This window comes from Saimiri boliviensis, chromosome 1 (genome assembly GCF_048565385.1).
Source record: "Saimiri boliviensis isolate mSaiBol1 chromosome 1, mSaiBol1.pri, whole genome shotgun sequence".
Lineage (NCBI taxonomy): Eukaryota > Metazoa > Chordata > Mammalia > Primates > Cebidae > Saimiri > Saimiri boliviensis.
Genome location: NC_133449.1, coordinates 138,832,627 through 138,904,715, shown reverse-complemented (window position 1 = coordinate 138,904,715; position 72,089 = coordinate 138,832,627). Strand labels below are relative to the sequence as shown.

Below are 72,089 nucleotides of genomic sequence, written 5' to 3'. Positions count from 1 at the left end.
CATAGCTACTACAAATAGTATCTGAGAAAGCTACCACACAAAAATTCTCTATAACCGAGAAACTTATACAGAGTCCCTTACCACTGAAAGCCCTCAGAGCTCAAGCTAGGTGACAATAAGCTGTAAACATTAAAGTCACATCTTTAGAAGGGAAAATAAATTTTAAAAAATTCCTATCAATCAACAATAAATTAAAAATAATTAGAAATAGTCTATTCAAATGAGAAGAAACGAAAATATGTCTGGCAAAATGGAAAAGCAAGGTCCTGTAGCAGTTCCAAATGGTTACACTAATATTCCAGCAGTAGATCCAAACTAATATTTAAAATGGCACATAAAGAAATCAAAAGATTACTAAGTTACGGAGATACAAGAGAAAGGTGAAAACCGACATGAATTTTAAAAGTAATTCAGGGTATGAATGAAAGGTTTTGAAATACATAGATATCTTAAAAACCAATCATAACTTCTGGAAATGAAGCATACATTTAAGGAACTCCAAAATGCAATAGAAAATTTTAACAGTAGACAAGACAAAGTAGAAGAAAGCATTTTATAGCAGAAAGGCAAGTCTTTTGAATTAACCCAATCAGGCAAAAGTAAAGAAAAAAGAATGAAAATGAATGAAATGAAAAGCATTGAACTAAGTCTGCATAAAATATTCAATTATGTAAAATGGCCTAAGAATTGCAGGTGTTTAGGAGGGAGAAGAAAAAGCAAAAAAATTGGAAAACATATTTGAGGGAATTGTTGAGAAAAGCTTCCCTGGTTTTCCTAGATATTTGGATATCCAAATAAAAAAGGATCAGATAACTCCTGGGAGATTAATTTTAAAAGGGTATCATCTAGTTACATATTCATCAGGCTATCTCAAGTCAACATGAAGGAAAGAATTCTAAGAGCAGTGAGACAAAAGCATCAGCTAACCTGTAAAGGAAAACCTATCAGACTAATAAGATTCCTCAGCAGAAACCTTGCAATCCAGAAGGAATTGGGATCCTATCTCTAGTCTCCTTAAACAGAATAACACTCAGTCAAAAATTTTGTAAAAGCAGAACTAAGATTTATGAATGAAGGAGAAATACCATTTTCAGACAAGCAAATGCCAAGGGAATTTTTCACCATAGGACCATCCCTACAAGAAATGATAAAAGGAATTCTAAATCTTGAAACAAAAGGTCAGTAGGCACCAGAATAAAGCCTCATGAAATCATAAAATTCACCCTATAAAATAATAACACAATGAAGAAAACAACGTAGATGATAATCAACATGGTGATGGAACATTACCTCAAATTTCAATATTACTGCCGAAGGTAAATGGTCTGCTTAAAAGATAGATTGGCAGAATGGTTTTAAAAAATCACAAACCAAAGCTGTCTTCAAGAGACTCAATTAACACATAAGGATTATTATTGACTCAAGGGAAAGAAGTAGAAACAAAATCTTCCATGAAAATGGAAACCAAAAATGTGCAGGAGCAGCTGTTCTTACATCAGATTAAACAGACTTTAAAGCAGGCGTCCCCAGACTTTTTACACAGGGGGCCAGTTCACTGTCCCTCAGACCGTTGGAGGGCGGCCACATACTGTGCTTCTCTCACTGACCACCGATGAAAGAGGTGCCCCTTCCTGAAGTGCGGCGGGGGCCGGATAAATGGCCTCAGGGGGCCGCATGCGGGGGCCGTAGTTTGGGGACGCCTGCTTTAAAGCAACAATCATAAAACGAAGAGAAAGAAGGCGATTATGTAAAGATAAAAGGATCAATTCCAAAGATACTACAATTCTAAATATGCACTACTTCTGGAGCTCCCAGATTTATTAATTAGTACAGCTAAGAAAAGAGCAACACTAGAATAGTTGGGGGACTTCAACACTCTGTTGACAGCATTAGACAGATCACTGAGGCAGAAAGTCGAAGAAACACTGAACTTAAACTATACTCTAAAACAAATGGACCTAACAACTTTCCAGAATATTTACCCAAGAACTGCAGAATATACACTCTTCTTACCGGCATGTGGAACATTCTCCAAGATAGACCGTATTTTCAGTTACAAAATAAGCCTCAATAAATTTTTAAAAATCAAAATTATATAAAGTGTCTTCTCAGACAATGCTGGAATAAAACTAGAAATCAACTCAAAAAGGAACCCTCAACTATAGAAATACATGGAAATTAAACGATATGCTTCGAGTGATTTGGGGCTTAATGAAATCAAGGTGAAAATTTGAAAGTTCTTTTAAATGAATGATATCATGACAAAAGTTATCAAAGCACCTCAAATACAGCAAAAGAAGTGCTAAGAGAAATGTTTATTGCCTTGAATGCCTATATGAAAACATCTTGAATGATCACAAGTTGACAAACTAACCTCAAACCTCAAGGAAGTAGAGAAACAACCAAACCCAAAGCTAGAAGAAAAGAAATAACAAAGATAAGAGCAGAACTAAGTGGAATTGAAACAAAAAAAAAAATACATATGATCACTGAAACAGAATACTCTTTATTTGAAAAGATAAACAAAATTGATCTTTAGCTAGATTGAGAGAGAAGATTCAAATAAGCTCAACTGGAAATGAAAATTGAGATACTACAATTGATACAACAGAAATACATAAGACCATTTGATACTCTTAACATGCACACAAACTAGAACATCTTGAGGACATTGATAAGTTCCTGGAAGCATACAATCCTCCCAGCTTAAATTAAGATGAAATAGAAAATCTGAATAGACAAATAACAAGCCATGAGATTGTATCAGTAATAAGTAAATTGCTAACAACAATAAAAAGCCTAGGGCTACATAGATTCACAGACAAATTTTACTAGACATTCAAATAATTGGTACCAATCCTACTGACTTTTCCAAAAAATTAAGAAGTCCACCCTAACTCATTCTATGAAGCCAGTACCACTCTGATACCAAAACCAGGAAAGAACATAATCATTAAAAAAAAAAAAAAGGAAAACCAAAACTACAGACCAGTATCCCTGATGAACATAGCTTCAAAAATCCTAAATGACATACTAGCAAACTGAATCCAATAGCACATTGTAAGATAATCCACCATGATCAAGAGAGTTTCATCCTAGTGATGCAGGATTGTTTCAACATATGCAACTCAATAAATTCGATTAATCAAATAAAAAATTTAAAACAGAAACCATACAATCAATAGACACAGAAAAAGCATTTGATAAAATCCGGTAGCCCTTTATAAAAAAAACCTCAACAAACTAGGCATGGAAGGAGCATACCTCAAAATAATAGAAAGCCATTTATGGCAAACCCACAGCCAGTATTATACTGAACAGAGAAAAGTAGAAAGCATTTCCCCTAAAAACTGGAGCAAGAACAGGATGCCCTTTTACAATTTTTATTCAACATAGTACTACAAGTCCTTGTAACAGCAATCAAGCAAGAGACAGAAAGTGCATCGAAACTGGAAAATAGAAAGTCAAACTATATTTGATCTTGCACCTAGAAAACCCTAAAGACTCTTCTAGAAGACTGCCAAATCTAATAAATGAATATGGTAAAGTCTCAGGTCACCAAATTAATGTATACCAATTAGTAGCCCTGCTATAAGACAACGTAGACCAAGCTGAGATTCAAATTAAGAACTCAATTCCTTTTACAATAGCTATAAAAATATATATCTAGGAATAGTCTTAACCAAGGAGGTGAAAGATCTCTACAGAAAGAACTATAAAATACAACTGAAAGAAATCATATGTGACACGAACAAATGGAAATACATCCTATGGTCATGGATCAGAAGAATCAAGGGAGACAAGGGATGGAAACTACCTGAGGAGTACAATGTGAACTTTGGTGATAATGGATGTATTGTATTACCAGGCTTCATTGTCATGTAATACATCCATGTAACCAAAAAACACACTCGTACCCTTAAATCTGTCGCCGTAAAAACAATTTTATAAGAAGATACAGAAGGCTTATTTGAAGGGAAAAAGTGAGAATCAACATAGGTAATGAAAGTACGTAACAAATGTATCCATGGAATAGAAAAATGAAACTACACATCTGCACTCCCATTTGAATGAATAAATAGGTTGATTTTTCATAGGTAGTTCTAAAAGAACCGGACTGTGTGCACAGATTCAAAGTAACTCCACATCACATACTTATTATAAAGGGAAAATTAAGTATACTTCAAGCTAGACACTATCTTTCCATGGGATCCAGTGAACATCAACCAGCGATGGTACAGATAGAAACCAAACACCATGTGAAAAGATGCGGTGGGAAGAGCAGCACTGCTTTCGACAGTCTCTTGCCACAGATATCTACCCTGAGTCTAATTCAAATAATAGGAAATTATCAAAGAAACCCAAATTGGAGGGACATTCTCTAATGCAACTGTCTTGGATTTTCAAAAGTAGTAGAGTCATGATACGGGAAGGTAAGAGTAAGGAAAATTTTAGGTTACAGGAGAATAAAGAGATAGGAGAACTAAATTCTAAACTGATTACCTTTGCTGTGGAGGGTAACTTCAAAGCTGTTAGCAGAACTGATTTTCTGATTCAGCTGATGGTGCTGTCATTACATAGGGTAATATACTTACTGTAGGAAATGTACACTGAAGTGTTGGAGGATGAGGAAACATCATGGCAGCAAATTACACATCATTTTAGGAAAAATTTTAAAATTGGCAAAATGTACTTAAAACTTGTAAGTTTGAGATTTAAAAAAAAAAAACTCAATGAAAGAATCAGATACAAAACAAGAGTATTGTTGACAATAGGATACTTTAAGCAAATTGTATTCTAAAGGACTACACTATTATTTATTTAGAAAATATTAAAAATTACTGAATGAATTACCTGAAAAAGAAAGACCAAAAAAAGACAGCAGTGCACTGAGAACATCAAATTGAATGAAGGTCTTTTATAAGCTGTTACTACTTGGTTAAAATGATAAAATTTGCTTCCTTATGGACCAATCTGTTGTCATAAATTTTAGTTGTAGGTATTTATTAATCAATCTTGGTAGCGTGCACTCAAGACAAAATTTAGCAGTTAGTGGGCTACGACTTTGAATATGACCTTGAGTAAAAATAAATAAATCAGTGCAGAAACAAGAAATAGTTGTCTAATTAACAGCTTCAGAGGCCTTTATTTTCCTTAACAATACTCCTCAGACACCCCAGCATTAAGTTGGCAAATTAATGGAGAAGGCTGGCAAATGCTTCTTTCCAGTTTTGCTCTGAATATTTTTCAACTGCTAAAATGTTCTAAAAGTATCTATCCAAGCATGGCTTATAGGGGGAAGAAGTAAAAAGCTAAATAAAAAACACATTATGCAGCAGAACTCATTTGAATGATTTATTTTAAAACATTACTGAAGAAAGGAAAGAAAAATTCTTTAGTACACAGAATCTATCTCTGAAATCCTTTGGGAAGATACAGATATATTTTGCTCGCATAATCTGGCAATAAAATTATGGCATAATCATAGAAACATTTTGTAAAATAATGCCTGGGATCTGAGTAATGCAAATCACTAGGCAATTTCCAGATATCCATATTATTTGCATATTTAGAACAGGCTATGTCTAGAAATATATTTTACAGAAGGACCAAGATATGTGCACAAGGAAAATAATAATGCTAAGAGTTTTTAAATTATATGCCTCTTTTTATCTTACTTGATATTGGCAAATATCCTTTTGTGCATAGTGCTCTTGTTCCCATCACCAGTGACACCACATAGCCATTCTCACAGGAAGCCGATGTCAGGAGAGAGAGGGCCATGTGCTTCGCTGCTTGTCCTAACCGAGGTAAGAAGATGAGTGTGTTAGTTTGTTTTCACACTGCTATAAAAATTACCTGAGACTGGGAAGCCTTCAGGAAACCTAAAATTATGACGGAAGGGAATGAGGCATATCTTATAAGGCAGGCGACAGAGAAAACCAAGCCAAGAAGGAAGAGCTCCTTAAAAAACCATCAGATGTTGTGAAGACTCACTCACCATCATGAGAACGACATGGGGGAAACCTCCCCCGTAACCCCATCACCCCCCTTCCTCCACACATGGAGATTAGGGGTATTCATGTAATAATCTTACTATAGGTCCCTTCCTTGACAAGTAGGGATTACTGTTCAAGATGAGGTTTATGTGGGGCACAGTCAAAACATAGCACTGATGAAGATTAAAGGGGGTTCTAAGTTTTAAAATATGTTTAAAAATTTGAAATGCTGTTTGAAATGATGGCAAATTATCCAATAGTAGAGTCCTAGGTTATTAAAATCTCTTTCAAAAGAACATGTTACAAAGACAGAGGGTAATAAAAGGTAAAGATAAAATCTAGGAACGTTCAGTGTCATAATTGTCAGGGCAGAATGGGTTTTCTTAAGCTTGGGACAATATGTTTTGTATTACTGCTGAAAAAAGATTTGCCCAAACTTAGTGTGATGATTAATAGCACATGTCAACTTGAATGAAGGAATGCCAAGATAGTTGGTAAAATATTATTTCTGGGTGTGTCTGTGAGGGCGTTGCCAGAAGAGATTGATATTTGAGTCAGTAGACTGGGAGAGGAAGACCCACCCCCAGTGTGGGTGGGCATCCTTCAATCAGCTGCCAGAGTTGCTAGAACAAAGCAGGCAGAAGAAGGTAGGATCAGCTGGCTTGCTGAGTCTTCTGGCCTTCATCTTTCTCCAATTCTGGATGTTTCCTTTGGTTCCTCCTGCTCTTAGACATCAGACTGCAGGGCTTTCAGCCTTTGGACACTTGGACTTACACCAGTGGTTTTCCAGGAGCTCTTGGGCCTTTGGACACAGAGTGAAGACTGCCCTGTCAGCTTCTCTGCTTTTGAGGCTTTTGGACTTTGAACCATTACTGGCTTTCTTCTCTAGCTTGCAGATGGCTTATCACGGGACTTCACCCTGTGATCATGTGAGCCAATTCTCTCTAATATACTCTCTTTCATATATACATATATCCTATTAGTTCTGTCCCTCTGAAGAACCTTGATACACAGTCACTTAATACAAATTAATCATCTTCGGATTCTAGACAGCAGAGGTGTGAAATGGTTTTGCTGGGTTAAAATCTATGTGTTGGCAGAGTTTTGTGTTCCCAGCCTTCGGAAAGAAGAGCTCTCTAGGGGAGATTGCTTTTCCTGTTTCTAGAGACTACCTGCATTGCTTGGCTCATGGCCCCTTCTCCAATTTTAAAACCAGTAGATGCATCACTCTGACTTCTGATTTCATTGTCACACCCTTCACTTTGACTCTTCTGCCCTCTTTCCCTTGTACGGACTCCGGTGATTACATTGGGTCCACTGGATAGTTCAAAATAATGTCCCCACTTTAAGTTTCTTAATTATGTTTTCGAAGTCCCTTTTGCCATGTGAGGTGGCATTCACAGGTTCTGGGGATTCAAAAGAGAATATCACAAAGAGGCAGACGATCATATCAAACATCTTTAGAGTTCATTATGCTGCCAACCACATCACAGGAAATTATGCATGTGGATAGTAGAGAGGTTTCAAGAGCACAATGTGTGGGGAGGAAATGGAATTAAAGATGGAGATTTTCATTCAAATAATTGGTCAACATAAGGAAGAAGGTGTTAGATGACTAACAGAGCATCTCAACTCCCCCTTTGTCACCATGAAAATTTCTGTAGTCTTAAGTCTCACTACACGTTATTCAATGTTTTATCAATATTCTAGTGTAAAATTTTCATTCACAAAATGCATAGGTTGTTACAAAATAGATAGTCTGATGAGTTTTGAAATGAATGCATGTGGTTCACCACCACACCAATTAAGACAAATTTTCCAGCACTGTAAAAGCAAATGCCCACAGATTTCATACTTGCAGCAATATGTTTTCATCCTAAAATTTTTTAATGACATTTAATCTATAGATTGGAGTATATTCATTATATATATATATATATAAAATGTATATACATATACATTTTATATACATATATGTATGTATGTGTGTGTACATACGTGTGTGTATGTGTGTGTGTGTGCATCTTATATATATATGTATAATTCCTGGGTTTTTTCCCTACTTTTAAAGGCTGCCTGGAAGGAGAAGGGTCCCCTTCTTCCATTTTCAAGCTTGTAATCATAGCTTGACCTCTAATTCTATGGTCAAGTCTTTCTCTTCTCTCACTTTGACTCTAAAAATACACATTTAGTTCATCATAAGATTTATATATGTATATACCTTTGTACCTATGTATCTAGAAGTTTTCAAAGGATAGGGACATTAACCTCCTAGTAGCAGGCTTAAACAACTGGCCTACAACATTGTATTTGTACATTTTCACAATGCTGATAATGACATACCAGAGATTGGGTAATTTATAAAGAAAAAGATTTAATGGATTCACAGTTCCACATTGCGGGAAGGCCTCACAATTACTATGGAAGGCAAAAGGCATGTCTCACATGGTAGTAGACAGGAGAGAATGAGAGCCAAGAAAAAGGAGTTTCCCCTCATGAAACCATCAGATCTCATGAGATTTACTACCATGAGAACAGTATGGGGGGAAACTGCTCCCATGATTCATATATCTCCCATGACATGGGGGCATTATGGGAGCTACAATTCAGGATGAGATTTGTGTGGGGACAGAGAGCCAGAGCATACCAAACATTCTGATTTGTTGTTGTTGTTGTTGTTGTTGTTGTTGTTGTTGTTGTTGTTTGCTATAGTGTCAGTATTTACTTAGGAAAATACTGTGGTCTATATTGTAGATCTCTGAAATGAAATCATTGCTATTTTAGTATCCTCTTCATATTATTCCTGCATATCTATTTTTATTTACCAGGACTATTAGTGATATTAATTCCAAGTTATTACTTTTAGTAAAATGTTTCTAGGCAGATCTTGGTGTCTAAATGAGACTTTTTTTTTGTTACTGTGTTTTTTCTGTAACTATAACAGATTAGTTAAAAAATCATCTCAGACTTATAATGCTTCATGTAACCTAGAAAATAAAGATTAGACCAAATTAAAATTATATTTGAAGCTTGAGCAGGGTCTACAAATCTAAGTTGGAAAAAACAGAAAGTATTTCATATTTCACCTGGAATTTTAGGAAAGAACAGTGGGAGATAATGCATATATATATATTTTTCATTGCTTGCAGGGAATAACTGGAGAAAGAAAAGGCTGAGATCCAGTGGACATCACGGCACCCTTGCCAAGTGACTGGGCTACACGTTCCTTACAATGAGTCTTAGAGACAAAAGTGTTCCCACCTAAAATGGATAGCACCAAAGCATAGTGTTGATGTCATTTCTGGAAGTCCAGGGCCAAAGTTACATGTAAACTGGCAAACAAGGCAAAATCAGTGCAAGTGACTTGCAGGTTGGAGTCCGAATCCCTGGCTGAGAGAGAAAGCTGAATATCCTACATGGATGAGGGTAGCCTCAGATGGAAATGAGTGGTTTAATTTAAGTGGCTTGTTGTTGATAGAATGGACTATCTGCCATGCTTATCCCTTATTAGCAGTGCTGATGGCTTCACACTTGGAGAAAGCAGAGAGTTAAATTTATTCGAGTCGTCTTTAGACAACAAATACGGAGACAAAGTAGCAAGGGCTGATTTTCCCAAATTTTAGTGTGCATAAAAAAGACTAAAACAAGCAGGAACTTTAAACGATCCACATACAAGCCACTATCTGTTTTGAGTAACATCCTCAAGTCAAAATACATAATATTATTTCAAAATTAAATCACTTGAAGTGTCTGCAAAATAATGAAACTCAAAGGACGTGGACTCTGGTGCCAGATGACCTCAAGTTTGAGTTGGCATTGGCCCTGAGGTAGCTGTATAAACAGGATATGCTACTTAATTTTCATAGCTTTAGTTTTCATCATGTGGAAAATAGAGATGATACCCATCTCACTGTGTTTTTATGAAGGTTAAGTGTGGTTATAGATTTAAAATATGTTGTATGCCTTGCACGATACTGGCTCTTCATCAAGGATTTTGACTTTATTACAGTTTTTTTTCCCCCTCTTCTTCCCTGCTATCATTCTCGGTTGTCTTTTGGTGAAAGATAACAGACGTTGGATTAAAAGATTGAGATCTAGAAAAGAAACAAAGTAATGAGGCCCTTGTACGTTGGAGGAACCAGGGATATTCTATGGACCTAATTATGGACAGTGGACTTCAGTTTATTCTATGCAGAGCACAATCATGCCCTCCTCAGAAAAGGGTTTGTTGTTAAGCAATCCTGGCTGATGTGAGAGACAGTGATCCATTATGTTGTCATGGAGGGATGGGCAAGAGTGCACCATGCAGTAGGCATGCTCTTCTCTAGTACGTCTGGCTGCCTCCACGTCACACAATCTGGCAGCAGGAGTTTTGGAGTTGTGAAATCTCTATTTTCTAGGGATGACTGAAGTTGTTATCCCAAAGAGATTTGAAGGGAATATACTCCTCTCTAGACACAAATAACACATATCCTGTGTGACAGTCTGTCTTCTGGTTACTTGAATTTAGCCTGATGTTCAGTTGACATTGCTGCTTTATACAGACATGGTCAAGTGATTTATTTTTTTGTTCGTTGCTTTTTTATTTTTCGTCAACTGAGCAGACATACATACAAACACACTTACATGTTTATATTATATATTTACAATCTTAGGTTAAAAATGATAAAGCTGTAATACCTAGAAACAATGTAGTAAGCCTGCAGTTGTTACACAATTTAAGCAGTTAACTTTTTTTAAAACTTGTAAATGAATTCTTTTAAAAAATTTGTAAGAATAAACATTCCTGCATACCAATTTTAGTTGATTTCCCACCTTAGTTTTGATGGAATATAAAGAATAATTATCTGATAGATGTGATTACAGCAGACATTTTATGTTGGCATTATGATTTAGTAGAATTTTAGTGTTTAATTCTTAAATGTGCACAGAAACACTGCTCAGTCTTCTGGGCAATAATATCTGGTACAGATGCATGAGGGAAAAAGAACAAAGCTATTAGCGTTAGGAGTTTCTGGTTGTTTAAATCTTTCACACATCAGTGGAAGAATAGATTTCTTGGGGCTGAAAAGCACAGTGATGACTTGAATATTATAGATTTGTGATTAAATTAAAACTTCAGATTTTACAAATCTATAATATGTAAGTCATAGTGAAAACTTACATAATTAAAAGCTTTTGCAAATGTATAATCTTTTTGCATTTAGTGAAACTTAATTTTTTTCTGTTGAACTTTGTAGCGACCTTATTCTAGAACATGACGTGGTATTAACTTTTGAAATGGAACAAGTTCCTCAAATATCAGTATGATTAATTTCCATTCATGCAGATGCATTAAGTTTTACACTGGTTGATGTTCTTCTTTCCAAGTGGTTTACAATCAGATTGAAGACCAAGTTTCCAGATTCTGCCAAACCCCACTTCTCACTCACATTTCCAAGATTATCTCAGAAACACAAGACAAAATTAAGTCTTTCAAATAGTGTGTTTTCTTTTTATTAATGTAGGCATTGCTCTATGAAAATGAATTACATTAATAAAATACAAACAGAAATAATTACAGTAAAACCTCTCTGATAGGAGAAGATAAAATGTGACACATTTATTGAATATAAACGTTACTTAGGTTTAAACATTTAAAACTGAAGGTATGTGGCAATTTCAAATATATCCAGAATATCAAGGGGAAATCCAGTTTAATGCATAGATTTATATTAATAATTCTGTAAATGTAACGAGCTATTTTATGCACAGTTACAGCCAAGTCAAGAGACCTGAGTCTCAGTCTATATTAGTTTGAGAGCTTGATGAGTAAGTTAATATATTTTGACTTTATTTATAAATATATTTGATGATTTCCAAAATTCCTATCCCAGACATTTATTCTAAGCAGGAAGCTGTTTATTGAATTAAATTTTCCATTATCTTTGCTGAGGAATTCCAGTGTCACCTCTACATCAACATCTCCATTCAACTTGTCAATTTCCCTTCACTACTCTAGGCCAATTCCAATTCATATTGTTTAAAGATCTTGCCTCTTTCGCCAGTCTCAGCCTCATCTCCTCCTTGCATTGCATACCCGTTCTTTTTCTCCTCCTTCTACATTTGATTGATGGTCAAGACCTATACATTCTAATTCTATAATAACTCCCCAATCTATTTCTTCTTCTCTACTTCTACTGCAACTACTTGATTTTGAGCTTCCCTCACTTGGATTACTCTAATGAATATATAACAGATCTCCCTACCTCCAGTCCTGTTTTCCTCCAGTTTTTCTTCATACGGTTATTACTATATTCTTGGAAAATAAAAAGAGTCAAGTTACCCATCTTACACTGATGCTCATCTTTTAAAGTCCTTGACTGGCTCTCTTAGATTTTTTTTTTTTTTAAGATAAAACAAGTATTGAACTAAGCATGAAGAACACATGGACACAGTCAGGGGAACAACACACGCTGGAGCCTGTTGTGGGCACAAGAGGAGGAAGAACATCAGGATAAATAGCTAACGTATGCAGGGTGTAATATCTAGGTAATCTTGGGTAGGATAGGTGATAATCTATTCTGGGCTGGGTTGCTCTGTCTTAACACTGAGTCCAATATAATGATTCAGTCTTAGGATAATTTTATGAAGCTAATAATGTCCAGCAACACCATACAATGTTCTGTCTCAAGGATGAGTCCAGAGCATCTGTGAAGGTTTTATGTATGACCTCTGACCACATTAGAACATTCCCAGGGTTCTTTCTATCGAGCCGTATCACAACGTCATAACAGCTCAAATGTAGCAATACATGATTGGCGTTATAAAAGAGAGAATAAGAAGGTTTTTGATGCTTGTCTTTTCAAAGTATTTATCTTCTTGACATTTCAGACTGTACATACAACACCATCAAGTCGAGCGAGGTTCACTTTGGAATGGATAGAGATCAGAGATCCTTTTCAACTTGTGTGTCCATGTATTCAAATCAATTCAGATCTCTGCTGGCACAGCACACAGCAGACAAGAATCTACAATTTAAGGGATGACCTTGCACTTAAGGAAAGGAGAAAACCTGTTCAGCTAGACAGAGAGCAATGTTGACATCAGACTGGAGCCATTAGCATTTTGATAATCAAAATTATCCTGAATATAATTATGTTCAATATGTTTTAAGCATATCTTTTTATTTTTAAAAGATAGTCATCAAAACTGAATAAATGTCTTCAGAATTCATAGGGAGTAAACAAGTTATGCAGATACTCTATGTAGGTCAATTTCTCAGTGTTGGCGCTCTGGAGGTTTGGGGCAGGATAGCTCTCTATTGTGAGGGGACTGTCCCATGCATTGTAGAGTTTTCAACAAAATCCCTGGCCTCTACCACTAGATGCCAGTAGCACCATCCCTGCCTAGTCTGACAGCCTAGAAAACTCCAGCTATTGCCAAATGTCCCCTTGGAGTGGGGTGGCAAAATTACCCCCGATTGAGAACTAATGCAAATGAAAGACATATTGTTTTTAGATTCATGACATATTGTTGGGTTATTTTTCAATGGTGAAGAAGAAATGCATGTTAATTCTCTTCCTATAGCATTAGAGTATTTTTATATGTCTAAGGAAAAGACAATTATGAAGAAATAATTTATAAAGAGTGGTATTCTGAACTTAATGAATAAATTCCTTTTATTATATTCTTTGGGAGGAATATTTCAGTAGCAAAGTTTTCCCCCCGTGTTCTGCCTTTTTATGGTAATCAAAAGAAAATATAATATGAAGATACCAACTGAATATCAAGGGCTAATGATATAAAAGTATAAATAGAAATAGAAAATGAATTCTCCCTGAGGCAAAGAGAGATGAGAAACAGAGGACAAGGCAGGACTGAAAAATCAGATTTCTTCTACTCTATTTTATTAATTCATTTAATTAAGCAATTAAACTTCTCACTATGGACCAGGAAATTTTTACATTATTTTTGGATGTTATATCGTGTATCCTCCTCATAACTCAATTAGCTGGGTGCTATTAATATTTCTATTTTGCAGTCATGGAAACTGAGGCATGCTGAGGTTAGATTACTTGGAACAAAATCACACAGCTAGTAATTGACAGAGCCAGGCCATGCCTGTAGGGTCTGTGTTCTTAATAAATATGCTTTAAAATACACACAAAATCAGACAGCCTGGATGCTACAACCAGCTCCTACGTTTAAATCCCTTACTCCAATCCATTTGCACTTCTGTCTGCTTAAGTCAGATTCTCTGGGATGCAGGCTCTGAAACAGAGCTTTGCTTGGACAAATTTGAGATGGATTCTTGGTATCTGTTCTTAGAGCACTGGGAAAGAAGTAAGACCGGGAAGGGGAGACATTGAGCTATGATGTATTTGCAATAAAAACCTCAGCTGATCCTATTGGGAGATCTTCAGTGGGGGATGGGAGGATTCTGAGTTTTCCCATCTTCAGTCCGGGAATGAATTTTTTTTTTTTTTTTTCCCCGCGAACCAGTCTTACTCTGTCACCAGGCTGGAGTCCAGTGGCGCCATCTTGGCTCACTGCAAACTCTGCCTCCCAGGTGCAAATAGTGCTCCTGTCTCAGCCTCCCAAGTAGCTAGGACTACAGGTGCATGCCACTGCTTATAGTTAACTTTTGTATTTTTAGTAGAGATGGGATTTCACCGTGTTGACCAGGATGGTCTCGATCTCTTGACCTCATGATCAACTGCCTTGACTTCTCAAAGTGCTGGGATTATAGGCGTAAACCGCTGTGCCTGGCCTCGAATCTGGGAATGAATCTTTCTGTCAAATCATAGACAGTTGCTGAATGCTTGCTGTTCACACAAGGGGATGATGCTTTGGACATGGCAGTACTTTTCAGCCAAAGGCTGTGCTCGGTGAGAGCCATCAGCTGGGAGGGTCAGGTTCAGTGACACTGTGCTCTCCCACTTTGCTCTGGTCACTGAATGGAAAGAAAGGCATAACATTTGTGCAGTGTACTAGGAAAATGGAAACAGCTGGTGGTAGCCAGGAAAAAAACGACCATGACCTCTAACCACTCTAGGTCCTACCGGATCTTAAAAGAACTGTAGTGAATCAAGACAGTGCCATACTATCACCCACTGTCCACATACAACCATGTAAGGGCAGATTCGTGGGTATGCACTGCAGTAAAAACCTCTCTATGCCTAGTTCCCTGGATGAGGCACCTTCTTCTTCTGACTTAAGGTTTCCTTCCACAACTTGGAAGCAGGAACAAGACTACAAAGTTCCCCAAAAATATCCTTCCTTATAGTTTCTGTTGCTCATTTGTGTTTGTCAGTCCAGGTGGCCAGGGCAGTAGCCTTGGCAAAAATATCCATCACTGACCTAGATTTAAACTGCAAGAATGTGGGGGAAATCAGTCTGCACTGGCAATATCTCAGAATTTCACAGATATTCCCCAGAGTTCGTTTGAACCTGTTCAAGCCAAGTGCTTCTGGATGGTGCTGCCCCTCTTCAGTATTGACTTGGTGACCCAAGATGTGTCTATTAGGTAGCCCTGCGATCTTCAACACGTGGCTCCTAGGTTTTCCCAGGATGGATTTCAATCCAATCATCTTCAGAAGTGTGGTTGCTTCTGTAGTGGAAATAGGTCCTTCTTGTGGCCGAATTTGGTACCTTTTATTTCTTGAAACAAAATTGCACTCTACAGTTTCTCTCTGGGAGTTCCAGGTACAGATCCTCTTTGACTGTCCCCATGGACTCGGGGCTGGGGGACTTCGCCTGCAGTCTCTTTACCCATGAGAAGAATGAGAGAGCCCTGCACAGAGGCCAGTGTAGGAGTCCTTGTAGGCACCAGGGTTAACACCACAAATGGTCCCTACAAATGTGGAGTATCAAGGCTTGGGCCAGGCCTGCTCCTGAGGCATGGAGACAGCCAAGTTAGTGAATCATTTACTTCTTTGAAAAACATATGTTGACAAGACTATACTTTCCCCATTAAGTTGTTGTTGTTTTTTTGTTTTTTGTTTGTTTGTTTGTTTTTGTTTTTGGCAGCCTTGTAAAAAATCAATAGCTGTAGATTTATGAGTACATTTCTGGACTATAAATTCTTTTCCATTCGTCTACAGAGCCATCTTTATGCCAGTATCACATTGTTTTAATTACTGTGTAAGTTTTGAAATGAGAACATGAGTTTTCTGACTTTGTTCTTTATTTTTTTAATTTTCGTTGACTTTTGGGGAACAGGTGGTATTTGGTTACATGAGTAAGTTCTTCAGTCATGATTTGCAAGGTTTTGGTGCACCCAACACCTGAACGGTGTACACTGAACCCAATTTGTAGCATTTCATCTCTCACCTCCTTCCCACACTTTGCTCAAGTCTCTAAAATGCATTGTGTCGTCCTTAAGCCTTTGCATCCTCATAGCTTAGCTCCTGCTTTTGAATGACAACATGTGATGTTTGGTTTTCACTGCCAATTAGAAGTTTACAACTTATTTTTCAATGTATTCGATTGGCATTGGAGGGGTTATGCCAGCAATGAGAAAAGGATCTTATCTAGAGAGTGAACAGTCACATGTTAGGTCTTAAACAGCTTCAGTTGCAACAGGGATGATGCTACTTACAAGGGCTCTTGAGAATTCAGTGACCTGCAGGAGAGGACTCCCTAGCCTGGAAGTTACCTACCACTTTACCAAAACCTGCAGATGTAAGACACACAGTGCTCATCACAGCATGAAGAAAGAGCAGTAGGGAAGGCAGTCGAGATGAGAGATGTCAACAAAGGCAACTCTTCCAGAGGCAGCTGTACTCCCATGTTGCTTAGATAATAGAGATCATAAGTCACTGTCTTTATTTGGGCACTAGAAAGTCTTAACAACCTTGTGCTGGTGCTTGGGGAACCAAGCACCTTGATAAGAATTCCTACATGGTTCATGGTAAAGTAAACTATAAAGGAAATAAGAGTTCAGTTTAAATGTAGTTTAACATATTTGCCGAAAATCCTTTCCTCAAAAGTAACGTTTATGGCAATGTCTGCCCACTATGTATATTCATCTAGACAACTACATTTTAATCTCAATTATTAATAATTCTTCTGTCCATCTGATTTTCTCTACATGGGAGGGTTCACTTAACTGCATCTGTTTCCACCATATTGTTGTTGAAACAAAGTCCTGCTTTTTAAAAGTTTGGTTTTAGGTTTGTATGGTTAGGCTCAAGAAAAAAAATAGAATGAACATGAAAAACATGTTATATTGATTTTATCTAAAATTATAGTATAGCAATTACTTGGAAAACATAGTATCTATATTGCTTTCCTGAATAAAAGGATAGGAAATTACTTACTGGCACTTGAACTTGATTTCCTATACTGACAAATATCTAGTTATCAAGTGATACAGTACAGTAGAAGAGAATGGGCCATATTGGTTAGCTTAGACAAAAGGTTGTGAAGGTGGCTGGGGCTTATTGTATTTTCTTCATTCACTTATTCATTCACTCAACAAATGGTTGTCCTGTTAGGTACAAGACATTGGGTCAAATGTGATAGGAGATGAAGATATAAAAATGAAAGGTAAAAGTCACCTTTTGAAAGTTTATATATAAACATTAGTCTTAAGCTAATGTGAAGATACTACAGACTGTCATAGGATCTTACACTGTGTATCCTATTAACCTGTAGTGTTCTTTAAGTGTTCTTCCAGTTTTGTGCAATAATTACCTGCAGATAATCCAGTTGAAAAAAGTTGGTACTTAAGACCAAATAATCCCAATTAAATAGGAATTTGAATGTGAAAAAAAGAAATTGTGACTGTTTTTCTGATGACCCTTAAAAACATTAATATCACATGTACATGAAATTGACAAATATCATGTACTAGTTCAACATACGATACTAACATTTTAAGAGTTAACAGAAAAATAAAATTAGACTTCTTAATAACGAGTAAATATGTTAACATATTTCAAATAAAGTTGAGTATACTTTTAAAGATTCCGCTATTTCAAGTTACTTGTATTCTACAGAAAACACTGTCAGCATTCCAGCATTTGAGATGGTAGCTTTTATTAAGATAAGATCTTAATTTATTAATCTAAAAAAATGCAGATACTTGCAGGTTTTAGTGGAAAAGTTGATTTAATTTAAATCAAAGTAGAACAAATTACCTTTGTTCACCTACAGAAGTGAGTTCTAAGCATTTGTAGGGAAAGCACACATTGTGGAAAAGGAAGGAAATGCAGTAGACAATGAAAACTAGATTGGCTTAACGTTTTGCTTGGGAGTGGATGTTTTTGTAAAATGTGCAGAGGCCCAGATTGGTTTGTCTGACTTATTTCTCTTAGCATTTAATCTTGTCAAGTTTCCTTTTGAAAGTTTTAACAGTTGACATCTACAGCAGGAAGAGTGACAGAAATGGTCAGTATTTTTTTTTTACTTATGATGATATTCTTTTCTCTGTATTTCATTAATTTGTTAGATATTTTTATTTTCTGTAAAAAGAACCATGCTGAGCCCTTTAGAAAAAGGATGCAAGGATATTGTTTGTTCCTAATCACAATATGCTTTTCATAGGGTAATATCAACCGGTCCATCTGTCTATGGAGAGGAAAAAGAGAAATCACTTTAGTGTGTAATTTATTTCTTTGGCACATGCTCTCCAACAGTGGCTGTATCACAACTACCCAGTAGGCACACAATTAGTTTTTTTTGATTTTTGTTATACTTCATATCATTTAGCAATTCATTCAGCATGTTCCCTGGGCAACGGAATATCATGTGACCATCTTAGTTTAGATTATGCGAACATGTGAATATATAACTGCCTCATTGAAAAAAGGCAATTCAAAAGCCATATTTAAACATTGCTAACTGTTCATATATTGGAGAAAATATGAATTTATTTAATTGGAGCATCAGACATATGCATCTGTTGCAGTGTGGTGTGACACAGGATTCCTCACAACTGCATTAGTGGTGTGTAGTAATGGGTAAAACAATATATTCAATTGCAAACCACCTGAAACTTCATAGTCAGCATTTCTCTCAACCTAATTCTACACTTGGTCTATAATGATAGATTAAAGAGTAGTAAACATTCTGATAGTTTAAAATGGCCCACATATCAAAGTTTATGTTAGAAACACAAGTTTTGAAACTGACATGCAGTCACATAACGACAGAACTCTCAAATTCCCAGAACCTTAAAAGAATGCTTAGAGAGCAAAGTGTTGGAAAGTACAATTAGAATGAATACAAGGTCTATTCTAACAGACACCGTATTAAGTACTTTGTATATATTAACATGTAGTTCCCAGGACTTTCCTACAAAAGCATTTTAGGAAATGAAAATTCTCACATTAAAGATGTGGCAAGTCTAGAAGATCAGCAACTAAATTCAGATTGTAAAACAACGATTAGAATTTCCCATTTCCATGCCGTCTTACTGTTTAGAGTAAATGCAGTGTGTCTTTACTGTAAAAAAAAAAAAAAAAAAAAAAAAAAAAAAAAAGCCTTTAAAATTCGTATAGTTTCTAGATTCTAGATGTTTCAGAGTTTCCTTTTTTTTCTGACTAAATGCTGTAGATCTCTCAGAATTCATTCTGTAACTTAATAGTTATGAGCTTTCTATCAACCTGCAAGTCTCACTCGTGTACTATTGTGAGCCATTAGGTGCTACATGTGCTATTTTTCTTTCTTTCAGGAAGTGTTTAGAGTCTACCATAGGCTGTACGTTGTGTCAGGTTTGAGGACATAAACAGAGTCCCTAGTCTCATATGGTTAGCCAGGTTTATTTAAAAACCTTTTTAAACATACAGAAACTTCATTTTCTCATTTTTACTTAAAGCTTAATTTTATAAAACACAAAAACATATAAAAAATTTTAAGAGCTCTGTATCACAAGAAATTAAATGGTAGAAATATTCCCTGCTTCATAGATTCAAGTTACAGAAGTTAAAATCTAACAATTTAAAATGTGTTCAATATGGTAACTCTACAGTGAAATAAATGGCAAAAGGACTTACCAGAACATTTTACAGCCTAGGTATTGTTAGTTACTTTTAGATTTTAAACAAAGCTTTTGAGTATTCAGACTTCTTTTGCTGTATTTTATATTTACATATTGCTCTACCTGTACTCAGTCAAGCTACTTAGTAAAAATGTCTGATTTACGAAAGCATTTAGCTTTATAGCAAAAGATTTTTCATCTAAAGTTACCACTGCCAAGGGAAATAACATTATAATGCTGACAAAAAACCGGTTCTTTTCCAACAATGTGCAATAAATTCATTATGTCACCTCTAAGGTAGGTCGAACAAGTACCAAAGAAGAGAACAATTAGACACGGTTAGTAAAGTGTAATAATGGTTTTTCCTATCTAAAAATTAATCAGTGAAATAAAACAACTATGGTTGAGTTGGTTTCAGGAAAATCATATTTGAAAATTACAATTATGTTATTTTCTTCAACTCATCCACAGTCATTAACAAGAACTTTGTAGACCACCATGCTGTTTACTTTGTGGACTACGTAGTAAATGAACGCAAACTTCATCAGAATTGGTCATTCCTTTTCCCATTTTTCAGGTACAACCAAATCTTTGCATAAATCAGTAGAACAAATGAACAAGAGACTTCCAACAGTAGCAGACACGTCACTGTAGCTGTGATCTATCAGATGACTAAACAGATGGCATCCTGGATGGTTTTCTGAGACTATTCTCTAGATGCAAGATAATCTTTTGCACTCTTAACACACTTAGGACCAAACTGCCATCTTTCAAGGACCTCATCACGTTCAATTGTTGAGATGATTCTAGTCAGTTTCTGAACTGAACACTTGTATAGCCAATGCTTTAGTTGTCCCACCATGTTACTTAGGTATTTTATGACCTCAAGATTAGTAGTTATAAGCATCGTGAGCCCGTATTTCCACACTGCAGTAAAGGTTCCAGATGCGTATATGCCATGCTGATAGAAAATGATGATGCCAAATGAGAAGAACTTGACCATGATTTTGGCACTCCTGCACAAGGTGACATCCTACTCCCAGAAAAGCTGTAGTGCATGGCCAGGTCCATGGACCAGGGCACACACCTTTACCTGGCAGAGCGTGTTCACAGGTCCCACTGCAGTTCTTGATCAATTATTTCAAAAATTACCAAGTTAATAATTGTAAAAAATTATTAAATTTGAGTTTGTATCTCTCACTTTACATTACAGTCAATCATGGAATGATAAAATGCTGCAAAAAAAAAAAAAAAAGAAAAGAAAAGACAAACTGGCCTAGATAGAAATCAGGTGAATAGTTTTAGAATCTTGGATTAATGGTAGACTTCCTAAATAAGTCCCTAAATATGTCCATGAAGGAGAGACATGTGTGTTTTGACTTCATACAGACTAAATTACGGATGAGTTTAGAAGACCATAAAATTATGTAATATGTGCAAAACTAGGAAAGATATTTGTAACTTATGCTCAGATGAATGATATGCTAAAATTATAAAGGGTCTTAAATTTTTAAAAATGATAGAAAATAGGACAAAGGACACAAACTTTCAAAAATAAATTTAAAATGTCAGTAAACACATGGAAATACATCTTGCTTGAACAGCAAGCCAAGACATGGGAATGAAATCAGTGTGAGACAGTTTTGCACTCCTTCGACTGACAATACAGATAGCATCCAGCATCAGTGGGGCGTCATCAATCTCAGCCCAGTCCCACTGCCTTAATTTGCTGCTGCGATTGACATTTTTTGAATCCACAGTGCAGAGTCCACCTTGCTGGCAAGGTTTTGCTTACAGTCCTTGCAAACCTTGATTCTGTTTTGTTCTGCAGAATAAATTCTCAAAGAGAGAGAGATTGAGTGGCAGGATCTGTTTTCTTCTTTGCTAATAATCCCCCAACAGTCACTTTCATATGTTCCTTTCTGGAACCTACGTGTGAACCAACATACAAGGAAGGGGGAGGTACACAATGATGCATGTACATACACATTTTAATAATTCAGAGAACTCTTCTCCTCCTTTCTCACCCGTACCTGAATTGTCTGGTTATAAGGACCTAATGGCAAACAACACCATGCAAGTAACCTTTGTTTAAGGTTTTCAGTGGCAAGCTACCTTGAACATTGAATTCTATTAACTTTTTACAGATACTTTTTTATGTTTTCTATCCGACAGAAATCTTTACTATTATCTTCATCAGAATCATACAACTGTTGCAATCTCAACACTGTCAAGTTATTTTGAAGCACTTCTCCTTTTTTGCTATGAAAAGCACAGTTCTACTTACCACAGTTTGGGGTTGCCTGATTTGAAGTACTATGCACTATATTATGATCTTTGCAGCCAGAGGGGGGAAGGCCTTCTGTCAGCTTATCTGTTACCTAAATGTTCAAAGTTGTAATTAATTAGGAGGCAAGAAAATGCATTTCAAAGATAAATCTAGTCACTGAGAAGTTCGTCATGTCTTATAATTTTCCCTTCTCTATAGCAACTGCCAAATTCATGTCTGCCTACAAATTTAGAAACAGAAGAAATCACAGAAGGGCATAAAAAAAATCTGGCAGCCAGCCAAAAAGGATGTCTGACATTTGCATATTTGTCAAAGTCTTCCACAATACTGTTGGACTTGAGTGTTGAAAAACACTGACCTCTTGAATGTTTGTTCCACTTTATTTTTCCTGAATTACCAGGGAGAGACAGAGCATACGTAATTATGCCTTTATTTGCCCAAAGCTCATTATAAGTTCAAAGTCATATAATTATGGCACCTTATATCGAGAAGGCCCAGCCCCAATTGTTCATTCTCCAGTCTTCCTCCTGTCATTTCATACAACCATCACATACCCAGGTGCTCAGGAACAAAACCTTGGAACTCAAAATCTAGGGGAACATCAAACACTGGGGTCTGTTGGGGGTCTAGGGAAGAGACAAGAGGAGGGTGAGGAGGATGGGGAGGGATAACATGGAATGAAATGCCAGATACAGGTGATGGGGAGTTGGAGGCAGCAAACCACCTTGCCATGTATGTACCTGTGCAACAATTCTGCAGGTTTTGTACTCCAGAACCTAAAGTACAATTTTTTTAAAATCTAAATACGACCACTTATTACCATCTTTATTCTAAACCTATTTCAAGCTACCAACACATCTGACCCTGACTGCAGTTACCATAACCCATTAACTGGACTCAGAATTTCTCCCTGGCCAACCCCTCCAGAAAAGAAATTTGCAAAGTTGTTTTAGAAGCATACATTGGATCAAACCATCCCTAAAAGTGTAAAATGAATTCTCATTCCATGATGGCCCCTGTCAGCTTCCCAGAACTCACTTCCAGTCTTCAGTTCTCTCTGCACTATTCATTAAGGTTGAAACACATGGGCCTTCTCACTTGTCCTTAGATAAGCCTAGCTTCTTTTCAACTTAGCACCTTGGCACATGACCAGCTTAATTTCATCACTGAAGTCTCAGCTCAGATTTAAAAAGGCTTCAGTCAGGCACAGTGGCTCATTCTTGTAATCCCAACACTTTGGAAGGCCAAGGCAGGAGGATTGCTTGAGCTCAAAAGTTCAAGACTAGCCTGGGCAGCATAGTGAGACCCCCACCTCTACAAAAAGTAAAAATAAAAAATTTAAGTGGGCATGGCAGTATGCGTCTGTAGTCCCAGCTACTCAGGAGGCTGAGGTTAGAGAATTGCTTAAGCCTAGAATGTTGAGGCTGCAGTGAGCCACGATCATACCATTGTACTCTAGCCTGAGTGACAGTGAGATATTGCATAGAAAACAGACAAACAAAAGGAAAAGGAAAGAGACCTCTCTCACGGTCGTAGTTAAATAGTTCTTAATACTCCCTCACTGGTAGTTACCACTTTCTTTCCATTTCTTCACAGCACTCATCACTATTGAAATGACCCCATTTGCTTATTTAACTGTTCACATCTGGACTGGACTCCATCATGCTACAATGAAACCTGCATCAGGGCACAGGCCTCTTCCCCAACCCCGCCACACATGACTATATTCCCATGTGCCTGGGATATTAAATGTTTAATTGAAATTCTGTACAATAGGATGTGCAGTGATGCACTATTAGTCTTTGGTGTCTGTTTATAGATAACACTACTCAATTCATTGATAATTTTACTTAAGGTGTATATTCATTCATCAGAAAATCCCACGCTGAAATAAACTCAGATAAATGAATATCTATGCAATAATTGTATTTATAAGAAATGGGTTCTATCTTCTTGACCAATAAAAAAGGTGCAAAAGAAAATCACACTAAATATATGTGGTTCCTGTTCCAAATATCCTCTTTAGGAATGTATGTTCACGGTTATAGGACTCAGGAAAGGTGATTTTCCCTTTAATTCTAACAGACAAAGCTCAATTTCATCAGGGAAAATAATTGTAAATCCTGATGATAAATCTCTCAGAGGAGTTTGCTGATTCAATACTTCAAGGCAACTAGTGTTCTGCCCTCAATTTTATTTTTATTGTTTTTGAATGATTAATATACAGTCACTGACTAATGTCTTTTGCAGAATTGGATTATAATGTTGATGGATTTAGAAATGGGACTAGAAGATATATTATAACTACAGACCTTAAAACATTAAGCTATTGGGGCCAAAGGTGGGAAAAGTATACGTAAATCTAGAGTTCAACTTCAAAATAAAAATTATGTGTGACAACTTTGACAAAATACTCAAAATGACAGATCCATATTGGTTGCAGTGCTCAGGCATTTATAAGAGTCTCATCCAACTGAAAAAGTAGAAGAGGTATAAAGTACAGCCAGATCCTCTCTTATGGGCTCTCAGTTTTCCCAACAAATTGGGTGTAAGGCAAATTGTGAGAGTAATGTTGCTTCTAATAAAATACTGATTTTAAGTGGATTTTCTGGTACAATTGCAAAGAGAAAGTGTGTACCACTGGGACTTAAAGAGACTCAAGTACCATGGGCTCTAAAAGGATTATGAAGCTCTGTAGCCAAATAGTATTTTTAAATCAAGATTGCATTAGAGGTTTTCCTAAAGAAGTTGAGGTGACCTACAGCTATTTGGAGAAATTCATTAGGATTTTATAGGATGGGTTCAGGGGAATACAGTTTTTCATTAAAAGGAGTGGGCAATCAAGAGTATATATTTCCCCAGCATCAGACAATACTGCTGAGAAAGAAAACAATGTAATTAATAATGATATTAAGAGTATGTCACAAAGTCTCACCTGTGCCCCTTTAGTCCTGGTAGAGAAGCTATTGCAGTAGAGAGGCAAGGACACATACTATTTTACGTATGTACTTGAAAGAATACTGTAACACCACTATAAATTCAGCCCAGTGTTTTGTTTCTTTAATCCTGAATTGTAATAAAGCAGAATGTCTTCCAAGAAATAAGATTATTTCATGGTTAACACATTAGATGGAAGAGTCAAGAATCAGAATTCTAGTTCCTAGTACTCTGCAACTAACTTACTCAGATTTTTCTCAGTTTCAACTTCTCATCTGTAAAATAAGAAAGTTAATGAAATTATCTTTAATATCCTTTTATGTTCTAAAAGTGACCTGATTATATTACTTGGGTAGACACTGCAGGACCATTTATTAAGCAGAATATGAAAGGAAGTATTTTGTTCTATAATTAAACTACAAACACACAAAATAATAAAAATAATTGAACAGAAGATAAAAGGATTTAAAACTAAGGGACACTGGTTATTCCTTCTCTCAGAATTATTGGATTTAGACTGAGGACAAAACTGTTTTCTCCTCCCTCTGTACATTTTTCCTGGTCTTAATTTTCTTAGTCCATCTGAAGACTAAAAACGTAATTAAATTATACACTCCTGAGGTGACAGAATTCCTAAATGAATTGGAAGATGGCTTATATTTGCATGTAACACCAGTGCATAATGCATTATAACAATATACATGTTTATTTGTGTATAGATGACTTAAATACTGTGTTACCTTTGAGTAAGTTTGCTTTCTCCATCGGTTATCACATATCTGTTTCACAAAATTGCCCTAGTTTGCTTATACATTATGTTTATTTATCTAAGTATCAGTTCGAGGAATGGGATAGTTTCATAGTCTCAAAATACGTTTCTGATTAATTACAGAAAGAATTATGGAGATACCTGGTGGATGCCACCTTAACTAGATGGTCAAAGTTAATAATGAAGCAAATTGACATCTTTCTCTGCTCATAAAATTCACTCAGCATCACTTTTGTGCTGTATATTCCTGCCTAGAATGCATAGCATGAATCCCATCATGAGGGAAACATCAGACACATTTAAATAACTGGCCTATTAAACCTCCAAATTTCAAAGTCATGAACAACAAAGAACAGCTGAGCAATTGTTGCCAATTTGAAAGATGATAAATAGACATGCCAACTAAATGGAATGCGTAAGCCGGAATTAGATGCTGGGCTGAGAATAAAAATAGTCATAGAGAACATTTTGGTGAAAATTGGTGAAGTTTGATAATAGACTGAGGACTAAATAATAATACATCAATATGAAATGTCCTCCCTTAATAAATATCTGTGTTTATTTAACAGAATATATTTGAACTTAGGAAGCACACACTGAAGTACTCACAGATCAAAGAGAGTACCCTATCTGCAACTAACTCTGTAAATGGCCAAACGATTCAGAAAATAAAGCATGTGTGTGGGTGAAGAAAGAGATGGAGAGAGAAAGGAAGGGGATCAGGGAGAAAGAGAATGAAAAGCAAACGGAACCAAAAAAGGATGGTCTTTGTCAATTATACATATATGTATATAGTGGTGCTTGGAACAAAGCTTAGCATGATCTGAGAGCCAAGAGTTGTCCCTTGTTATACGTAAAATTCATGATACCTGAAGGTTCTCCATGAGTAATATAGCGGTATAATGAATCCAATTGAAAACCACTGCCTAATTTTTTTTTTAGTTTTGGAAGCCGAAAAATGTAGCTATGAAGATAATATTGTGTATTTTTACATAATTCCAGTACATTAATTTAGCATCTATTTAACTGAACAGAGGAGCTATAACATACAAGACTGAGCTGTGCTTAAATAAAAGGTACAATGGGCAATAATTGTTTAGAATGCTTTGTAATGCTTTTAGAGCTCTTTAAATGTACCCAACCACAGCATACTAATTTTAAATAATAAACTCCTATAGAGTAATTGGAGTATAGTCTTAACCCATTTAATAATACTTACATAGCTAAGGGCATCCACATCAAGCTAAGCATACAGATTTTTATGAAGCTATTTTGTAGATACTTGGGCATTTTCTTTTTAATACCTCAATATAATTATAATGAGTTCAGAAGGCCCAGTAACAGTTTGAGATAATTGTGCATAAATTAATTGCTAAAGGGCACAATTAACTTTTTATTAACGTTTGTGATAATAAACATTCAACTTGGTTTCTAATATTTCATAAATTCCGTATTTTAATTGTTCCTATGTTAAGTTTTATTACTTAATGTCCTTGAATATTTGCCTTGGGGACCAAAGCAAACACTCTTAATATGGTTAATCCAAGGGAAACCTGCGTTTGATTAGACAATGTGAGTCCGACAAGCAGGGGTCCAGTCTCCACTGCTGTCAGAGGTAAGGAAGCAGAGTTCCTGAACTCTCCTTGAGAGTATAAGCCTATAACAAAAGAAGTGTTTACATAAAATGAAGTAACATCTTTTTAAGGAACTCTGATTTTTCCATTATCAAAATCAGGCATCACCCTGGAACCACCTTGTGATGTGATGTGTTCAATTCTGAATTAAACATCAACAATGTGGTACATTGTTCACTCCTCAGGGCTCACAGGGTAGCCTATTCTTGACTTTAAGTAGACCCTCCCCTTACATGTTAAAAATAATACTTAATTCCTCAAAGAGGAATCATCCAATCTTCCTGCCTTGGGAGCTCTAGTCTGGCGCTAAAATACTGGGAGCTAAGCATCCTGTGATTTTTGATAATTTTTAGTGACATTTCTTCATATTACCCTCATTTCTAACTGATGCTTCTGAGCTTAAAGTGTCTCTTTAATGGTCTCATTAAATGTTTAGATACAGATTCCCTTAATCTGGAAGCATTTATATGATTAACTGATGTAGTAATTGAGAATATTTTTGACACTTGGAACCACTCTTCCAGTGGATTTTCTTGTAAGGTTACTTAAGCTTCGTTACTCCAGGGACATTGAGAGTTTCTTTCTTTCTTTCTTTCTTTTTTTTTTTTTTTTTTTTTTTTTTTTTGATAGAGGGTCTCACTCTTGCCTAGGCTGGAGTGTATAATTTTGTGTAACACTTATGTACAATTATATATCTAACTAGTTAGCTATATATGCCTAAAATAATCAAGAAGTAGAATTTCCAACCAGCCTCCTAATTATATGAGCATCAATTATCCTGACAAGAGTACAAAGCTACCTGAACCCTTCTTTTGAGATTTCTAGATCTCTTTGGCACACTGGGCTGATATCCTAAAATTTTCTTCTTTTTGCACAGTGCTTAAGGCCAGTTTCTCTGGTCTATTAACTCACCTGGAAACAGGAAGAGTAAATTGTCCTTGACTGCACAAATAGCCTTGACTTTTGTTTTTTTCCATGAATACAAATGGATGATTTTTAAAGCTTTGCAGTTTACAAAGACATGCCTCCTAAGACAAATTAAAGATGAGAAAAACTTTTTTAATTTAAAGCTTGATTTTTGCGGGAGGTAGCCTGGGTGGTAATTATGATTCTGACACTGTTTGGCAATCTTAGACAACCACATAATCTCCCTGGACACATAGTTTTCATTAATTTAAAAAAAGTGTGAATTTAATGTAGGAAGGATATACCAGATGACCTCAAATACTTATCCAGTTTCAAAAATTGATGGTTTCATAATTTAATATGCATAGAACTAGTACTTTCCGCCTCTTCCTGGACTTCTAACAGACGCTCCTGCCATATGCTCCTCCTGTGCTCTGTGCAGTGATCCATTGTAGCAATTATGTGATTGTATTGGAATTTTGTTCTGTATATTTGTCATTCTAGTAGCTTATTAACTTAATGCCAAAGTCTGAGTTTGCTATTTCATTTTTCATCTTCACATTCTAAGTTTCAAACATGTGCTAATTTTCAGACTTAGCACAAAGTGATTCTAAATATGAAGTTGTTAAATGGTCTGAAGGAATTAATAAATGGTATTTAGTAATAAAAATTGAGTTACTTGTTCTTAGTTTGCATTTTAGGAGAAAAAAAATACATGTGTCAAATGTGGCCTTAGTAGCACGCAGCCACCTGGGGGATACATTCCAAGTGGACTGGTCACTGTTTCTTATCTTAGTATGCAATCTCTATAGCTCTGAAATTGCCCAATATGGCAATCTAGCATCTAGCGCTTACTTAAAAGCTTTTGGTCCTCAAACGTTCATCATGAAAATGCACATATCTTGGTTGAACAGAATAGAAAGCATTTATTAGTGTTAAAAGTAGAGCTAAAAGTAAGAACAGCAAGGAAAAAGAAGCGTGTTCTAGATAAGACAAGACAAAGAATAAGACCATTTTCCTTCATTTCTCATTTGTCTGACTGACTACTTTATGCCAGACACAGTTTACAGCCTGGTCAACATAAATCCTAAGGGCTGGTGGGAAGTAGAGATGATTAAGCCAGAAATTCGACCACAGAATGATCAGAGAAAGCTTCCAATGGGGATGACAACTTTCCCCCAGATCTGAAGATCCAGTGGAAATTATAAAATGAAGAAATGAGGAGAAAGTGGTCCATTCAGAGGGAAAAATGCCTCTGTGTGGAGTGAGGCTCAGCTAAAAATGTAAGATTCACGTAAGGTTTAGAATGTTGCGGGGAGAATAGTATGGGGAGAGATGAATGTGGAGTCGTGAGCAGGGGCTAGTACATGTAGGCCTTGTAAACCATGAAAATATGTAAACCACATTAAATAATTCTGTCTCAGGGTCAGAGTATTTCCCTACAGAGTTTTAGACACAGGAGTGACAGATCTGGTACAGATTTCTCAAAATTCTATATAGATTCCATGTAAAGACATTGTTTCTTGGAGAGAGTTATATTGGAAGCCAAGAGTACAAATTAGGAAGCTTTTCCAGAATCAAGAAAGAGAAGAGAGTGACCTAGCGTAAGCCAAGGACCAGTTGGATAGAGAAAAGAAAATGCGTTTAGCAGGTATAAGGAATAGGTCTCAATAATTAATGTAATCTGGAAGTAAAGAAGAAAGAGGAATCAAGAATGAATTACAGGCTTGAGACCCTCCATAGGTTTTTAATGATACCATTTGTTCAAGTGGGAAAAATGAAAGCAAATTCATGTTTCTGATAAATGCTGGTAAAGTGCATTTGAAACATGTTTTCTTGAAATGAAAAAGCTAGTTGTATATTGCAGCTGTGGGCAGGCAAGAAGGGTTTAAGGGTTGTTAGGATGGTGGTAAACGGAAGTGATGATATTTCTAGAGAAATGTGGGCAATTTTTTAGACCTTCTTACTTTAGTTTGTATCAGCAAGTCCCTGTGATTGTGATTCTGATGAGACTGCAGTTAAGCACCAGCTGGGGACCAGTCAAGGAGATGCACATGGAGAGAACCCTGAGGGACACTGACCTTGAAAAAATGTGCAGAGGAAAGGGGTCTTGTCCCAAAAACCAGGAAGAGCAAGTGGAAGGTTAGGAGGAGATCCATGAGCTTGAGATGCAGTAAAGTCAATGTGACTCAGCCTGGTCACTTATGGCAAAGACTGAGAAAGTGCCATGGATTTAAGAAACAGGAGGTGGGACAGAGCCAGCCATGAATTGTAAGTCATTGTAACCATTTCTTTCCCCCTGCCGCAGGCTGACTCCCACTTGAGAGCTGCAAGGCAATGCATAGGCTTTTTATGCGTGATACAACACAAGCCTTGCCAGATTTTCTCTGTAAAGAGCCAAGTAGTGAATATTTTAGTTCTCTGTTGCCACTGTTTAACTCAGCCATTGTGTCACAGAAGTAGCCATGGGCAATATGCAGATGAATAGATATAACTGTGTTCCAGTAAAACTTTATTTACAAAAAAAAAAAAAAAAAAAAAAAAAAGGTTGAGTGTGGGATTTGGCCCAGACGCCGTATTTTGTAGACTCCTGACATTAGTATCTTCTCCAAAATCACAAATCAAGAATTCCTGTATACCTTTCACCTGGCTCCTCCTTAGGTTAACATTTTATATAACTGTAAGGGCAATAATCAAAATCAAGAAATTAATGCCTGTATAATAGCATTAACCGAACTACATACTTTAATTTTCCAATACTATTAAAGAACATACCTTTTTTACATTACAAGGTTTTCCACTAATGCACTTTGTTTTAGGATCCAATCCACAATTGCATATCCAACTTAGTTGTTACATGCTCCAATTTGTGACAGTTTTTCAGTTTTTTCATACCTTTGACCCTGATACTGTTGTATCTGAATGAGTCAGAAGGAACACACCAGGCTTTGAGTTCCAGATTAAGAGTCCTTTATTAGCCAGGGAACGAGAGATGGCTAATGCTCAAAATTCTCTCAGCCTGAGGAAGGGGCTTGATTATCTTTTATACCTTGATTTAAGTAGGAGTGGGGGTGCCTAGCTGAAGTGGAATTTTACAGAAGCAGAACAAGAAGTTAGATAAGGAAGCTGGTAACCAGGGGGCAGGAGGTTCCCAGGATTGTTGGTTGCTAAGGGTATTTCCATACAGCCATCAAGGGAGGTAGCAGGGGGAACTTTCCATACATTCAGTCACCAAGGAAGGTATTCACAATAGCAGCTAGACTTGCCAAGCAGGATGAGGTCACAATGGTTACAGGTACTGTGAACAATGTGAACCATTCTCAACGGTTCAAAGCTTTGAGTGCAGCGTGACCCAGTAATGCACCTGAGGGGGCGGAGGCAGGGAGGGAGAAGCTAAGCTGAAGCTTACTGCTGAGATGGAGTCAGTCAGGCTAACACAAATTAGGTTATTAGACTATATTTGAGAAATACTAGTCAGTTATGTTGTATGATATCTCTTAATTGTGTTTGTATGTTGATGTCACATGATTAACTTGAAGTTACACACTTCTGTTGTATTCCTGCCAAAAATGTGTATCATATTTTGGGGAAGATGATGCAAATATATCTTCCTCCTAGAGATATTAACCTTGGTTACTTGGTTCAGGTGAGTCTCTCCACAGTAAATTAACTGTTTTTCCTTTCACAATGAACAGTATCTTAAGGGAGATACTTTGAGATTATACAAGTAATCTGCTTCTTAAATATTTACCCACTAATCTGAGCATCCATTGGCCAACCTTACCGGCAACAAAAAGATTTTTGCTTCTAATGATTATTAGGTGTTTGCAACTTTTCTCCAAACTTAAGTAATGGAAAAACAAGGTTCCCATGTCCATACAACCTTGTTGCTAAAATACTAACAAAAAATACAATTGTTTCCTGTGGAGATAAATTTTAATGCCTAGGCAGGCAGAGCTGCCACAGTGGATATTTGCAGTTGTTTCAAAATGCTGCAAACGCTTTACTTAGAGCAAGGATGGCAGATGCTGAGATGATGCAGGTGCAAATGCTTTCTCTAAGGTATCCTGGGAGGTGGTGCAAGCTGCTACAGCCTAGTGCCGCACAGCGCTGGCTTTGGCAAACATCATTTAAACCTAAATTTGAAAAGTTTCAAGTGACCTATGCCTTTCCTCTTCACTCATTGTTAACTTGTCTATGTGACACTAGGAATCTGTAGACATCCTACAACATAAGAGAGGAGGTTGTTCTGAAGAAAACAGAAGACAGAGTAAAGAAACAGAAGGATTTGAGGTCTCTGAAGATGTCAATAGCAGGCTGCATTACCAAGACAGGAAGCCAACTATCCCCCTCTAAACAGTGTTTATGTCAAAAAATAACCTTCGTATAACACTGGGCCATATAATCACAATACTGTCTTATCTGCAGCCAAGATCATTTTGGCAAAGGACATTTATGATAACCTCAATGAATGAAATTTTGGAGAAGCTGCATAGGCTAGGTGTGCTACTTGTCATTATTTGGCCCAGACCAATTAGAAATAATCTGATTAAATGTGTCATGTGCTTTTAACTTGTACAAACAAGAGAGAAAAATTCAAAGAAAATAAAAGCTATCATGAGATTTTTGAGTACAAATACATGTACGATCAGCATAGGTGAATACTAGCTAGTAAAACAGACTTTCTTTCTCTGATTTAGTTTTATAAAATATTTATAAATAGATATGTATAAAATATGTACTAAACTCTACTTACTTTTAAAGTTTACAACTTTGATATGTCCTTAGTGGCTCATTATGAGGCTTTATAAAATAGGAGTGGAGGGGCCACAGGCCACAAACTATTTTTCCCTTGTTAAAGTGTGAGTAAAATTCCACCCCTTTATGCTGAACATCACAGTGTGTCCCCATTCTTTTTCTTTAAAATAATCATTTTACAATTTCTATGCCGCTGCAGCTGTACCCTTGGTCTATAGGGACAGAGTAGAAGGGAAAGCTCCACCAAGCCTACATTGGTGTGAAATAGCAAGAAAAATAGGTTTCCTTGTTTCAGGGAAATCAGAAAGATATCCTACTTATTCCACAATTCTTATTTCTTTTCTTGAGACCTTGAACTCATATATATATATATATATATATAAATCTCTCTCTCTCTCTCTCTCTCTCTCTCTCTATATATATATATATATATATATATGCATATATTATAATTTGGGGAGATGAGATAGTTTTAGGTAATTTTAAAAATTATACTTAATGTTCTGGGTACATTGGCAGATCTTGCAGGATTATTACATCGGTATACACTGGCCATGGTGGTTTGTTGCCTCCCTTCTCCCGTCACCTACATTAGGTATTTCTCCTAATGTTATAGAAAACTTTCTAAGCTTTTACAGTGCAAGTTTTTATTTAAGAAATCATTTTTGTTTTTGATGAAGGAAGCAATTCAAAACACAGGAGAATGGAGGAAAATAAAAACTTGTCACTGAGAATTTGATGAATACCAGAAAAGAGAAAAATCTCATTTTAGTCATCTATTTCCTACAAGAGCAAACAATGAAGTGTCTGCTTGTTTTGGAGACAAAAATTGTCAGGTGATACAGATTTAAGAAAACTGACCAGGTGAGGTGGCTCATGCTTATATCCCCAGCACTTTGGGAGGCTGAGGAGGGCAGATCATCTGAGTCAGGAGTTTGAGACCAGCCTGAGCAACACGGAGAAACCCCATCTCTACTAAAAATACAAAATAATTAGCTGGCATAGTGGCACGTGCCTGTAATCCTAAGTATTTGGGAGGCTGAGGCAGGAGAATCGTTTGAACCTGGGAAGCGGAGGTTGCAGTGAGCCGAGATCATACCATTGTACTGCAGCCTGGGCAACAAGAGCAAAAGTGTCTTTAAAAAAAAAAAAGTATGCGTCATGGTTTTGTACTATAAAATTGTCATGGAATCATTACAACTAATTAAATTTGGATTATCTGACATGACATAGAAGAATGTTATTTCATAAAGATTTTAGGTAGAACTTGTAGTATATGTACAAGATAAAGTCCAAGACGGAGACAATTACAAGTTGGAGTACAACCATCTTGCAATTTTCCAGTATACTTTACATCCGCTAAGTGGTCATTTAAACTAAACCAAGAATAAGAAATTAAAAGAGTGACAAGGAAAGCAGCTGCTTCTAAGCCCAGTTTCTACAAAGTCTAGTGAAATAGCAATGACTCGCAACTGTGCCAGTTACGTCAGCTATTTCAGCCTGAGTGCTATTTTAACATCTGCATCAATGGTGTTATTAATAATTTTAAAATTGATATATCAGATGAGGATGGATCACACTCAGCTTGAGCTTATAAGGTAGCTTTTAAAAGAGGTTCAAATTAGAAAAAAAACATGATAGTGCTTAGACTTTACATAGCATTTTAAAATTACAATTTTCAAGCATTTGCCTTATCAAGGAAACCTTAATAAAGGAAGACAGTGAAGCCAAATCATGCAGGTTTCTGTGTGGTCAAGGTGGAACACAAATGCCATATTCAGAACTTGAGTACTGGTCACTTCCCTATGCAGAATCCTCATTCCTGTGGTAAGGCCATTGAAATATTTAATGTTACCTAAAATTGACTTTTTCCTCTGTGCAATTTCCCAAAGACAAAAACATAGATGAAATGATCTTAAACCTTAGAAACAGACTAAGCAATTTATTGTTTGTTTTTCTTCTTTCTGAACTGTGCTTTCTAGTCTGATGTCTAATTATATGTGTGGGAGATTGTGGATTTTGAAGAATCCAGTGAAAAGTGGGATTCGTAGTAATTTAAGTGTAACAAACCTATTATTCCCTTTTACAGACTCACAGAGCAGGGTGTTGCATTTGCAAAACAACTGTTCTACCCATGTCTTGGTTTGGTTTCTTTGCTTCATTATTTACCTGCTGCTGCTATTGTGTCTTTTGACCCTGTGATAACTTAAAAAAAGGATTTGATTACATTATTACAGATGGAGGTTTTTTATAGAGAAAACCTTCCTGAACCATAAAACAATAATACTGTGTGGCCGGGAAGAGAGTACCTTAAAATTTTCAAGTAATCTTACTGTGCTGGCGTTTTCCAAAAATTGATACTTACTTCAGATGGGTGTGATTTATTCATGAGGTAATTTGTGCTCTTTTTTGGTGGGAATGGGACGAATAGGATATATATTTATCCTATTGAAGGTAGTATAATACTGAACACACAAGTATTTTTAAATGCTTGGTGAACTTTATAACCCAGAAGGATTAGGATGCTGAAGAAATTATGCTGTCACTTAATGATTGATATTTTCAATGAACAAAATAACTACACGATATGAAGAAAATAGATTGTCTCATCTCTCTAATAATAAATCTCATAATTTTATGGCAGCACGCTACATTATACTTCTCAGAAATGTTATATCCCATTAAAGCAGGCGTCTCCAAACCTTTTACACAGGGGGACAGTTCACTGTCCCTCAGACTGTTGGAGGGCCGCCACATCCTGTGCTCCTCTCACTGACCACCAGTGAAAGAGGTGCCCCTTCCTGAAGTGTGGCGGCGGGGGGGCCGGATAAATGGCCTCAGGGGGTCGTAGTTTGGGGACGCCTGCATTAAAGGATGCATGTGACAGGAAACCAAAGGTTTCTCATTGACACCTACAACTCTATTAACATGGAATTCAGAGATAATTTTCCTCTGTAGTTCAGCCTCTGAGTATTTTAAAATATTTTAAAATTCATGGGAATAATCAACACCCAGAAGAATTACATCTTTGGCGATGGAAAATGCAGTGAGAGATTTTAACAGCCTTTGCAAACCACTTCTTGAGCTTATTATTTATGAACTCTTTGCTCTTTAAAATTGAGAACAAAGCAATTAACTGCAATTTCACACCTTCAGAAGACTAAGAACACAGTCTGCCATCTATTGTAAATTCCAAAGTGTATTCTTTTACTTAAATTTATAGTTCCAATTTGTGGAAATGTTCCTCTTATTCCAAAGACTGTGTTTAAAAATGAATACTGTATGTTCACTGAAAATGGGCAGTGCCGATTTCATTCTTTAAAAGATGAGCTTAATAGATGCCATTGTCAAAATAATTGCAGATCCAATGTTTAAGAACATGATCCACACAGGGAGACACTGTCAAGTGAATGATATGCTCCTTGGTTTGTCGTTGAATGTGGTGCTTGGAATTTGAGATAAATGAATCTGGATAGCAAGTGGCACCCCAGTTAGTGAGCGTGAGCACTTACTAAGTGCTCAGTGCTTCGTGGATACTCCTCAGTCTTCAAAGGGACCATACTACACTGCTGCTGCCCACCAACCTAGTGTTCTCTCAAATCAGCTGAGACTCCAGAGGGTAACTTTTAGCCCCAACTCACACAGCTTGGAGGCGCCAACTGGCTCCCAGGCAGCCTGATCAAAATTTGAGCACTTTCTTCTCTGCTACCTTCTATCCAAAATGAGTAGCTCTCAAGGACTGGGAAAGGATAAACAGAGTCAGTGACATTTCATCGACATACTGCAACTCGACACCTGTTCCACCAAAGAAAAGGAACATGAGGTTCATTTTTGAGGTCAACAACGGAAATAACTCACTTGATTTGCACACTTGAGAGAGGCTTAAGGAAGGTATTAGAATTTAACTTCTTTTCCCTTGTTCTTAAGATCTCAGTGTCGTCATCTCTTTCTTCTTGTTCTTAATGCTTGCGCTAGGACCTGTGGCCGCTGCCTGAACTATTATATCATAGCATCCTACCTCCTTTAACCACCTGATTAACTAGAGTTTTCAAAGAGCAGTTCTGTTCATCGCCACTCTACTGCTCAAAAACACTTTTAGTGGTGGCTCAGGACTACAGGATGAAACCCGTACAACCCTGACTTGTTGTGTCTGGCCCCCAGCTGTGTTTGCAACACTTCCTTTTCCCATCAAGAGGTAACTTCTAATTCATCCATTTTTATATAATTTTCCTCCCCTCAACCTCAATCCCAGGGCTCTTCAACAAATACTAAGATCTCCCCACATTTAGTGGCCTGTGGCAAGCACTTTCATATATACAAATATAAACTCTGCCTAGATCCTGCATTTGAGTAGCGTATATTAAGCAATCAAATAAGCCATGCATATGCCTACATGAAATAACCCAAAAGAAAAACTACAGCTTTAAAGATCGTATCTAGTTCTGATAGAAAGTGTGTATTTAGCTTTTTTAAAAATAATTATTTATTTTACTTTAGGTGCATACTGCATCTGGTATTCCTCCCCACTATCCCCTCCTTCCCTACCCCCCATTATCTCTCCCCTACCCCACCAAACTGTCCCCAGTGTGTGATACTCCTCTCCCTGAGTCCACATGTTCTCGTTGTTCAACACTCACCTATGAGTGAGAACATATGGTGCTTGGTTTTCTGTTCTTGGGTCAGTTTGCGGAGAATGATGGTTTCCAGATTCATCCAAGTCCATACAAAGGACACGAACTCATCGTTTTTTATGGCTGTGTAGTATTCCATGGTGTATATGTACCACATTTCCTTTGTCCAGTCTATCATTGATGGGCATTTGGGTTGGTTCCAGGTCTTTGCTATTGTACACAGGGCTGCAATGAACATACATGTGCATGTGTCTTTATAGTAGAATGATTTATAGTTCTTTGGGTATATACCCAATAGTGGGATTGCTGGGTCAAATGGAATTTCTATTTCTAGGTCCTTGAGAAATCGCCACACTGTCTTCCACCATGGTTGAACTAATTTACATGCCCACCAACTGTGTACGAGTGTTCCTATTTCTCCACATCCTCTCCAGCATCTGTTGTCTCCTGATTTTTTAATGATCAGGCAAGAAAAGGAAATAAAATGGCATTTCATGCCATTCTAACTGGCATGGATGATATCTCAGTGTGGTTTTGATTTGCATTTCTCTAATGACCAGTGATGATGAGCATTTTTTCATATGTTTGCTGGCCTCATATATGTCTTCTTTTGAAAAGTGTCTGTTCATATCCTTCACCCACTTTTGAATGGGGTTGTTTTTTTTTTTTTCTTGTAAATCTGTTTTAGTTCTTTGTAGATTCTGGATATTAGCCCTTTGTCAGATGGGTAGATTGCAAAATTTTTTGCCATTCTATTGGTTGCCAATTCACTCTAATGATGGTTTTTTTTGCTATACAGAAGCTCTGGAGTTTAATTAGATCCCATTTGTCTATCCTGGCTTTTATTGCCAAAGCTTTTGGTGTTTTAGTCATGAAGTCCTTGCCTGTGCCGATGTCCTGGATGGTTTTGCCTACATTTTCTTCTGGTGTTTTTATGGTGTTAGGTTTTATGTTTAAAACTTTGATCCATCTGGAGTTAATTTTAGTGTAAGGTGACAGGTAGGGGTCCAGTTTCTGCTTTCTGCACATTGCTAGCCAGTTTTCACAACACCATTTATTAAACATGGAGTCCTTTCCCTATTGCCTTTTTTTGCTGGGTTTGTCAAAGATCAGATGGTTGTAGATGTGTGGTGTTTATTCTGGAGTCTCTGTTCTGTTCCATTGGTCTATGTCTCTGTTTTGGTACCAGTACCATGCTGTTTTGATTACTGTAGCCTTGTAGTATAGTTTGAAGTCTGGCAGTGTGATGCCTCCAGCTTTGTTCTTTTTGCTTAGGATTGTCTTGACTATGTGGGGTCTCTTGTGATTCCATGTGAAGTTTAAAGTGTTTTTTTCCAGTTCTGTGAAGAAGGTCATTGGTAGCTTGGTGGGGATAGCGTTGAATCTATAAATTACTTTGGGCAGTGTGGCCATTTTCATGATATTGATTCTTCCTAACCATGATCATGGAATGTTTCTCCATCTGTTTGTGTCCTCTCTTAGTTCATTGAGCAGTGGTTTGTAGCTCTCCTTGAAGAGGTCCTTTACATCCTTTGTTAGTTGTATTTCTAGGTATTTTATTCTCTTTGTAGCAATTGTGAATGGGTGTTCACTCTTGATGTGGCTCTCTGTTTGTCTGTTATTGGTATATAGGAATGCTAGTAATTTTTGCACATTGATTTTGTATCCTGAGACTTTGCTGAAGTTGCTTATCACTTTGAGAAGATTTGGGGCTGAGACAATGGGGTCTTCTAGATGTATATAATCATGTCATCAGCAAATAGAGACAATTTGACTTCCTCCTTTCCTAAGTGAATACCTTTTATTTCCTTTTCTTGCCTGATTGCTCTGGCTAGAGCTTCCAATACTATGTTGAATAGGAGTGGTGAGAGAGGGAATCCTTGTCTATTGGCTGATTTCAAAGGGAATTCTTCCAGCTTTTTCCCTTTCAGTATAATATTGGCTGTAGGTTTGTCATGTATAACTTTTATCATTTTATGATATATCAATAGCTAGTTTACTGAGAGTTTTAACATGAAGGGCTGTTGAATTTTATCGAAGGCCTTCTCTGCATCTCTTGAGATAATCATGTGATTTTTGTCTTTGGTTCCATTTATGTGATGGATTATATTCCGTTTATGTGATGGATTACATTACGGATTTGCGTATGTTGAACCAGCCTTGCATCCCTGGGATGAAGCCTACTTGGTCGTGATGGAGAAGCTTCTTGATGTGCTGTTGCAATCTGTTTGCCAGTATTTTATTGAAGATTTTTGCACTGATGTTCATCATGGATATTGGCCTGAAGTTTTCTTTTTTAGTTGAGTCTCTTCCTGGTTTTGGTATCAGGATGATGTTGGTCTCATAAAATGAGTTAGGGAGGATTCCCTCCTTTTGCATTGTTTGATACAGTTTCAGAAGGAATGGAACCAGCTCCTCTTTGTATGTCTGGTAAAATTCGGCTGTGAACCCATCTGGACCTGGACTTTTTTTGGTTGGTAGGCTATTGATCGCTGCCTCTACTTCAGCCCTTGTTGTTGGTCTATTCAGGGTTTCAGCTTCCTCCTGGTTTAGTTTTGGTAGAGTACAAGTGTCTAGGAATTTATCCATTTCTTCCTGGTTTCCTGATTTATGTGAGTAGAGCTGTTTGTAGTAATCTCTGATGGTAGTGTGTATTTCTGTGGGATCAGTGCTGATATCCCCTTTATCATTTTTTATTGCATCTATTCGGTTCTTCTCCCTTTTTTTTTTTTTGTTAACCTGGCTAGCAGTCTGTCTATTTTGCTGATCTTTTCAAAAAAACCAGCTCCTGGATTTATTGATTATTTTTCAAGGGTTTTTTGTGTCTCTGTCTCCTTCAGTTCTGCTCTGATCTTAGTTATCTCTTGTCTTCTGCTAGCTTTTGAGATTTTTTTTATCTTGCTCCTCTAGTTCTTTCGATTTTGATGATAGGGTGTCAATTTTAGATCTTTCCTCTCTTCTCTGGTGGGCATTTATTGCTATAAATTTCCCTCTCGATACTGCTTTAAAGGTGTCCCAGAGATTCTGGTAAGTTGTGTCTTCTTTCTGGTTGGTTTCAAAGAGCATCTTTATTTCTGCCTTCATTTCATTGTTTATCCAGTCAACATTCAGAAGCAAGTTGTTCAGTTTCCAAGTGGTTGTGCGGGTTTAAGTGTGTTTCTTGATCCTGAGTTCTCATCTGATTGCACTGTGGTCTGAGAGACTGTTTGATTTCTGTTTTTTTTTTTGTTTTTGTTTTTGTTTTTTTTGCATTTGCTGAGGAGTGATTTGCTTCCAATGATGTGGTCAATTTTAGAGTAAGTGCAATGTGGTGCTGAGCAAAATGTATATTCTGTGGACTTGGGATGGCGCGTTCTGCATATGTCTATTAGATCTGCTCTGCATTCAAGTCCTGGATATTCTTGTTAATTTTCTGTCTCATTGATCTGTCTAATATTGACAGTGGAGTATTTAAGTCTCCCAGTATTATTGTGTGGGAGTCTAAATCTCGTTTTAGGTTGTTAAGAACTTGCTTTATGTATCTGGGTGCTCCTGTGTTGGGGTGTATATATTTAGGATAGTTAGCTCTTCCTGTTGGATTGATCCTTGTACCATTGTGTAATGTCCTTCTTTGTCTCTTTTAATCTTTGTTGGTTTGAAGTCCATTTTATCAGAGCTTAGGATTGCAACCCCTGCTTTTTTTGTTGTTATCCATTTGCTTGGTAAATCTTCTTCCATCCCTTTATTTTGAGTCTGTGTGTGTTTTTGTACGTGAGATGGGTTTCTTGAATACAGTATGCTGATGGGTTCTGACTCTTTATCCAGTTTGCCAGTCTGTGTCTTTTGATTGGGGCATTTAGGCCATTTACATTCAATGTTAATATTGTTATGTCTGAATTTGATCCTGCCATTTTGTTACTGGCTGGTTTTCTTTCTCATTAGTTGACTCATTTTCTTCATTGCATTTTTGGTCTTTGCCTACTTGTTTGCTTTTGCAGTGACTGGTACTTGTGCCTTTCCAGGCTTAGTGTTTCTTTCAGGAGCTCTTGTAGGGCAGGTCTGGTGGTGACAGAACCTCTCAGCAATTGCTTGTCTGTAAAGGATTTTGTTTCTGCTTCACTTATGAAGCTTAGTTTGGCTGGATATGAGATTCTGGGTTGAAATTTCTTTTCTTTAAGGATGTTGAATATTGACTCCCACTCTTCTGCCTTGTAGAGTTTCTGCTGAGAGATCTGCTGTGAGTCTGATTGGCTTCCCTTTGTGGGTGACTTGACCTTTCTCTCTGGCTGCCCTTAGCATTTTTTCCTTCGTTTTGACCCTGATGAATCTGGCGATTATGTGCCTTGGGGTTGCTCTTCTTGAGAAATATCTTTGTGGAGTTTTCTGTATTTCTTGAATTTGAAATTTGGACTGCCTTGCTAGACTTGGGAAGTTCTCCTGGATAATATCCTGGAGTGTGTTTTCCAGCTTGGATTCATTCTTCCCATCATATTCAGGTACACCGATCAAGTGTAGATCAGGTCTTTTCACATAATCCCATATTTCTTGGAGGCATCGTTCACTTCTTTTCACTCTTTTTTCTCTTGTATTGCCCTCTCTTTTTATTTCATTGAGTTGGTCTTCAATCTCTGATATCCTTTCTTCTGCTTAATTGATTCAGCTATTAAAACTTGTGTTTGTTTCATGTAGTTCTCGTGCTTCAACCCCATCAAGTCGTTTATCTTCTTCTCTAAGCCGGTTATTCTAGTTAGCTTTTTGCCTAACCTTTTTCCAAGGTTTTTGGTTTCTTTGCATTGAGTTAGAACGTGTTCTTTTAGCTCTGGAAAGTTTGTTATTATCCACCTTCTGAATCCTGTTTCCATCAATTCTTCGCACTCCTTCTCTGTCAAGTTGTGATCCTGTGTTGTTGGGGAGTTGTGATCCCTTGAAGGAGAAGAGGTGTTCTGGTCTTTAATGATTTCACCCTTTTTGAGCTGTTTTTTTCCCATCTTTGTGGATTTACCTGGCTGTGGTGTCAGAGAGCTGCTTGATGAGGTCACTTGTCTGCCTGTTGGAGCGCTACTGGGTTTCTAGGGACTCCTTCAGGTTACTAGGGAAGCTTTCTGTGTCTTTTTTGTTTATGCTGGGAGATTAGGTCTGCCTCTACTGCTGACCTGTTGGCACTGCTGGGTTGTCAAGAATGCCGTCGCATTGCTATGTAGGCTTCCTGTGTTTTTTGTTAAAACATATAGCCCACTCCCACCCCTCTAGTGGTGGGTTGTGCCCTTCCTCCACTGGGCTGGATCATTCAGGGTTCATCTCAGACTGTGGCACTGGCTATGCAACCCACTAGAGTCAGAGCTTCAGCCCTCTTGGGTTTGTGGGAGAGAGGGTAGGGACTTGCCCAGCCGCACCCAGCAGTCTCCCCCTTTCAGCTTTCTCTCTCTCAGGTCATGGGGTAGGAGCCGTCCACCTGCTCCAGCTTACAGCTCCCAGAGAGAGAGGTAGCTCAGTTATTTTGACAATATTAACAATGGAAACAGACTAATATACTTGGTATGAAAATGGTGGTGAGATTAAAGTTATGATATTGACCTCAAGAGGATAGAAATGTACAACACTTTATCTATTCTGCTTTCATTTCTGAATTCTTTTATTTTTCAAAATTTCCCCGTATACACTTATACTGCTTATGATCCAGTTTTCCCAATATATAAGAATGCTTTCTCACTCTCTGCCTATGTTAACTATATTACAATATTATACTAATCTATCAAAGCTTAGCACGTAGCCCATCCACTTAAAAAAAATTCATTTGTGGGTTCCAGTAGCTCTCAATGTCCTCCATCAGTCTGTATTTCTGTCATTATCTGGTATTTGTAATAACCTTGTTAGAATCTAGATCAAGGGTCTAAAATGTGTTGCTCAAAAAAACATACTTCCCCTCAAAAATCTACTGCTTACTATCACTGATCTCACTATATTCTTCTTTTCAAAAATAACTTCTCTCTTTTTCTTTCTGTTTTTATCTTCTTTTGTCTTTCTCCAGCTATCTTTCGAATGGCAAGTTCTTCAAAGGTTTAATCTCTTAAGCCTCAGTTTACTCACTTGTAAATCAGCAATGAAGTTACCTAAAATATAAGGTTACGGGGGGTACCCAGTGGAACCTGGGCACTATGACTCACAGCTATAATCCTAACACTTTGGAAGGACAGATGAGGAAAATCACTTGAGCCCAGGAGTTCAAGACCCCCCTGGAAAACATTAATGGGACCACGTCTTTACAAATTTTTTTTAACTTAGCTGGATGTGGTGGCACATACCTGTGGTCTCAGCTACTACTCAGAAAGCTGAAATGGGAGGATTACTTGAGCCCAAGAGGTAGAAGCTACAGTGAGCCACTGCTCTCCAGCCTGAGTGACAGAAGACCCTGTCTCAGTAAAACGTTGGTACTTGACAACAGCAATTGAATAAGTGGTGAGGAAGCAAGATCCTAGACAAAGAATGCAAAAGCAAATATATCCCTGCCCTTAAGGATAATATAGTATCATAGAGCAGGGAGACCCATAGACTTCTTCAGCTCCAGTTGTCTATGACATAGGCTTGGATACTGTAATCATAGGAGTGACATCCCATCAGGTTTGCCATATTCTATTGGTTTGAAGCATCTTACAGGCCCTACCTGCCATCAAGGAGAGGAGATAATGCAAAGGCATAAACATCCAGGAGTGGGAATCACTGGGGATCATTGTAGGGTCTGCCACACTAAATTATGTGGATAACTTATAAACACACATTTATATCAACCATCTCAGTATTAAATACTAAAGGGTGGATTAAGACATGCAGAATAATTTCCAGAGTCTCCATTTCACTGTGATTATGTACACACAGTATTTAAAGTTTTGTTGTTATTTTTGGCTTTTTATTTTTTTATTATTATTTTTTTATTGCATTTTAGGTTTTGGGGTACATGTGAAGAACATGCAAGATTGTTGCATAGTTACACACATGGCAGTGTGGGTTGCTGCCTTCCGTTCCCTCACCTGTATCTGTCATTTCTCCCCATGCTATCTCTTCCCACCTCCCCACACCCCATCCCTCCCCTATTTCCCCCCAACGGACCCCAGTGTTTAGTGCTCCCCTCCCTGTGTCCATGTGTTCTCATTGTTCAACACCCGCCTATGAGTGAGAACATGCAGTATTTGATTTTCTGCTCTTGTGTCAGTTTGCTGAGAATGATGGTTTCCAGGTTCATCCATGTCCCTACAAAGGAAATCAGAAAAACTCATGACAAGGAATTTATAAGGTAATGAAAGGCAAAGAAACGTTTGGCAAAACAAACCAGACATTGAGTTCTGTGATTGTGTTTACATGTTCACCTAGGAATTTTGCATTTGAAAGTCAACATATTCATGAGCCATTTGTTCCTGGTTTTCTTCTGATGAATGAAATAAAAATTATATGTAGTAAGCAAAAATAGCATGATAGCCTTCTAATAAAATAGAGCCAGCTGCTGAAAACTAACTTTTATCCCACAGCCAGCATTGGTATTTTAAGTTCAGGGACTCACATTGAAAGTAAGTTGTGCACTGAATACTTTGAAATTAAGATATTTATTAACTTGTAAAATATTTAAACATAATTTGGGTTCTCTAGAGAGAAGAGCTATATTTTAAACTAAAAGAAAAATAGCTTCTGGTGAACAGCTTAAAAAGTTAGTTTACACTTTATTTATTAGACTTTTTAAGCCTTTATTGAGAAACTTTTCTAGACATAGAAATCTTTTCTAATACCTTGAAAATTAGATATTATTCTAGATGTTAGGGATTCCATTATCTATCTATTGATGTTTTTAAAAATTACCCCAAATTAGCAGCTTACAACATTAGATATAAATCAACGCAGTTTATAAGAATCAGGAGTCCAATAACAGTTTAGCTGCTTAGCTGGGTGGTTCTAGTTCTGGCTCTCCCATGAGGTGTTGACATAAAGATGGTGGCCAGAACATGGTCATCTGAAGGCTCGATTGAGGGTTGGGGATCTGCTATCAAGGTCACTCATGTGGCTTGTGTAGAGTCCTCAGTTCCTCACTATGGAGACCTCTCTATAGGGCTACCCATGTCATGGTAGCTGGCTCTCCCAGAGCAAGTGGTCCAAGAGAGAACAAGCAAACAACCAGGACAGAAGGTTCAATGTTTTATAACTTAATCTCAGAAGTGGCAAATCATCCTTCTTTCTGTATTATATTGGTCTCAAGGACTAATCTTGGTACAATGTGGTTATAGAATGTATAATGGAGTAAATCCCTGGGAGAATGCTACTTCAGTAAAATACACATTAATGGGCCATACCAGAATAAATGTTTTTATCATGTTAGGTGGATTTTATTTCTGATGATAGATGATAGTCTTTTTTAGGATTTTTGGAGTGTAGATAGTATCTTTTTAAATATATCTTCCACATAGTAGGTATTTTCGCAATTATTAAAAAAAATAGTGAACTACTGTGTGAAGGGGGATATGTTAGAACACTCCTGGAAGAATTCAGAGTCTGAGGGATAGGAAGACATGAAGGAGAAGTGGTAAAAAAAAAATACTTTGAAAGGAAAGCAAACAAATAACTAGAAACACACTTTTGGTGAAATCTCTTATTTATCCACAATATTAACCCATCCTTCATGCCTTTCACCTCAGTTCTCTACTAAAGTGAATGCTTTACATAATTTCATGGTACACCTCTTAATATCAATATTCTTGACACTTATGTGTTACACTATATTCATTTCATAATATTGTTTCTACTTGCTTCATCTTCTACTCAAAGTATAGAGAGAGCTCCAAACTAGAAACCAATACTATCATCTCTGTTACATTATTAGTTCCTGAATCCTGCTTGTCACACTGTTGTAGTATCGAGCATATCGTGTTACATCATGACACATTAAGTCCAGGATTTATTTTCTTATTCATTGATGTTCAACGTAATCATGTTAAACATGAATCGAGATCGAAACCTGTTTACACTCCTTAGTCTTAATCTGTATCATTTCAAAGTCATCACCACATTCTTCAGCATATCTGTCCTATCACAATACTTACTCTTTTCCATGCTCTGAAATTACATTTTTTTCAGGATAAAAGGAGGTATCTATTTGTATTAAAAATAGAAGTTAATATTTTAATGAATAATTTGTATTGAATAATGGAAATAATACTAATTAGTTATGAAGACATGAATTTTCCATACCAACTCATGTTTTGTATAAATTTCAAATACCTTACTAAAAAGTACAAGGCTCTACATAATCCAAATGATGCATTCTCCAACTTGAGTTCTGCTTCTCTCTCAGCACACTGCCCCTTTTCCTTTTTTTAATTAGGCTAAGCTTTGGTGTTCTCCAGATTTCTGCTCATGGTACTTCCCTGCCCTAGAATGATATTTCCCAATTTTCACATGGTGTTTTATCACTGAGTCCATGGTGGTTTATCACTGAGTCCTAGTTTGAGTACCAACACCTTGAGGGAATTTCCAGGACCACAGTTTCTGAATAGGAGCTCAGTTCAATTATTTTTCCATCAAAACACTTGTTCAATGGCCCTGCACAATGGTTTATGTCTATAGTCACAGCACTTTGGGAGGCCAAGTCGGGAGAATTGCTTGAGGACAGGAGTCTGACACAAACCTGGGCAGGATAGCTAGAATCCATCTGTACACAAAAGAAACAATAGCTAGGCATGGTGGTTCATGCCTGTGGTCCCAGCTACATGGGAGGTTGAGGTGGGAGGATCGTTTCAGCTGGGGAACTCAAGGCTTCAGCGAGCTAAGATTGCAACATTGCACTTCAGCCTGGGTGACAGAGCAAGACCCTACCGAACTAAACAAAACAAACCTCACCAAATATAATTGTACTCTAATATAAATTTTAAACTTGTATTTATTTACTTGTTTGCTAACTGACTCCTAGATTAAATTTTGAGCTCAGGGCAGTGGTTATATGTACTTTAGTCACTTAGTTATAACCAAACAAATATGGTGCCTAGAACATAAAAGGCATTTAGAAATAGTCTTGAATAAATGAATGAATGGACATATCATTAACCAAAACTAATTTTTTAGTAAAATCCTTTATAAAATTTCACCCTTTATTCTTATTTTTCATGAGAAAACATTTAAACTCAGTTTTACGGAATTTTTGTGTCATCATTCACCCAAATGATCAGCCTATGCAAAGCACATTTTAAGGAAAAAAGTCAAAACCGTTCCCAGGATGGGACTCATCATCTTTGCTTTCAGCGAGCATGCAGGGGAAAAGCATGTCATCAGGTCTCATATGGTAAATAGCCACCATGTGAAATAAGGCCGATTCCTGAAACTGAAATGCAAAAGAGCACTAAGAAAATGTCTCTTTTAAAGAAATCAGAGAGTGAAGCCGTTAGGTAAACATCTATTTCCACAGACAACTACATGCTGGAGATATTTCTTGTTTTTATTAAACCATATGGGAAAGGCTGTAAAGAATTACAAGTAGGCTAAAAAGTTGCATAGCTATACAGGAGAAGTGATTGGACTAGAAAGAGTAGCCTCCTTTTTCTCTCCTCTAGTTTTCACTGTTTACCTTTCTACTTCCCTTTAGTATGCACTGAGCACAGAATCTATTCTTGCTATTGTGTAGTGGATTATGTTTGGAATGATCACTTGACTGCACACACAGCCATTTTTGTGCATTTATAGGAAAAACTAGTGAACAATGATTATTCCTTTTTCTTTGTCTCAGTACATTGTAAACTCCTAGGAGAAGCTGAGTGAATGTTGTCAAATGCCTTAACAACTAAGTGTGACAATTCTGATTATATAGTGACAATGCTATATTTGAAGTTATTTGATATAATACTCTTCTAAATGTAGGAAAGAAATTCATATATTCTGGCATCAAGATTCTTTAAAAACAGATTGTGGAAAAATAAATAAGTGATTGATTTTAGGCCTGACAAGCTTTGTTTCAGCCTAAGAATTCTGTTGGTTTTCTTAAAAGAATAACGGGAATCAGACTAGTTAAAACAAGTGATTACACTTACTTATTTCATAAGTTTAGAGATTGGGTATATACTATTTAAAGCTCATAGATAAGAATGAGAAAAAATAATACCATGTAAATATCTAGAAAAATATTTTATATTAATCTTATACTATGTGTATATATGTATATATATATATATATATATATATATATATATATATATACTGGGAATAAAACTGGACATAAATGAAGTTATAAGGACAGTGTATCTAAGAGAATTGTGGTAATTCAAATGTTTATTTTGAATCTTAACTTTGGTTTGTATTTATGCCATACTTGTGTTTAAAAGTAACAATGAAATATTTATTTATATTATTAATACACATTTGTCTTTATTCCTTTGATTATACAGGGAACTTAAACGATATAGTCTGCTCAAATAGAGCATATTACCAAATCAATTGTGCAATCCTCACATTATAAATGTATGCATATTGCATTCAATATTTACATAAGCAGGCCCAGATAGGCATACCTATCATACTGATAGTCTCAGATTTGCTTTAATTCTGGCACATAGAATAAGATGAGTAAATACAGTTTCAGACAACCCTACAAGTCACAGTCAGAATGTGATTTATGAGATGTGAATTGCTCTCCTGGAGTGACTAATGTGAAGAGCCAAAGGAATCCAAATTCTGCTCCAGGGGTTTGACTGAAATGCTGGCGCACAGATTCATCTCTCACTGTTGACCTGATTGATTCCCACATGTGATATTAACCCAAGTGGTCTTCAAGGGAGTTTTAGGGATTTTGCTATTGGATGTTTTAAACTTAAATTTTCCTAAACAAAAACGAACATCTCAGCTCTTTGCCCATTGTTAATTATAATTCCTAATTCTGGTGACTTGGTATTCTCCTAAGAAAGTACACTGGTTCTCATCCTAGCTCTACACGGGGAAAAGCACCCGGTCTGAAGCAAGTAGGCTAGAATTCCTATTTTAATCCATAACCAGGGTTTCTGGCCATAAACAAGTCACCTCTCTTCTCTGGGTTTCAGTTTTCTTTATCTCTAAACTGGTATAGCTATAGTATGCCTAAATAATATTCAAAAAAGTATACTGTCACTTGAAAAGTTCAAGATAACTTAAAGATACACATTACTTAGCCTAAGCAACCCCTAAAATAACAAGACAAATAAGAATGAATACACCAATGATGGACATACCATGAAAGGAAGAAATACGCAATTCAAAAGAAGTCACAAAAAGAATAAAAAATAAGCAATTACCAGGTAAGGCTTATATAAACACAAGAGAGTGGATTTAAACCCAACCACAAAAATAACTTTAAATGTAAACAGTTAAACCATTGAAGACAGAGATTGTCAGATGGGACAAAAAAAACAACATCCCACTTTAGAGTGCCTAAAGAAACCCACATTAAATATAAATAAAAAATTTTAAAGTATGAAAAAAATATCAAAGTAGATTTTACAGAAAGTATATACCTAGAGACAGAGCATCATTTAATAATGATAAAGCAGTTGTAATAAAAAATTCACCAAGAGCATATAATGCTAAACCTTTATTCCACTAATAGCAGAGCTTTATGATACAAGGAGATAAAACTAATAGAACTACAAGGGAAATAGGCAAACCCACAATTCTAGTCAAATATTTAAATACTCCTCTTTGAAAACTTGATATAAAAAGTACACAGAAATTCAAGGACATAAAAGACTGGAACATTACTAGCCTACCTGACATAATCAACATTTATAGAACATTACACCAAATAGAGCATACTACCCCACATTCTAAAATGTACATGTCCATATAGAACATGACACAAAATCCACAAAAAGGTCTCCTAAAACTTTAAGCAAAGTTTATCTAAAAAAAATCAACATACACAAATCAATTACATTGCTACTTACTAGGAAATAGCAATTGAAATTAAAAATAAAAAAAATTTTTAATAAGATCAAAATACGTAGTACTTAGGGATAAAACTGATACAGATGTCATTAGATTTTATGAATATGTAAAGTAAAATCACTAGACACTACAATACGCCTATTAGAATATCTAGATTTTAAAAGACTTTTTATGTGAAGCATTGGTTCAGGATATGGAACAATTGGAACTCATATTCTGATAGTGGTAATGTAAAATGGTGCAGTCACTTTAGAAAATGGGTACCTTCTTAAAAGGTAAATATGCACCTACCTATAACGTAGGCATTCCAATTTTATGTATTTACCCCAAAGAAATAAAATACATGTCCATACAAATACTTGTATATGAATGTTCAAGGTAGTTTTAACTAGAAACGGTCCGTATGTCTAACAACTGGTCAGTGAATAAACACAGTTTAGTATGTTCATACAAAGGCACTGTACTTAGCCATAAAAGGAATGAACTACTGATGCATGTAATGCTATGGAAGAATCTCAAAATAATTGTGTTGAGCAAAAGAAGATGGAAACCCTTGCCCCATACAAGAAAAGAGTATGTACTCTGAAATATTTATGAAAAGTTCTAGAAAATGCAAATTATAATTATAGAAATAAGATCAAGATTTACCCAAGAATGGAGGTATGGGGAGTTAAGGAGGGAAGTTTTAACAGGAAGAAATCAAAAGCAGAATAAAAACACTACTGGAAAGATGGCCATGTTCATTATTTTGATTGTGGTGACAGTTCCATGGTTATTAAATATACTTCAAAGTTGTCAGATTATATACTTTAAGTATGTGCATTTTAGTTTACCTGAATTTTACTTCATTGAAGTTGTTTTGAAAACCCTAAGAATTCCAATTACAGCCAGGCTTAAAGGAAGTGTATAGCCTTATATGTATATATTAGGGAAAAATTAAACATGTTTTCCCCAAATGTTTAATAAACTACATTTCTGAAATGTGATTAAAAATAGATTCTGTCCTTGGACACTTCACAGTTTTCCTCTGTTTAAAAATGGAGCGGATATTTTTTGTCTACCAAGCAAAAAGTCTGAATCCTTAATAGGAATAACAGAAAGCTGGTCTAGCCAGTAGCTCATCTGATTTTTTAAGTACTTTCTATAATCAATAAGGTAAGGAACTAAGACTTCAGGCACTTGTCACAGAGTTCAATTCTTAACTGACTGTTGCCAATGCCATGGAGAAAATAAAGCTAAGGTAATGATATTGGAGAGACTTTTTTTGGATTACATCTCATAGAGTCATTTGCTCAGATTCTAGGAACCCAATCGTTTAATCCATCTGACTTTCACATGTATTCCTAAGGCTTTTATTATCAATAATCTGTCTTTAACAAGTATCAGAAATGAACTAACAGGAACATCTAGCCAGATATGTATATACATATATATCTATATATATATGCAGACATGTATACATATCTATGCAAATATGCACACATATTTGTGCAGCTCCTAACTCGAACCATTTACAATAGAGTGCTCCTAAGATCTAGATCAAAGCTTATTCTCTTTTCATTTCACCAGTTTTTAGAATTCATAATATATTTTGTTGGCTTTATATCTGGACAGTATTGTATAGGCAGGAGGTGGAATTTGCCTCCAGAAGCAGACTCAGCCATGGAGATGTGGGGCTCAGAGAGTTCTGTGCAGCTTCACATGGTCAGGGGTCATGCTAGTTGACCTGGATCTCATGTGCCCAAAACAGATATATCATGCATGGAAGATGATAAAAAATACTCTCCAGAAAACAGTTCCCTAAGTAAATGTTAAAAATATTGAACTAAAGAAATTTAACTAATTTCTTTACAGTAGCACTTCTTGGAATCTTCATGCAACAGCTAGGTTCTCACTAGGAGCATATGACATGTAGCTCTTTCTGAAGCTTACTTAAGCCCCAAACACTTTTACATAAAGGTACCTATTAGCTGTATACTGTAAGACTTCTGTAGTACACGGTTTGGGAATGTTTTATGGCTTATTAGTGATAATCCTGGAAGGTTGTTATAATTAATTAATTAGATCATTTGAGCCACTTAAGTTATTTTACTAGAAAATTAAAACCCCAGGGGATTATAACAAAAAAAAAAAATTCTCGCAAATTAAACCTGTCATGTAAAAAAGAAAATGAATAAATATCAATTTAAAAAGCTCTATACAAAGCAAAGGATGACTCTCAGTATGTAAAACAAGAAGAGAACAAGATAGATTGTATGAAAAAAATGATAAGGGAAACAGAAAATCATTTCAAATGGTTCCTGTCTCACTAACAGGATTTCCAGAAAGATAGAATGAAGACAATGAGGAAGTCGAGGTAATAAAAATTAACAAAGAAAAATTTATGAGGCTGAAAAAAGACATCAATATTCAGATCAAAAGGGTCTATTAAGTCTAGGAGGGAAAAACCTGCATTGGCACAATGTTGTCATAGTTCAGAGCAAAAGAGAAGATGCTAAAAAAGTTGGCGAAGGAAAATGAAGACACGAACGAGGCCATGAGAACCACATCTGCATTAGACTTACCGTCATCGGCGCTGGCTGTTGGCAGACAAGGGAATTCGTTCTTCAATGTTCTCAAAGTTGTTTTCCTCATGGAATTCCATATGCAGCTGACAAAGAAAGTGTGATAGACAAAGATATTTTCAGACACACAAGGAGTCAGAAAATTGACTTCTCTCTATCCACCCTAAGACGCACACATGTGAGATAAGGTTATTGTAAGAGTGAGGCTAGTCTAGGGGTTTGCAAAAAGGAGATTCCAAGAAGACATCCACCTAAATATAAACAAACAGGAAAGCAGAGGGCAGTAATAAGAGTGAGTTTGAGAACGGAGAACTGGAGTGCTTTTGCAAATAAGGTATGTGTTTGCTTTTCTTCAGAAACAAAAGGTCAATTAGAATTTCTGGGGGAAAAAAAAGATAATCATGATGCAGGGCAGGCAAGCCTCAGAATTAGAGCTTAGCCGAGGAGGGTTCTTGGCTTCACCCAGGCAAGAATTCAAAGGCAAGCCAGTGGTGTTAGACAGCAACTTTTATTGAAGCAATGACGTGCAACAGCAGTAGAGGTACCACTTCTTGCAAAGCAGAGCTACTGCATTGGCAGTGTGCCCAGCGTAGCAGCTCAAAGGCAGTTCTTCCATTATATTTGTATGCACTTTTAATTATATGCAAAGTAGGAGATGATTATGGAGAAATTTCTAGGAAAAGGGTAGTAACTTCCAGGTCACTGAGCCATGGTCATGGAAAGGGGCAGTCGCTTCTGGGTGTTGCCACGACAGTGGTAAACTGGCATGACACCCTGGTGGGCATGTCTCATGGGAAGGTGCTTCGATCCCTGTGTCGGTTTTAGCTAGTCCTCAATTTTTGTGCAGTGTCTGAGCCCCGCCTCCAGAGTCAAGCCTGCATCTGGAGTCAGATTCCGTCTTTTACCTCAGTACAACCTTGACCATCTACAAAACCAACAAAATATATTATGATTTTTAAAAACTGACAAAATGAAAAGAAATTGACTTGGATCTAGATTTTAGGAGCACTCTACTTTAAATGGTGCAATAGTCAGAAATTGGATTCTTTGAGATGAAAAGTAAATACAAACATTTTAGCTTGTGTTAAACAATATTTGAATAGTATTAACCATGTGAGTAATGTTTGTTGATTTATATTGTCTAGAATCTGCTAACAGACAAAGCATGAAAGGCAAATATGGTTATAGAATAAGATATGAATATTGTCAACTTTGAAATATTAACCACAGAATTACAGTTTGACTAACAAGATGCAAAAGTAGGAGAGGAGATGTAGAGGAAAGGGTAGGCGTGCTAATTGTGTAATCTCACCTAGTTGGCTGCCCCAAGTATAGTAGAAAGCATGCTATTTAGAATGACTGCAATAATGAGAAACAGAATGATATAGATTATATGGGCTGGGGACCTATAAGAAGGGAGGAGTTCGTTGTTTTTATGAGTCCTCTCAATTTTTTTGCTTTGTTATTCATTCGTGGGGGCCGCCATAATAAATGATCACAACCTGTGTGATTTAACAGAAATGCATTTTTTCATAGTTCTAGGGGCTGGCCTATAAAATCCACGCTGGTTGGCAGGTTGATTCCTTTTAAAGCTTTTGAAGGGGAATCTGTCCCCTACTTCTTGTCTAGCCTCTAGAGGTTGCCAGCAAACCTTGGTGTTCTGTGGCTTGAAGCTGCATCTTCGCCTCTGTCTTCACATAGTATTCTGTGTGTGAGAGTGTGTGTGTGTCCCCACATTTCCCTCTTCATGTGACAGCATCAGTCATGTCCAATCCAGGACCCAAGCTGAATATGACTTTATGTTAACTAATTATATCTGCAAAGACTCTATTTTCAAACAATGTCATATTCTGAGGTTGTGGGCAGACAAGCAATTGGAGGGAATACTATTTATTCAACCCATGGAAGTCATCATATATGCAAGTAGTAGTTGGATAAGAAGATTCATACTTTGATTATTTCATCTTTCTAAGTTGCTCTCTTGATATGTCATATAAGCGTATTTGTTTATTGGAATTCATTCTCCTGTCCTGAACAAATGCTGTATATGACACTTGGCCGAGGAAGGTTGATAAAGGCAACAGCTATATGAACAAGCTTTTGGCCTTTCTGTGAAAACTCTTTTACAAAACATTGTCTGTGGTATAGTTTAATTATCCTGATGTAAGGATTTTTATAATTCATTAATTTAGCACGAGAAAAAATTTATAAAATGGAATGTTTCCTTTTATTAACATTCAGAAATATATGATTCATTTTATTTCCTTTTCTGTCTTCACTGACAAAAAAATCTTTCTTCTACACCTCAGTGCCAAATTGCAGAGAATAACTGCCTATTTATTGGAGAAAAGTCTCCCCCCTTAAAGCAAATTTTGGATAATTTATCTTGTATATTAATTAACTAATTGACATTTAATCTAACAAATTCAATTTGTTAGTGAAACAGGAAGCTGAGCAACAGAGAAATGGAGTAACGGAAAGGTATCCATAGCAGTGGAAATAAAGATGAGGTGCTACTTTAAGAAGCAGAATTGGTGGGATTTTGCAAATGGATTGAAGGAGAAAGATAGGGGAATGCTACTCTGAAGTTCAGGGCTGCAGAAGTTTGAGAGGGTGGCAGCTTGCTGACCAAGAAACAAATAGGAGCATATCTGGAAGACGAGAAAATGAACCCAGACTTTCCTCTGGATTCTTGGTCTTCTGACCATTGAGTGGAGGGTCAGTGAAGTGCCCCCACCACATAAGCAACATTCATTCATATGTTGATGGACGTAGTCCACGCATTCTTACAACAAATACTTACGTTTCAGCCACTTCACTTTTCTTGATACAGAGGAACGTAAAGACAAGTCCCATTCTTCATGTAACATATTCAAAACGAATAAAAAGACAAACAGATGGTCAGCTAAACATGTCATGCAGTGTGAGGTAGTGAAATCAACATAGAAAATAAATAAAAGCAGGGTGAAAAATAAAGGTAGTGATGTTGGTCTAGCTTCTGTCACCAGTGAAGAAATTTCGGAGGGATTAGAGCGGAGCAGATGCATACGTGAAGTAGAAAATTCGTGAGCATCTGGAGGAAAGAGCACATACAAAGGGCTGGGCACATAGAGGGAGAGAGATTAAAAAGGAGTCCAGAAGACAGGAAAGAGCCAGCTACTGTAGAGTCTTGGAGGCCATGGTAAAGGCTTTAGATTTCACTCTAGATTTACAGTCTCACTCTTTTGCCCAGGCTGGAGTGCAGTGGCACAACCTCTGCTCACTGCAACCTCTGCCTCCCAAGTTCAAGAGTTTCTCCTGCCTCAGCCCACCAAGTAGCTGGGGCTACAGGCACCCGCTACCATGCCCATCTAATTTCTTGTATTTTTAGTAGAGATAGGGTTTCACCATGTTGGCCAGTCTGGTCTTGAACTCCTGACCTTAGGTGATCCATCAACCTCAGCCTCCCAGTGCTGGGATTACAGGCATGAGCCACCACGCCCAGACTCTTAGTATTTTATTTCTAATTGATCTTGTGTTCCTTTACAAAAATAGTAGCATTTTGCTGATAATTAGGAGTTAATGTCACTTTCAGGGACATGGATGAATCTGGAAACCATCATTCTCAGCAAACTGACAGAAAAACAGAAACCTAAGCACCACATGTTCTCACTCATAAGTGGTTGTTGAACAGTGAAAACACATGGACACAAGGAGGGGAACATCATATACTGGGGTCTGTCGGCGGTGGGTGGTTAGGGGAGAGACAGCATTGGGAGAAATACCTAAAGTAGATGACAGGGTGATGGTTGCAGCAAACCACCATGGCACATGTATACCTAAGTAACAAACCTGCACGTTCTGCACATGTACTCCAGAATTTAAAGTATGACAATAATAATAAAAGAATCTTCTCAGGCCAGCCACAGTGGCTCACACCTGTAATCTCAACGTTTTGAGAGACCAAGGTGAGAGGGACCACTTGAGCCCAGGAGTTGGAGACCAGCCAGGGCAACATAGCAAGAACTAATCTCTTAAAAAAAAATAAATAGCTGGGCATGGTGGTGTGTAGTTGTAGTCTTAGCTACTTTGAAGGCTCAGAAGGAAGGATTACCAGAGCTGAGGAGGTCAAGGCTATAGCAAGGCATGATTGCACCACTGCACTCCAGCCTGGGTGATGAAGCAAGACCCTGTCACAAAACAAAAAACAAAGAATCTTCTCATCTGGAAAACCCCTAGTTGGGCAGTGGCATCACTGTTTCTTTTTCTGCATCTCAGATCCTTCCTCTCTGGTCTCGCCTGCTCCTCCGGAAGCTTCCTACGTGGACTCCCTCATTAGCCTGAAGCACTCACAGGCAAACTCCTCAAGGTTAAGGAGGCCACAAAACAAGAGAGAGGAAAAGAAGAAGTGGTCACGATTAGCTTCTTTTAGGCTGGACTGATTTCCTCTGGGTCCTGGAATTAGCAGGACATAAATAGATAATCAAAGATTTTTAATTTCCCAGGTAGGAATTACATAATCAGAGGCTGCTTCTTCCTTTGTGTTTCTGAAATTTTACTGGAAGGAAATTCTCCTTGCATTCTCAATGACATCAAGCATTCTTCCTCTGCTTTTACTTGGAAATCTTCAGTCTTTTCCAGCCAACAGGCTTCAAAGTTCTTCAGATTATTCTGTTAGTTAATATACACAATGCAGCTTAAAAAAATATCTCTTTTAGGATTTTAAAAAATAAAATAACCAATCTAAATAAATTGGAAATATTTCCAGTTGACTCAATGTGTCTTATAAAACTCGTAAATTTTGTTCAGATATTAAATACTTTCTTATACTTAAGTTATGGATCTGGGATTTGGGAATTGGGACTATTTTTTTAAATATCTATAAGCTTCCCCTCCCCTCACAGATTTGTTATATAGGTGAACGTTTGTCACAGGGATTTGTGGTATAGATTATTTCCTCACCCAGGTACTGAGAACAGTACTCAACAGATATTTACTCTCCCTCCTTTCACCTTCCACCGTCATGTGGACCCTCTGTGTCCATGTATTCTCATCATTTAACATGCATTTATAAGTGAGAACGTGTGACGTGGTATTTGATTGTCTGTTCCGGCATTAGTTTGCAAAGGATAATGGTCTCTAGCTCCATCCAGGTTGCTGCAAAGAACATTATCTCACTCTTTTTTATGCCTGCATAGTATTCCATGATGTGTATGCCCCACTTAAAAAAAAAATCTAGTCTACCATTGATGGGCATTTAGGTTGATTCCATGTCTTTGCTACTGTGAATACTGCTGCAATGAACGTACACATGCATGTCTTTGTGGTAAAATGATTTATATTCCTTTGGGTATATACCTGATAATGAGTTTATTGGGTTGATTAATCATTCTGTTTTTAGTTCTTCATGGAATCACCACACTGCTTTCCACAATGGCCAAGCTAATTTGCACTCCCACCAGCAGTGTAGAAGCATTCCCCTTTCTCTGCAACCTCACCAGCATCTGTTATGTCTTATTTTTAATACTAGCTATTCAAACAGGTGTGAGATGATATCTCATTGTGATTTTTGATTTGCAATCCTCGAATGATTAGTAATATAGAGCATTTTTTCATACGCATCTTGGCTGCTTGTATGTCTTCTTTTGAAAAGTTCCTATTTATGTCTGTTGCCCACTTTTTTAATGGGGTCACTTGTTTTCTTTCTTTTCTTTTTTTTTTTTTTGTTTGTTTTTGCTTGTAAATTTGTTGAAGTTCCTTATAGATTCTGGATACTAGACCTTTGTCAGATGCATAGTGAGAAAATATTTTCTCCTATAGGTTGTTTGTTTATTCTGTTGGTAGTTTCTTTAGCTGTGCAGAATCTCTTAATTTTATCCCATTTGCCAATTTTGGCTTTTGTTGAAGTTGCTTTTGGCATCTTCATCATGAAATCTTTGCTGGTTCCTGTGTTCAGAATGGTATTTTCTAGGTCATCTTCTAGGATTGTTATGGTTTTAGTTTTCACAATTGATTTTGTATATGGTGTAATGAAAAGAATCTAATCTTCTGCATATGGCTAGCCAGTTATCCCAGGACCATTTGTTGAATTGGGTATCATTTCCACATTTCTTGTCTTCATCTGCTTTGTTGAAGATCAGATGGGCATAGTTGTATGGCTTTATTTTAGGGCTCTCTATTCTGTTCCATTGGTCTGTGTTTCTGTTTTTGTACCAATACCATAAAGTTTTGTTTACTGTACCCCTGTAATACAGTTTGGAGCTGGCTAAAATGATGGTTCCAGCTTTCTTCTTTTTGCTTATGATGGCTTTGGCTATTTGGGCTCTTTTTCGATTCTACATAAATTTTAAAATAGCTTTTTCTAGTTATGTGAAGAATGTCCTCATTGATAGGAATAGCACTGAATTTGTAAATTGCTTTGGGCAGTTTGGCCATTTTAATGATATTATTTCTATCCATGAGCATGGAATTTTTTTTCCATTTATATCATCTCTGATTTCTTTGAGCAAATGTTTTCTAAATGTAAATGTTTTGCAATTCTCATTGAAGACATCCTTCACCCTTCTGGTTAGCTGTGTTCCTAGGTATTTTACTATTTCTATGGCCATTGTGAATGAGATTGTGTTCCTGAGTTGGCTCTAAGCTTGCCTGTTGTTGGTATATGGAAAGGTTAGTGATTTTTGTACATCAGTTTTGCGTTCTGAAACTTTGCTGAAGTTGTTTATTAGCTTAAGGAGATTTTAGGCCAAGACTGTGGTGTTTTCTAGATACAGAATCAAGTCATCTGGAAACAGGCAAAGTTTGACTTTGTCTTTTCCTATTGGGAGGGCTTTTATTTCTTTCTCTTGCTTGATTGTTCTGACCCTGACTTACAATATTATATTGAGTAGGAGTGGTGAGAGAGGGCACCCTTGTGTTGTGCCAGTTTTGAAGGAGAATGGTTCCAGCTTTTGCCCATTCAGTATGACGTTGGCTGTGGTTTTGTAATAGATGGATTTTATTATTTTGAAGTATGTTCCTTCAATGCCTAGTTTATTGAGGGTTTTTAACATGAAGGGATTTTAAATTTTATCAAAGATCTTTCTGCATTTACTGAGATAATCACATGGTTTTTGAGGAATTGAAACAGTTTTTTTTTTTTTTTTTTTTTTTTTTACAATTTTAGTAGTTTTAATCAATTATACATTCTCCATTTGTTTGGAAAAGTGATGAAACAATATTAGAGTAAATACTGTTGCAGCTATATTGCAAAGAAATTCTAATAACTCAAATTAGGGAGACTCAGATTTGAGTGTGCATCGCAGAAGAGCTTGTAAAACCAGTTAGTGGGACCCTGCTCCCAGGGTTTTTGGTCCTGTGGGTAGGACTAGGAATTGGGCATATGCATTTTTCACAAGTTCCTGGTAATTCTGATGCTACTACCTGAAGACTGCCCTTGGAGAACTAGAGTATATCCTGTTTTTATCATTATCATTCACATTTTTTTGGTTATCTTAATTTGTACATCTGCTCACTTAAGATCTTCATATATGGCATTTTTCTATTTCTCACTTAATAACTAACTCTTGAACTATGTGCAAGATGGATAGATACTATGTTAACACTAGAAGCAATAGTCCTGCCTAGTGAGATTTTTCCAAAGCACTGGGGATACACAAAGCACAAAAAGTTCATATGAAAGCAGTCATTTATCCATAGGTGAATAAAATTCTGTGGGATAAGGCCAAACCACACTTTCACTAAGTCAATTTGGCTTAGGATGTTTCTGCATGCACACACGTACATAATCCCTTGAATTACGTGATCTAAAGGGAACAAGCTGAACCATTTGGGAATTCTCTGCTTCTTGATGAAGTAGTAAAAACCACAGTTATTCAACTATAAAAGTGAATTTTGGAAAGGTCATAATGAGCTTTATTCACCTTTAGACCCAGGGCACCTAATGGGCTTCCTCTGAAGAGTGCCTTTGAGGGAATTTATTTGGCTTGGACATTTTTCCCTCCAAGTAGATGCAAATTGACCCATCTTAAAAAAAAAAAAATAGTAGCTCATAGATCCAGCAGCACAAGCTAGCTTGTGGAAACTCAGATGGCAGAGCCAGGAGGATGAATCACTGTTGCTCTACTCTGCAGAAAAAAAACAAAAAACAAAAAACACCGATGTGCTTCCTTCAACACAACTAGATGTCCTTGCTGACCCCATTCTCTCTTCACATAACTGGGCAATGATTAATTATTGCCACGGCTGATTAGGCTTCATGATATATGCTTCTCACTGCCACCACCTCTGTAAATGACCTTCCTTCAACCAGCACACCCGTCTCAGCCCGGGTCCAGGTAGCTATGTATGCTACAAAATTCAACATGATAATTGGTTGCCTGTCTTGCAGTCAAAGTAGCCTCCCACCACACATAGACACACATACACACACTCTCAGTGCAAATTGGAAAGGTGAAAAATAGTGACAAAAGACGAATGTAGAATCTTATAAATGTATTGGATTTGACCATTATTAATGCATTGTTTCCAAATTATGTACTTATGCATCTATTTCTATTCAAATTAGAGATTAAGACTTTTGCTTTTTTTTTTTTTTTCAATTGGAAAATATTCACCGTTCAGGCTCATACACAAGGCCTATAAAACACTGCCTATCACATGAATACTTTACATGTGGCCAATAAATGCATGGCACGATATAGAATATTGCAGTGAGTGGCTGACCAAGACTGTGGAAGTCAAATAGAAGCAAAGAACGTGGGGCAGAATCTAGAGTGAGGGCCCTCTAGGGACTAGCATGAGACAGGGTAGGATGGAGCTTGAGACCCAGGGAGGTTGGAAAGGCAAACAGATGGGCAGGAGCAGTAACGGAGGTCAAGGAGAATGTTAGTTATGGGACCAAGATTTGCTTGAAATGCAGATAGCAGCTCACTGGAGTGTGACAGTGGGTCACAGAGTGATGGCTCAAGTTAGAGAAGAAATAGCCAGAGTCTCTGTGCCAAAGTCCTGCTGCTCTTTAGATGAAAGGTAAACAAAGTCAACTCATAACATAGTAGCAAGTAGGGCAAAGGCTAAGTGGAATCAGCTTTCCTCATGAATTTTAAGGGTTTGGGGAGCACGGAAAATTTCATGAAGCTCACTAGATAACATTCTACCCAGGCTGAGAGAGAATCAAGTCATAAATATTTAATGGCTAGAAAAAGATAGTAGAGGTAGCCAATTAATAGGGGATATAAAGCCAGACTACCTTGCAACATATATATAAGGGAGAGTTTTTTTTAAATTAATAATAGAATATCTTGTATAGGTCATTATTGAGGAATGTTTCTAAATCTGGGTTTGCTACTTAGGAAAGCTCTGAAACATAATTCCTTCCTATATAAGTTAGTTGTTTCTGTGTAACAAAAGACCCTATGTCATTTTAATGGCATAAACAGCAGTCATTTGTTAATTTCCATGTACCTAAGAGTCAGCCAGCAGTTCTGCTGATCTGGGCCAGGCATGCCTGATGAATTTGCTTAAGTGTCTGGTGTCTGTGTTAGCTGCGTTGTGGGCTGGAAGCTAGCAGATCTAGGATGGCCTAGGCTGGGGTGAAGGAGTGCTCCACGTTTCTTTCACATCTCTCTATCATGCAGTAGTCTCATGGTAAACCCAGATAAGCATACAAGAGCACAGAAAGGTGCTAACATTTTTTAAACAACTGCTTGCTTTCAACCTGCTGGTGATCCATTGGCTGAAGCAGTTACGTAAGTCCAGAATAAGCATGGGACAGAATCAGGGAAAGGTTTGGATATGGGGAAGCAGGCATTCCATCTATACCACCTGATTTTTCTTTGTTTAATTGTAGAAACTATGGAAATTCTGAAAGGCTTACAATCCACTGTATTTCATTATCTAGGAAAAAAAATACCTTTCTGTATTTTTTTTCCTATAATTATACACATTTCCTGTTTTCAGTTATCCCACTGCACTCATTTTCACAAGTTTGCACTGTTCTTAAATGCCATGATTTTTTAAGCCTGCATAGCACTCTGACTTGCTGTTATGGTGTATTAAACATTTTCAAATTATGGAAACTTATATAAAAGATTGCTTCCTTAGGCGAGTTGATGTAATTGGCAATTAGTGGATCAATCATTCTTAAGTTTCTCTGTGCCTGTTAACAAAGCGCTTTACAAAATATTTGTTCTACTTTGCATTATCAATTACAAATCTACCATGTTCTCGCCAACCAGGTGTATTACCTTCCCTTATTAAAAATCGGCACTAAGACTAATAACTGCATTTAACTCAGAGGGCCGTCATTGGGACTCACAAAAGTAATTCATAGGAAGTCACTGAATGGTCCTAGGCATTAGATAAGCTCTCAATAAATGTTAGTAAAATTATTAATAGTATGTTAATTTGAATGTATTTGATTTTTTCATGGTTAGGTTTAAATGTTGTTCTATCTTCTTTTGTGAATCATCTTTTTATTCTCTCTTCTCTCCTTTTGACCACTAGCTTGTTATTTTCCATCATCTGAGTTTTCTTTTGCTTCCCTACCGTTTCTATTTCCATGTTCTATTTTATATCAAAAACTTACTGAATTTCAAGTTTTTATAAATTCTTTACAGAACTGCAATATATGAAGCCAATTAAATTACTAATTTCCACATCCTCCAATTTCTACAATAATACTTATTTAAGCAGAGAAAAATCAGGACCCAGAGACAAAAGACAAGCCTGGAAATACCTTCAACATTGTAAAATATGTCCTTCTGCATTGTTAAATATGTCCATTTCCTTATGCTTTTTCTCAATAACTGCAGTTTCTCTATTTCTCTCCATTTCCCATGATGAAGTTTCCCCAGACCAGTTAGGCGATGATACCATCTAGGACAAATACTGTCAGCCTTCTTCACTCTGTGGCTGTGCTGGTTCTGTCGTGGGGGTTGGGTAGTTTCTCCAGAACTGATAAGAAACTAGAATTGTTTGCTCCATGAAGAGTGGCACATAATACTAGAATGACTCTATGCATGGAAGATAAATGTCTTCTCCCCTCACTTTGTTTTATTGGCAACAATTAAGCTGATTTAAAAATAAATCCATGCTGCCTCTGTGTGAACTCCACACTCCAACATTCATAATTGCTCCCTGAGTGTAATGGCCTAGATGTTAATTTTAGATAGTTGAAACGGCAAGTGATATGTTTTTAAACCATTGAGTCATTTTTAATTAATGTCTATTTGTTTTAATTTTGAAGCTCTGCTGAATTAATCAATAATGGATGTTGAAAGCACAGGCCATGGTGATAAAGTTATGTGACTTCTTTTTCCTTCGCAATTTCACAGATAGAAGATTTATTCTTTCTGTAGATCTCAGCAATCTCACTGTATGGTTTTATTTCTCCTTATTAAGTGAGGAACTTCTACCTTTTCACTTTAAAGGATGCATATTAGGGCTTTTCTTTGGCATTCTCGAACTTCCTGCATCAAACTTCCTGCATCACTACTTTTGCTTTTTGGGACCATTATCAAGTAATGTAAGAGTGACTTGAACAGCAGCACCGTGATATCAGGACAGTCAATGTGAAAACCAGAGGGCTACTAAGTTACTAACTGTTGAGTGGTGTGGATATGCTGGGCAAAGGAATAATTGACATCCCAGGTGGACCGGGCAGGACAGCATGAGATTTCATCACACTACGCAGCATGGTGCACCCTGTAAAACTGATGAATTGTGTATTTCTGGGATTTTCCATTTAGTATTTTCAGATTGCTATTGAGTGCAGGTAACTGAAACTGTGCAAAGTGAAGCCGTGGAAAAGGAAGGACTACTGTATTTTTAAGGAGTTGGCAGAGGGGAGATGCAAACATCTCCATCAAAGGAAAAATATGATTTAAGAAACTCAAAAGGAAATGTATTTCTCAAATACTTGAGGGCCCTTAGATACATGTATAACCTTGCAAGAAGGAAATAAGCTAAATAAAACTGTAGAGGCCAGGTGCCATGGCTCACACCTGTAATCTCAGCACTGTGGGAGGCCAAATTGGGCAGAGCATGAGGTCAGGAGATCAAGACCAGCCTAGCCAACATGGTGAAATCCCATCTCTACTAAAATACAAAAAAAATTAGATGGGCATGGTGGTGTGCGCGTGTAGTCTCAGCTGCTTGGGAGGCTAAGGCAGAGTTGCTTGAACCCAGGAGGCAGAGGTTGCAGTGAGCCAAGATCTCACCACTGCACTCCAGCCTGGTGACAGAACAAGATTCCATCTCAATAAATAAATAAATAAATAAAATCCCTTCTGAGATTTTTTTTTTTAAATCCTCATTATCTTTCCACAACAAAACTAGAAAACAAAATTGGAAGTTGAAATTTTGAAACTAATTGCAAGTGTTTGTTCTAAATGCAGTGAGGAAAGAAGGGGAGTAGAGAAAAATTTGGCTTCTGCTGTGAACAAATAGCGCTTTGGCCACCCTTGCCGTTGCACTCAGCTAGCTAGACAGCTGCACCACTGCAGGCTCACAGCGATACCTACAGTTCACTTTGATAACCCTGTGTGCACTTCACTACCACTGCAAAGAAAGTTCTAAAACTGTGGCACCAAAAATACTCTCATGGCCAGGTGGCAAATCCCCAGAGATAAAGAACACAAACTGTATGCCATGTGAGCTCTACAGCATGCTAATAGCAAAGCAGTCTTATTCCACAAATACTACATGTGTAGATTTTATCAGTTTCTTTCCCGTAAAGATTGTGCAGATACCACACTGTCCCATGAGAAAGCAGATACCTGATGATTTGAAAAAAATGTTTTAACTTTTAAATACAGTGACATTCATCTAAGGGATTCCATGATTCCCAGCACTACTACTTGAATTTCTAACAGCACCTGTCTTCTTGCCCCTCTGCCATAAAGAGAGGCAGAATCTTAATGATTTGAGAAGGTTTGCCCTCTGCTTGGGTCAGAAAAGATACTAAACCAAGAAAGCTTAAGTAGGAAAATAAGAATTTTTTTTTTTTTTTAAGGCAGAGTTTCACTCTTGCTCTGTTGCCCAGGCTGGAGTGCAGTGGCACGATCTTGGCTCACTGCAACCTCCACTTCCCGGGTTGAAGTGATTCTTCTGCCTCAGCCTCCTCAGTAGCTGGGATTACAGGCACCTGCTACCAGGACCAGCTAATTTTTTGTGTTTTTAGTAGAGACAAGGTTTCACCATATTGACCAGGCTGGTCTCAAACTCCTGACCTCAGGTGATCCGCCCGCCTTGGTCTCCCAAAGTGCTGGGATTACAGGCGTGAGCCACTGTGCTCAGCCAAGAAGAAATCTTTTAGGGATTGACATATAACCTGGAAACTGATAAATTATATTATACTAAATTAAATTATACTAAGTAATGGTATCATTATCATTTACTGTAACTTAAAGAAAACTGTTGACTAGGAATGAAAAATATGATTTTAGGGAAATAGCCATGTTGATATTTGACTTTTAAAAGCTTAAATACATAGATAATTTACCAATACATATATATTTTCTAATTTAAGTTTCAGGGTATATGTGCAGATCGTGAAGGATTGTTACATAGATATATGTATACCATGGTGGTTTGCTGCATCCATCCCCGTCACCTACATTAGATATTTCTCCTAATGTTACCCAGTACATTTTTCTTATAGCCAGTTATCAGGAATGTTAAGGCAAAGTCTTCAAGAATCCATATCCATGACTCTCAGAACTGATTCCTTGAAATTTTATTAGAGTTTATGTGTTTAAAAGTGGGTCTAGTGTTGTATCCTGGTTATAATTCTGTGTTGCTATATTTCACCTTAAGTCTAGTGCCTCCCTTTTCAGTAAAAGACACTCTCAAGTAACAAAGCATGGAAAGCTGGAAAATCCCAGCCTCCAAAAATGAACTGAGCCTGTTTTACTATCACAGTCTGCAGGGAATCTACCCCAACCTGAAACCTCTCACTCCCTCAAGGAATTCACTGTCATAAAACATGTGAACCATGATCAGAGGCGGCCAGTCTGAAACAAGAATAGCATAAATCCTCAAAACGGAGTTTTGACTAATGCGGTGAGCGCTTTACATAAAGATGGTGGGTATGAGAAATAGTAGAAATATCACACAGTCAGGTATCACTGAAAGACTGGGAGAACAGATGCTCACTGACAAAATGTATAAACAAAGGCCTGCTGTGACTCAGAACAAAACTAAACAATGTCAGAATGACCCTGTACCAAGAAAAACATATTCCTGCATTATGATATGACAACTGAAAAGAAAAACTACAAATGGTTACCATGTGGTTGAGACAGGAAATGGAGAACTTCGCATTAATCAAGAAAAATGTTATATCAATGATGCGTCTTTTTTAGCAAAACATAACTTTCAAATAAAATTTTCTATGGTAGTCCACTGAAATGAGTGGAAATGTCCTAGAAGATTGTGTTTAGTAGTGGCGTGTGGAAGAGGTGAATTCCTACATGCTGGACTTCCCACTTACCCTTCTAAGGTTGTTCCACTGCCCCAGACAATTCATTTTAAAACCATATTCTACGATTTTAAAAATATGTGCAATAATCAGCGCTGACTATTCATCACAAACAGCCCTAAGAAAAAACAAGTAAGAAACATATCTTAAAGATCCCCTCATAATATATTTGTATACTCTTCTTTCTTTTTCTCCCACGATTCATATCTATGAGGATGCTTACAGGCTTCCCCAGTTCACCAGTATGTTGCCTATACACCTGCTCACCCCACAAGTCAGATGTCACAAAGGTGATCTTTCCTAATACCTTTCCATTCGATGGATGATTACTTGGTAGTGACATGCGGCAAAGTAATACACTCACCATCGTGCAGGAAAGTATAAATACCAGACAGTACATAACTGACTCTATGAGACCTGTGGCCAGCCCTCCTATTTCTTACTGCCTCTCTTTCACCTCCACAGGAGGAAGTGTATTCTTTACTAATAATCATAACACCTATTCAGTGAGAATCTACTGTGAATTCTCCTACAATCACTTTGGGAAACTGTTAGAAAGGTTGACTATATCTACCGTCTCTGACCCAGAAATTTCACTCTTAGAGGTGTGTATATGTATGTGTACATGTGTGTGAATCTTAGATTAGACCAAATCATAACAAATAAGTAAACCAAATGTCCATAAGCAGTAGAATAAGTAAATAACTTACCACATGCTCATTCAATGGAATTCTATCCAGTAATGAGAAGAAACAAACTACCACGACTTGCTTGCTATAACAAGGATGAGTCACACAAACATGCTGGATGAATAAAGCCAGATGTCCCCCTCCCTAAAATAAGACAAAACTTGATCTATGGTATTAGAGGTCAATATGCTGGTGGCCCGGCACAGTGGCTGATGCCTGTAATCCCAGCACTCTGGGAAGTCGGGCAGGCAGATCACTTGAGGTCAGGAGTTCAAGACCAGCCTGGCCAACATGGTCAAACCCCATCTCTACTTAAAAAATACAAATATTAGCCTGGCATGGTGGTGCACACCTGTAGTCCCAACTACTGTGGAGGCTGAGGCATGAGAATTGCTTGAACCCTGGAGGTGGAGGCTGCAGTGAGCCAAGATTGTACCACTGCACTCCACTCCATATGAAGAGTGAGACTCCATTTCAAAAAAAAAAAGTCATCAGTATACTCGTTACCCAGTCTCTGTTGGAAGGAGCCTTGTTTCAGGTGTCCTGGTAATGTCTTTTTCTTCATTTGAGAGTTGATCACTCTAAATTTGTCAAAATTTACTGAACTATATACTTAAGATTTTTGCACTATTCTGCATGTATGTTACACGTTGATAACGTTTTTTCAAAAAAAAGAAAATCGATTTAATTAATCCCATTAACAGAATAATGGAGAAATTAATAAAAAGTATCACCATTGATGCAGAAAATTCAATTTAGAAAATTCAGCCTTTGCTAATGAAAACTTTCTTAGCAAACTTGGAGAAAAGAGAACTTCATTAATCTGATAGAGAGTATCTGTAAAAATCTTTCAGCAAACATTACATTTCATTGTGAAATACTGAAAGCTTTCCCATGATCAGGAATAACACAAGAAAGGCTGCTATCACCAATTTTCTCTGACATTTTACTGAAAGTCCTAAGTAGCACAGTAAGACAAGCTCAGGAAATGAAGAAATAAAATTGCCATTATTTATAGATGACTTGATAGTGTACATAGAATGTCCAAAATAATTCAGATATAAGCTATTTTAAGTAATGTCAAATTCAGTATATTTAGTTTGTTATGTACACACAATAAAAGGAAACTAAAATGTGGAAATGTATAACATCAAAGTACATGGAAGCAGGCATTGGTCAATTATAAAACCATGTAAGAACTCTACATAAGAACAAAGCCAAAGGCATCAGGCTACCTGATTTCAAACTGTACTACAAGTCTACAGTAATCAAAACAGCATGATTCTGGTGCCAAAACAGAGATACAGACCGATGGAACAGAATAGAGGCCTTGGAGATAGCACCACACATCTACAACCATCTGATCTTTGACAAACCTGACAAAAAAAAGCAATGGGGAAAGGATTACCTGTTTAATAAACGGTTTTGGGAAAACTGGCTAGCAGTGTGCAGAAAGCAGAAACTGGACCCCTTCCTGACACCTTACACTAAAATTAACTCCAGATGGGTTAAAGACTTAAGCATAAGATCTAACACCATAAAAACCCTAGAAGAAAACCTAGGTAAAACCATTCAGGACACAGGCATAGGCAAGGACTTCATGACTAAAACACCAAAAGCATTGGCAGCAAAAGCCAAAATATACAAATGGGACCTAATTAAACTCTAGAGCTTCTGTACAGCCAAAGAAACAATCATTAGAGTAAACTGGCAACCAACAAAATGGGAAAACATTTTTGCAATCTACTCATCTGACAAAGGGCTAATATCCAGAATCTACAAAGAACTAAAACAGATTTACAAGAAAAAAAAAAAAAAACCATCGAAAAGTGGGCAAAGGATATGAACAGACACTTTTCAAAAGAAGATATATATGAGGCCAAAAAGCATATGAAAAAATGTTCATCATCAGTGATTATTAGAGATATGCAAATCAAAACCACATTGAGATACCATGTCACACCAGTTAGAATGGTTATCATTAAAAAATCTGGAGACAACAGATGCTGGAGAGGATGTGGAGAAGTGGGAACACTCTTACACTGTTGGTGGGAATGTAAACTAGTTGACCCATTGTGGAAGACAGTGTGGCAGTTCCTCAAGGACCTTGAAATAGAAATTCCATTTGACCCAGCAATCCCATTACCGGATATGTACCCAAAGGATTATAAATCTTTCTATGAAGACACATGCATGTGTATGTTCATAGCAGCACTGTTTATAATAGCAAAGACCTGGAACCAACCCAAATGCCCATCAGTGATAGACTGGACAAGGAAAATGTGGCACATACACACCATGAAATACTATGCAGTCTTAAAAAATGAGGAGTTCACGTCCTTTGTAGGGACATGGATGAATCTGGAAACCATAATTCTCAGCAAACTGACACAAGAACAGAAAATCAAACACTTCATGTTCTCACTCATAGGTGGATGCTGAACAATGAGAACACATGGACACACGGAGGGAAGAATCACACACTGGGGTCTGTTGGTAGGGGCCAAGGGAGGGACAGCAGTGGGGAGTGGGGAGGTCGGGGAGGGATAACATGGGGAGAAATGCCAGATGTAGGTGATGGGAGGATGGAGGCAGCAAACCACAGTGCCATGTGTGTACGTAAGCAACAGTCCTGCATGATCTGCACATGTACCCCAGAACCTAAAGTACAAAAAAAAGTATGCCAAGCTAAATAATTTATGCTGCAATGCATTTTAAATGCACAAGTCAATAAATTATATCCACAAAAAAAACCTCTACATAGAACATTACAAACCATGAATTTTTTTTAATGATAGAATGTTTAAGAAACACTTTATTCAAAGCCTATCAGGACCTTCTAAGTAACAAACTTTGAAGTTTGGAGCTTTATTTTAATAATACTTATCAATGCTAACCATCTTTTTCTTAATTTCATTCTGAGGCAGAAATGACTCACGGCTCTATAGTTTCATGGTACAGTTAATAAAATATGGTCTAGTTTTTCCTTTTGAGTCACTAAAATGGCTTTTTAGCTTCTTACAAAACATCAAACTGTCCATTTTAGAAAGAAAAAAGATAAGATAGTGCCATAATTTTGAATATTGAGAACAATGGTTCTCAGGTCCTAAAATAAATGTAAGAATTTCAAAAGGTTTCGTGTTTGAAAATCATCATTGGAGCATTTGAAAGGATTGGGACTCATCTGGCCAGCCATCTGGCTGGTTAGCAATACCCAGTCTTCATTTAGAGTCATCCTTGATCACTGATGTGCTCTTGAAACATATCATCTTTTAATCATGCATTTGTTCAACACATATTTGATGTGTGCTTGATCGTTGACAGGTGCTGTGTTAAGAACTAAAGATACAATTATGAATCGGTTCTGTGCTGCAATCCCTCCTCTCTGTCCCTCTCTTTAGCCTATTCTATTTCCCTCTCACATATACTTCAGTTTCCATAAAGATATCCTATGGTCACATAGCAGTATTCTTTAGCCACTGACAATCCTCCTTTGTTTTTATGTTTTGTTTCCCCATCAAATAAGGTGTTCAGATTTTCTTTCCATTGAAGGTCTGAAGCAATAACCAA

At 37.1% G+C, this 72,089-nt stretch overlaps 1 pseudogene; it reads right to left on the bottom strand.

The window, feature by feature from the left end:
* Nucleotides 1-20,519: 20,519 nt before the first annotated feature.
* On the bottom strand, nucleotides 20,520-53,378 carry LOC141584618 (mitotic spindle assembly checkpoint protein MAD2A pseudogene; annotated as a pseudogene).
* Nucleotides 53,379-72,089: the final 18,711 nt, after the last annotated feature.